Raw genomic sequence first — 72,089 nt, forward strand, 5'->3', positions numbered from 1 at the left:
TTTTTTTTAATAAAAAGTAAATGGAAAATACACAGCGTATTTTAAAAGTGGCGATAGGTCGGTTCCTAGAGCGACGTGTCCAGACTGAATAGTTGCAGTGGCATATTATTTTTGCCTTATACATATATTATTTTAGCTTGCTACTTGCTAGTTTAGAACTGCGGGTCGATGGTTTGAATCCTGGCCAAAATTTAACGAGTTCTAAATAACTTATTTACGTAACATATTTATTTTCAACCGAAATTATAATTTGAAAGCAGACCATGATTGTTTTATAACAACCTTTTAAGTTTGGCTAAGGTTTTCCCGTATTACTATTTATCTACGATCTATCTACGTTCGCACATTCCGTATTCCATTGTGGGCATGTCCACTGAATCATTATCTTCTGATACCGCAGAGTATTTATTTCTTGAATTGAGCTTATCTCACTCTAAAATTCTTCTCGGTGTTTTTTACTCACCTTCTCTGCACGTTAACTATTTTGCTTCTTTTGAGAAATTCCTGGAGGACCTAATGCCATCTTACGATCATCATATTATTATGGGTGATTTCAACACGTGCTTGCTCAAAAATGATTATCGCTCTAATTCTCTCAAAGCACTTGTTGAGGCCTGTAATATGGTTATCATGCCGTCAGGTCCAACACATTATTTTCCAAATTCTTCTCCATCGCTTCTGGATCTCGCCCTCGTCTCTTCTCCCGATCATGTAGGGGGATTTACTCAATTTTGTGCTGATGCTTTTTCCTACCACGATTTGTTATTTCTATCTTATAAAATTCGTCCACCTAAACATAAGCCGAAAGTTCTTCTGCAGCGCAATTTTGGTAGGATGAGTCTCGATAAGCTCCGTGAAGATGCCTTGCTTATTGACTGGAGCTCGATACAGCGTTCTGATAGTGTTAATGATAAGGTGGCTCTCTTTAACGATACTTTAACTAAGCTTTATGACATACACGCTCCCATACGCCCAGTCAAGATGAAGTACGTCCCCGCCCCCTGGCTTACCGAAGACATCAGGCGTCTTATAGCTAGGAAAAACTTGGCCAAATCGAAGTTTAAGGGTAACCCCTGTGAAAAGAATAAAGCTAGGTACCATGCTCTTCGAAATAGATGCAGTACTGTGTGTCGTGATGCCCAAAGGCGTCACTTTCACAGTGCAGTAGAGAATGGGGAGCCAGCTAAAGTCTGGAAGTTCCTAAGGTCAGTAGGAGTTGGGAAGTCTTCTCAAACTTCCGTTAGCAAAGATCTAGACTTACTTCAGCTTAACCAACACTTCTCAACTTCTGCTACCTTCTCCGGGCCTGTTAAAACTAAAACTCTCGACCATGTTTCGAGTTTCTCTGCTCCTGACTATCCTGCTTTTGCACTTACTCAATTGACTGAGGGAGATGTTAAGAAAAACGTATTAGCCATTTCGTCCAATGCCGTAGGAGTTGACAGTATTAGCCGGAAAATGATTCTTCCTCTTCTTGATCTCTTGGTCCCTATCATTACTCATATCCTTAATAGCTCCATTTCCTCTGGCATTTTTCCTTCTGCTTGGAAAGATGCTGATATCATCCCCCTTCCCAAAAAGTCCAATCCATCTTCTTTCTCAGACTATAGACCCATATCTATTCTTCCTTTTCTCTCTAAGGTTCTTGAGCGGCTAGTACATCAGCAGCTTACGTCCTTCTTAAACAGGTATGAGCTCATGAATCCTTACCAGTCTGGTTTTCGTTCCGGTCACAGTACAGTCACAGCCCTTGTCAAGATTACTGATGATATTCGGGCCGGAATGGACAACCGTAGACTCACTGTACTATCGCTGTTAGATTTTAGCAATGCATTTAACACAGTTGATTTTGATGTCTTACTTGGCGTAATGCGTTCTCTTAACATTTCCCCTTCAGTCATTGATTGGTTTCATAGCTATCTTGAAGGCCGTCGGCAACGTGTGAAAATAGATTCCTCTTGTTCTTCGTGGTGCAGCACGTTGGCCGGTGTACCGCAAGGCGGCGTGTTGTCTCCTCTCCTATTTTCAATATTTATTAATAAAATTACTAGTGATATTTCCTCTTCATACCACCTCTATGCCGACGACCTCCAAATTTACTCGCAGTGTGCAATTAGTGATCTCTCTCAAACTGTTAGCTCCACGAACCGGGACTTGGAATGCATCTCCAGTTGGAGTAAACGCTATGGACTGAAAGTGAATCCGGCTAAAACGCAGGCCATAATTTTAGGTAGTCCTCAACTCACCTCTCGGATTGACTTGCACAGCTTACCAGCCATAGTGTTTGATGGCGTCCAGGTTCCTTATTCGAGTCAAGTAAAGAATCTTGGTATTCTAATAGATCGTACACTTTCGTGGATACCACAGATTAGTGAGATCAGTAGGAAATTGTTTGCTTCCTTGGGGTCACTTCGTAGAGTTCGTAACTTTTTACCGCTTGCCACCAAAATTGCGCTTGCACAATCTCTTCTTCTTCCCATACTAGATTACGCCGACATTTGTTACCTGGATATTACGGAGGACCAGCTAAACAAACTAGAACGACTACAAAATGCTTGTATTAGATTCATATATGGCCTGCGCAAATTTGACCACGTCTCGGAATTTCGAACCAAGCTCAAGTGGTTGCCAATTCGTCTGCGTCGCAACTCTCACATTCTCACCCTTCTTTATAACATTCTCTTCAACCCCACTACCCCCCCTTACCTTAAAGAACGTTTTAAATATCTCTCTTCTGCGCGGTGTGCGGAAAAGCATCTCCTTGCTCCTCCTTCTTCTTCTTCTAAATTTTATAATACCTCCTTCACTTTTCGGGCTGTTCGATTGTGGAATGCTTTGCCGTCGGATATAAGATGCGCCAAATCGCTTTCCATATTTAAAAACCTTTTAAAATCCCATTATCTGTCACTGCCTTAATTTGCCTTTATTTATTTATGTATGTATATATGTATATATATATATATATATATATATATACAGTACCGGTCAAAAGTTTAAGTTCACTCTGTAAATTCGGTTAAATGAAGCTATAACACAATGTACTAATAAAATATAACACAATGTATTTAATAATCTTTTATTACATAATAAATTAAAGGTAATTCTCTAATTTAAAACCACAATTAAATAAAAAAGATCAGTTTTTGCCAACTTTAGACTCTTCAAAATATCCGCCTTTTGCTTTCAATGCTGCCATACACACTTTCGGCATTCGCGTAATTAGTTTTTGCAGTGTTGATGTCGAAATTTTATTCCAACAAATGTATAGGTATTCCCAAAGCTGTTCTTTATTAGTTGGCCGCATTTTTCTCACACTCCTGTCCAATTCATCCCATAACAACTCAATCGGATTGAGGTCGGGCGATTGAGGAGGCCAATCCATATATTTTAATTCTTTTTGGTTCTCTTTGGATGAAATGTAGTTTTTGCACAACTTCGACGTATGCTTGGGATCGTTGTCTTGTTGGAAAACAAAACCTCTGCCTACAATCCGTTTTCCAGATGGAAAAGCGTGACGTTGCAAAATGTTATGATACATTTTCTTATCCATTATGCCATTGACTCTCACGAGATCACCAACTTTGTCACCCGCAAAGCATCCCCAGACCATAACTGATCCTCCACCGTGCTTCACTGTTGGCATCACGCATTGCTTTATCATTCGTTCGCCTACTTGTCGTCGAACATATTGACGACGTCTCCCTCCAAAAATTTCAAACTTCGATTCGTCAGAAAATAAAACTTTAGACCACTGTTCAGACGTCCAGTTTTTGTGTTTCTGGGCCCATTTCAACCTCTTAACTTTATTCTGACTACGTAACAAGGGTTTTTTCGCAGCAATACGACCTTTTAGACCATAGTTTCGCAGACGCCGTTGCACTGTCGAAACCGATACTCGCTGTTCTCGGGTGGCGTTGAGTTCTTCGCAAATTTCTGGAGCAGTTAGAGTACGTTGGCGTTTGCTCTTCACGCAAATAAATTGGTCTTCGCTTTTAGACGTGACTTTTGGCCTACATGATCGAGATCGACTGCAATTAAGACCGGTTTTTTGTTTTCGTTTCAAAGTACTCACGACAGCGGTTTGAGAAACCTTCATTTTTTCAGCGATTTTCCGCGTCGTGTAGCCCTCATTTGACAGAGTTACAATAACAGCACGAGTTTCGACACTAAAATCGGCTTTGCGACCCATTTTAAATAATTTCTAACTTCACGAAATCTCATAGGAAATACGGAACAAAAATATTAAATGGATCAAATTTTCCGAATAACATAAAACGATTCCTCCAAGAGGTATTTTTATTGTTATTTGGTAGTCGTGGAAACAATTAAACGTTTGAAATTCAAAACATATTCTATATTTGAACATAATTAAATATGATAACCTTATTTCGCAGAGTGAACTTAAACTTTTGACCGGTACTGTATATATTTTATATATTTATTGTATTTACTTAGAATAATTCTTTAATATATCTTTTATATTTATTCTTGATATGTGAGGCTATTCTATTAGTATTCTACGTAATCTCGTATCTGCACTACCCGTTCATTGTTGTAAGTTATTGGTTTCCTGCTACCCAAAGGTTGTCTGGAAGAGATCGCTTTTGAGCGATAAGACCGCCTGTTGTTACCTAATGTAATATCTGTTCTTTTTCTGTATTCCTTTTCATTATGTGGTGCACAATAAAGAATATATTATTATTATGTTCGTCCTTTACATAATCTCGGGACCATGGGGTCCCGGACATTTGGAAGGCGTGCGTGGAGCCAAAGCCAACACGCAGAGGCCCCTTGTAAAAAGACAATTTACTCTAAAAGGTGATGTGACACCACCCGACGATTATCCCTGTGTGCACTATAGTAATGCACCCAAGGATAAGCCCCGGTTAGTGTAGGACTATTGCAATGATAAGAAACAAAAGAAACTGGGCTATTGTGTTGAGATGTTAGTGTACTGGTAACCGGTCTATGGAAATACTATGGCACCTGCCCCAATCTATGTTTAAAAACACGAAAAAAAATGGACAGGTGGTGACTCGCCAACTCACTATATGGGTCCCCGAAAACGGCCGCTCGCACGGAGCGACAAGGGGACAACATCACGTGAGCGGCTCAGGGCGTGGAGAGGTGTGCACCGCTTTCTACCCAGTGGCTGTAAGCAGCCACTGTGCCAACTCGCGTCTTAGGCATGTTTCACTTCCGCCCTGCGAGCATATAGCTCTGACACCCCACTCTGGACGGCCGGTTAAGGCAAGCCAGAGGTGAGAGTCCTGCGGCCCCTGCTCAGTGTTCACTCCAGCCGGCCAATGAAGGCAAGCTGGAGAGAGGGGCCTGACCGACTCTCGGGGGTATGGGACCCAAGGGACGTCACTTCCCATTCAGCTCGCCACAAGCTGCCCTGGGGGCTTATTATTATTATTCTCTTTATTCATTTTTCTTCTTAAGTTAGGTATTTTTATAATATGAATATAAAAGTAAAATATAAAAACACTTATAAAACAATAAAAAATACATATAAACACATTATAAAAAACCTAACCTAGGGTGCCGCCGGCAGCGGGGCAGGGCCCAAGCTGCCGGTGGTCAGGGCTGCAGAGTGAGGAACCGACGTACTATACGCGCCGTGTCCAAAATTACCGCCTTCTGCATCTGACCCTTGATCCAACCACCCAGCGAGAGTCTCTCTAGGTGTTGGTCGAGACTCTTCGCTATGAGACCGTTTGCTGACACGACTATCGGAACAATGATCGTCGAGTCAACATCCCACATGGCGGTAATCTCATGAGCTAAGTCTAGGTACTTGCTGGACTTGTCCTTCTCGGCCTTCACGAGATTCTCATCATGGGGGATGGTGACGTCGACGAGCACGGCCCGGCGCTGCGACCGATCTATCAGCACGATTATTATTATTATTATTATTTAGTAAATGACGTTTACTTTGAGCTAGCTTCTGCGTCTGCGCAATTTTGATCTATAGCGCGTCGTAAACCGACGGCGCAGCGGTTAGTCGCCGCCTGCGCCTCGGCCGCCAACATTCCTCGCACTAAACCAAAATCTAACACTAAACCTACACACTGATTATGGATGATGATATCGTAGACCTCGTAGAAATAAGTGAAAACTGTAGTGAAGTGTCAGTGATCAATTAACAATTTTTATGATAAAACCTAAACTCACGAGTGCTAGGTATAGATTTTACCTATTCCTTGATCTTTTGTGAAAAAGTGTAAACTTGGTTGGGCCTAATAATACTCGTAAAAACACCTAAGATTCTTAGGCAAGTGATTTTCTTTTACTCGTGGCCAGAGGTCTTCAGTGTTTTTCTTGATTTAGTGGGTAGTTCAGTTTCTTTAGAAAACCTTTTACATTTAATAATATACTCGAGATGTGGATTTTATCGGACCTATTGTAAAATACATGTGTTATTAGATTGCTAGTTTTTACTTGGGTTTTCTTAGTGTGTTGTGTTTGGATAAGAGTGTCAGCCTTGTTTATTTTGTAAGTATGATTTGTTCATAATAGTTTTTTTATGAATATGATTTTTCAGTATCTAAAGTGACATTTCTGGTTAAAGAGTCTTGAAATTAATAACCTGCTATTACAATCTGAATAAACACCCTGTATTTGTCGCCATTACAATAAAATACTACTTATTTTTATAACTACCTACTTTTCTGTGTAACAAATGTAACTAGCACTCTGTGTGAAAAACAACTAAATAAACGTCAGTACTACCACCTTTACCGTAAAAATGCCTGCGTGTGGCAAAATTGATCTTTCTCTTCTCATCTGTTGTCATACAGCGAACACCGCAAAAAAGTAAGATTTTATTTTAAATTAATAAACATAGGTTAATGTGAAATAAACGTATATTTTAATTCTAGTCTCTCCAAACAACTTTTAGATGGTGTCGAAACCCGTGAGGCTACGGAGGTGTTTATAAACGATTAAACTGACGTTTATTTAGGTGTGTTTATGTTTAACACACACTCACGGTCCCATTTGTAGTCCTATAAGAGCGGAAACGGACCCGTAACAATATATCTTTCATAGTAATATATTCTTTGAACTCACTTTTTTATAGATAAAAATTAAAATCCCCATCATTTACAACAAACGCTTTCAATATGATTTAAAACCTTCATTACGCATTATGACAAAATTCTAAGACGTTTGCTAATGAAATATGTTCGGTGGAAGTGATTTTTCTTTTCTGCCGTAATAAAAGTCATATAAATCATATGAAACGGAGCCACACTAAGATATTATGAAGCCAGCTCATTTGTAAACACGATTTACGTGAATATAATAATATTGTGCGACGTATCAAATAAATGGAGAGTATTACTTTATTTTTAAAATATGCTTTCAGTGGATTGAAATGGGTATGTTCTCAAATTAGCGATGAAATATCATTATGTAAATAATAGTAAGTAGTTTATGTGGCTGCTACACAATGAAAGGCATTATTTAAATATGAGTATGGGTTTTGAAACGAGCATAGCGGGTTTCATAACAACATCACACGGGTATCTAACAAACGTGACATCTAATTACATATGTACTTTTACGCACACATATTATAAGCACTCTATGGTGTGTTCAGAAACTACATGTTTGAACGCCATTGAAGCATTTGACCACACACATACAAAACGTCATTTCGACTGATACGAGTACTAGAAATGAGATCAAATTAAAATCCTTTGTTTTCCAGGGATTTTCGAATGTTATTGTTAAATGTTACGCAATAAGTAATGTACCTATTAATTAAACCTAAAGCTACGAGTAACCAGACAATGATAAAATAATTACAGTTAGCATAAGAAGTGGCTAAATTGTGCTCATTTGCCTTTGAGCGCCTTCACGAATTACAGATGTTTGTGTAACGCAACAAGGCAAATTTTATCAAAATATTGTGTACTAAAATAGATAAAAATTAAATAACCTGAACAATAAAATGATAAAGATTACATTCGGATGTTGACTGCAGAAGCGTACTTACCTACTATTGCAACTTTTGTAAACTGTGTGAGATATGCAATAAAGAGTATTGTATTGTATTACTGATATACCGTTTACGCGTTATCACCGTCAGCGTCACTCTAGTGAGTGTCATCTCACCATTCAAACCAGCAGAAAATAATTTTCCTTCTAGGGAAAGCCTACTGGCTTAATAAGGATTAGTCCGGTTTTTTCATGATGTTTTCCATCACCGAATAGCGAGTAAGTACCTTATCAAATTATTACCATCAAACAATGTAGAAACCATTTGAATAATTGCTATTTTTACGACATTATATCTTATAAATTATAGGAAAGTGGTGGTGAAATGTGGCCGAGTTGTTTATATTAAAAGCGTCGACAATGTGTCGATACATCTATTAGTAACCGCAGACGCTATTAACCTATTAATAACGGCGGTATAATATAAAAAAAAATGTTGGCATTAGGTCGAATCACATGTCAGTAAAATATTAATAAGGGTCAATTTCTGAACACGATTTTTTTTCTGTCCGTGATGAAAATCGCGGGTTAGCATCAAATAATACTTACCATTTTTTTTTTACATAAAGAAGCCACACTTTCACACCGGGTTCCATATGAATTCACTGATTAATTGGTTTTTAGAGTACACTTAAAAATACCTAAAGGCTCAAATTACTACTCCCGTGCCCTGTCCGGAATCTACTTTTGAGCATAATGAAAAATCCTACGAAAAATTCTACATTAGTATCACTAATTTAGTGTCAAATACTTAAACTAGATGATATTTACTATCACTGAGCACATACACTATTAACTTCATTGTGGTAAATAACTCGTGATCGAAGTTTAAAATTTGTCCGAGCGCGCGAGTAAAATTTCGTCGGCAAAACTCAAAGGGCTCTCACAGCCGACGTCTGTATCTGAACCGCCTCGTGTCCCGCCTCACCTGTACTGGCAGTATTCGGCTGTTTCTCAATGCAAGCGGATGTACGTCAAGCCGCGGCGTGTTCGAGCAAATCGCATAAGTATTTCGGAATCCGGGTGGGGGACAATTTTTTTCTAATTTCGATGCCCCTTATAAATTTTATTTCCCATATAGCTTTTCAAAAACAATTGTCATATTTAGGAGCCCTTTATGTATCTTTATGTAAGCGATAACATAACAGTTTGGTTAAACACGATTTAAATTTTTGGCGAATTTTTTTATTACGAATTCTAATTTCCGTGCCCTAATTCCCATAGAATTTTTACCTAAAACAGCTGATTAAGTGGCACGGGAATTAGAAAGTATTACATTTATTGTCAACAAATTTTTAATTGGGGGCACTGTAAGTTAATTGGCAATGTTTACGTCATATTATTATTACATATATATATATTGGCATTGAATATATATTATATGTAATAATAATATGACGTACAGTACCGGTCAAAAGTTTAAGTTCACTCTGTAAATTCGGTTAAATGAAGCTATAACACAATGTACTAATAAAAGTATTTAATAATCTTTTATTACATAATAAATTAAAGGTAATTCTCTAATTTAAAACCACAATTAAATAAAAAAGATCAGTTTTTGCCAACTTTAGACTCTTCAAAATATCCGCCTTTTGCTTTCAATGCTGCCATACACACTTTCGGCATTCGCGTAATTAGTTTTTGCAGTGTTGATGTCGAAATTTTATTCCAACAAATGTATAGGTATTCCCAAAGCTGTTCTTTATTAGTTGGCTGCATTTTTCTCACACGCCTGTCCAATTCATCCCATAACAACTCAATCGGATTGAGGTCGGGCGATTGAGGAGGCCAATCCATATATTTTAATTCTTTTTGGTTCTCTTTGGATGAAATGTAGTTTTTGCACAACTTCGACGTATGCTTGGGATCGTTGTCTTGTTGGAAAACAAAACCTCTGCCTACAATCCGTTTTCCAGATGGAAAAGCGTGACGTTGCAAAATGTTATGATACATTTTCTTATCCATTATGCCATTGACTCTCACGAGATCACCAACTTTATCACCCGCAAAGCATCCCCAGACCATAACTGATCCTCCACCGTGCTTCACTGTTGGCATCACGCATTGCTTTATCATTCGTTCGCCTACTTGTCGTCGAACATATTGACGACGTCTCCCTCCAAAAATTTCAAACTTCGATTCGTCAGAAAATAAAACTTTAGACCACTGTTCAGACGTCCAGTTTTTGTGTTTCTGGGCCCATTTCAACCTCTTAACTTTATTCTGACTACGTAACAAGGGTTTTTTGGCAGCAATACGACCTTTTAGACCATAGTTTCGCAGACGCCGTTGCACTGTCGAAACCGATACTCGCTGTTCTCGGGTGGCGTTGAGTTCTTCGCAAATTTCTGGAGCAGTTAGAGTACGTTGGCGTTTGCTCTGCACGCAAATAAATTGGTCTTCGCTTTTAGACGTGACTTTTGGCCTACCTGATCGAGATCGACTGCAATTAAGACCGGTTTTTTGTTTTCGTTTCAAAGTACTCACGACAGCGGTTTGAGAAACCTTCATTTTTTCAGCGATTTTCCGCGTCGTGTAGCCCTCATTTGACAGAGTTACAATAACAGCACGAGTTTCGACACTAAAATCGGCTTTGCGACCCATTTTAAATGATTTCTAACTTCACGAAATCTCATAGGAAATACGGAACAAAAATATTAAATGGATCAAATTTTCCGAATAACATAAAACGATTCCTCCAAGAGGTATTTTTATTGTTATTTGGTAGTCGTGGAAACAATTAAACGTTTGAAATTCAAAACATATTCTATATTTGAGCATAATTACATATGATAACCTTATTTCGCAGAGTGAACTTAAACTTTTGACCGGTACTGTATATCTTTCTATTTTACATTTAAGGAAATCTCAGAGAATGCACAAAAATCTATGAACGGTTTTTTAGTATAAGTACTATAGTGCATACTTACAGGGTGGACCCGAATAACCCGGGCAATTTTAATCCGTAAGGTAAGGTGGGGTAAGACGACACTGGGGTAAGACTATCACTTGTATGGAATCCTCGTACTGTTAGTCTTACCTTATTCATTTATCATATTATAATATTAAAATATTATATAAACATAAAACTATTTTTGGAATTATTACATATTATAATACCCGTACCTAAGGTTACATGAAACAAAATGAATCAAATTTACAATGGTTTTATTTTGTAAATTTGACAGCTGACAGCGTAAGCCGTATAAAGTTTAAATATCTGGGAGAAAAGCTCGGAAAACATATACCTACCTAAAAACTCAAAAATGCGCGTTTTCCCAGAGACACCTAGCTAGATCGATTTTTCATCCCAGAAAACGCCCATACATGATCAAATTTCATCGAAATCGTTAGAGCTGTTTCCGAGATCCCCGAAATATGTACAAGAATTGCTCGTTTAATAGATTAGTTGTTATAAATTAGCTTTTCTAATAGGTACAAGAAAAATTAAGTATATCCTATTCTTACTATATTATAAATGCGAAAGTATCTCTGTCTGTCTGTCTGTTATCTCGTCACGCTTAAGCCGCTGAAACAATATCATCTTGATAATACATATTTGGTATGGAGATAGTTTGAGGCCTGAAGAAGGACAAAGGATCACGGCAGTGCCGCCGCCAAGTCGAGCAAAACAAAGTGGCACGGCCGTACCATCAAATCTCAATAACATTCTATCTAAATAACATTTAATTTGAGCATGTAGTCTAAGAATTAATACACTTTAAAATCCCTTAGTTTTGTCACTGGCACAATCACTCTCAATCAATATTATTTTAAGGTACTTCTAGCATACCCACAAGTTCCAAATTTGAAACGTAATTAGGTTTTAGCTTTTTAAGCCAACAAAAATCTAATAATACTGCAATATTAGTCACGTTCTAAAGATAACTGCATAATTAAGTTTGTAATCCTATAGAAATATATGCGATAACAACGTTACCTTTTAGTTCTTACAATTAGTAGGGAAAGTAAGGGTACACTACGATGGACGATGTGAGTATGAATAAAGATGTATTATGATATGTATATACATAGTATCAGTATGGTATGGGTATGATTACCCGAAAAGAAGGACAGCCTACAAAAAGAGATGGGATCATTTCAATTCATGTAAAAAGATGCAAATCTCGCAACGCAGTTCTTCTACTCTACTACAAAAAAGTTTTGGGATGTAATGTGAAACCAAGTCGGTTATTTTAGTCAGTGCCAGGGGGTATTTTGTAAGCAAGTTTTTTTTAGGAAGATTATGATATTTTTGAGAAATTACTTAACCAACCTACACTTTGAAGATTTTCCCGCAGGGCAGGGACACCCCGTATACCTATGTGTAAAGTAAGGAGGGGTAAGACTAACTTAGTTTATTTTGATCGGGGCAAGACTAACAGCACGAGGATTCCATACAAGTGATAGTCTTACCCCGGTGATAGTCTTACCCCACCTTACCTCATATGTGTTCAAACAATTTATTGGGTTATTAATTTATGAAGGCAGCATATTCGATTTCTTCAGATTAACTTACATAATAACTTCTTCTCACTGTGCCCCTATTTATTTCTTAGTATCATTTCCTATAAGACCATATACCAGATCATACACCTTGTACCTATCTACATGCAGATACATAATGACACTTTTTAATGAATAGTTTTGTATGTAAAGGGGGACAAGTTTACGAAACTACTCAAAGTATTGTTTTTAAATATGTACATTTTACTAAGAAAGAGAGATTAGTTGCCATTAAAATAAAGGAAAGGATTAGTCAAATACGTAGTTTTTAGTGTAACATACTTTCGTAGATTTGTCGTTCGTAACTAAAATTAAAGAAGGTAAATATGTCCGATGCCACTTCAGTATGGTTGCAGTATATTATTGTAGATTAAAATATACATAAATAATAGTTTTAAGTACCAAAATAAGTTAAGAAAACAATTCCCGTGCCGTGTTCTAATTTCCGTCCTAGTAAAATCTAATTTCCATGGACACACTAATTCCCGTGCCCTGACCAAAATTTTAAATTTAAATAACTTTTATAGTTTTATGAATATTTTTATCCCATAAGAAAATTAATATTTATTATATTTTTTATCAAATTCTCAGCATATTTTTTTTTGTGTAATGTTGGTATTTCAAAATTCCATGGAAATTAGACAAAAATGTTCGTTTGGTGAAATTGACCCATAAGGAGTTAGTTTATTTATTGTAAAGATGTATTCAATTTTGATTGTAAGTATACACTAAAGTTAAAGTACTTAGTCGAAAGTTTTAGGAAAATTTTACAGGAAAGTGCTTCAGCGCCGCAGTGCATATATTGAAAATTGGCTGTCTGCTTTTAATTTTATCAGTATAGTCAGAATTGTATATTTACCGTCACATTAAGTTATCATCGCATTAGGTAGGTATCTACCTAATAAGTTTTAAATATTAACAATTTAATAAGAATGGAATGATCTATTAGCAATTTAGAATCTGTAAAAGGTACTCAATTTAAAGTACCTACCTAAAAAGTTTAATCGAAAAAGAAAAACCAGCCCGCGTCAAATCAGAGCGCGGGTTTACAATCTGAAACGTCATAAAAACTCGTATTTTATCGACGTCGCACAATAAAAGTTTTGGCAGCGCTTACACAGGTGAGTTTTCGAACGTTAATCACTAATGACCGCCGGACCAATATAAACCTTAACCTTAGCACGACAGAGTCTAACTTTGATCGGTGGCGTTTGACATGTTTACGAGGAGCGTTCAAAAATACGTATTACGTTGTCACCGGCGTGTTATCTGATCAGTTCGAGAAAAGTTGGTTTCAAGTGATTTACTGGAAAATGATTTTATTTTTAAATAATAATGAATGCTTTGATGAGATATTTAATGAATTTATTTCTGTCAGTCGATAGGTAATTATTGGCACGAATGATTTTGCCGAACTTTATGAAAATCCGAGAGCTATTTAAAAATTAAAACGAGCCCCGAGCAAAATATATAATGACAACCGATGAGTTTTAAACAAAATGATCGCAAAAATATTTAAATGCTGCGAGCATTGCTTAAATTAGAGGAAAATACTTTTTAATACAAGTAGGTACCTACTTAATGAAAACAAAAAAGTTTTACTTTCGTAAGCTTTCGGCCACGGCTTCGTCTCTCTGGGGTCCCAAGGGTCAACAACTTATATTTTTATGAGGGCCCTTAGCTATATAACATAATATCTAATTTTGGTACACATCAAACTATTTCTAGGCATGTTTTATTAAACTAAACACGCAAACAATGACTGTATTCACCGTAGGGACCGATTTATACAAAAATAGTTATGTAAGTATTTGTTTTACAAGGAGGCAAAGTTGTTGTTATTATATATTATATATATATCTATCCTCATCGTGCTATTATATATTAAAGCGGAAGATTTCAATATTACTGCCGCAAATGTCAAAATCGATGTAGCTGTCTGGATTTTTGACATTTATGTTATAAATCTAATTTTCTATCATAGTAACAAAATAATACTTTATGTAGTACCACTAGCGCCATCTGTGTAAACTATTTAGTAACGTGTTTTTTTTTAAATAAAACGTTAGTTCATTCGCAACCCAACTTGAAGTTTCATTAGGTTACGGCCCCAGCTCGAATTTAATTAGATTTTCGGAGTTTTTCGGTAGTGTTTTATAGTGCACAGTAATAAAATGTCAGCGAACTATTCAGTGAACGTTCCAAAGTTAAAAGGGCGAGAAAACTATGACGACTGGGCGTTTGCTGTGGAAAACTTTCTCGTTTTGGAGGGCGTCGACTTGGCAAGCCAGCATGTGCTAGACGAGACAAGCGACAGAAAAGCCAGAGCCAAGATGATTTTAACCGTGGATCCATCGCTTTATGTCCATATTAAAGGCGAGACAACAGTGCGAAGTACTTGGACTAAGCTAAAATCATTGTTTGACGACTCCGGTTACACGCGTAAGATTAGCTTACTGAGGAATTTAATTTCAATACGCCTAGAAACAAGTGAGTCTATGACTGCGTACGTGACACAGTTGGTGGAAACGGCACAGAAATTAAAAGGTACTGGTTTCGAGATAAACGATGAGTGGATCGGTTCCTTGTTATTGGCGGGTCTTCCAGAGAAATTTAGCCCGATGATTATGGCTATCGAGCATTCGGGGATGACTATAAGTGCAGATGCTATAAAAACAAAGTTATTGGATATGAGTACAGATTTTGAGGTTAAATCAGAAACCGCATTCATTGCTAATAATTCGCACAAACGAATTGGAGGTAGCAATAAAACATTTCAAAAGAAACGTTACAACAGTGGGAGTAACGAAACGCAATCTTCGAGTTCATCGACATCTGTCAAAGGAAACGTCAAAACGTCAAAAGCGTCGATTCTTTGTTATGGATGCAAACAGGCGGGGCATTATAAAAATCAATGTCCTGAGAGGCAAAAAGTGAAGATGAATGCGTTTAGTGCCGTATTTTCAACTGGAAAATTTAGCCCGAATGATTTTTACGTTGATTCAGGCGCGAGCGGCCATTTTGTGTCTAATAAAAACATTCTATCCAATGTTTGTTACCAACCGAAAATGAAAGAAATAATAGTTGCTAATAAAGCCTGTGTGCCAGTAGTGTGTTCAGGAGATACACAGATTACTACAGTGGTGAATAATACGGAGTATGACATTCCAGTCCGTGATGTATTGTGCGTTCCTAACCTAACCACGAATTTGTTATCAGTCAGTCAGCTGATTGCGAATGGTAACAAGGTTCATTTTGAGGAAACTGGCTGTTACATTATAAATGCACGAAATCAAGTCATTGGAAAGGCTGATTTAATAGATGGAGTGTACCGTTTAAACATTAGGTAAATAAGTATGCTAGCAGCAACAGCAACTTCAAGTATGGATGAAGTATGGCATAGACGTTTAGGCCATATTAATGCAAATGATCTCAGTAAAATGAATAAAGGAGTGGTTGAAGGTGTCTCGTTTCAAGAAAAAAGTGGCAGGTTAGATAAATCCAGCTGTGAAGTATGCTGCGAGGGAAAGCAAGCAAGACTGCCATTTCCTCAGAGTGCAAGCAGAAGCAAGGAGGTCCTGGAATTAATCCACACGGATTTGTGCGGCCCAATGGAAAATAAGTCGCTTGGAAATGCAAGATACTACCTTTTATTTGTAGATGACTATAGCAGAATGTGTTTTGTTTACTTTCTTCAATCAAAACATCAAACATTCAGATACTTCAAGGAATTCCAGAAATTAGTTGAAAACCAGCAGTCTAAGAAAATTAAAGTTTTAAGAAGTGACGGCGGTGGAGAATTTTGTTCAACTGAAATGGAGAACTACTTGAAGCAGTGTGGCATAGTGCATCAGAAAACCACTGCTTATACACCAGAATCTAACGGCGTTGCAGAAAGATACAACCGTTCTTTAGTAGAGAAAGCACGCTGTTTTCTCTTTGATGCTCAATTTGATAAGAAGTTTTGGGCAGAAGCCATAAACACAGCAGTGTATGTGAAAAATAGGTCACCAGCATCAGGTCTATATGGAGATACTACACCGTATGAAAGGTGGACAGGCAAGAAGCCGAACATTGGCCATTTGCGGATCTTCGGTAGCCCAGTGATGATGCATGTCCCAAAGCAAAAGCGTAGAAAATGGGACAAGAAAGCGACCAAGATGTTCCTTGTTGGTTATTCAGAAGTCACCAAAGGTTATCGCTTATATGATCCAAATTCTCAGGATATAGTTATTGCCAGAGATGTAATAATTATGGAAAATTTTGGTGTAAAGGAAACAACACTTATGGTAGAACATGATCAAGAGGAGGCTAGTGAGTGTGTGACTCTAGAGGCAGAGAGTAGCCGGTCTAGAAGTATGTCACAGAGTACCACAGATGACAGCGTTCTCGAGGATAACAATGATGTGACATATGTTCCAAGTGAGGATGACAGCTTTTATGAGCTAGAAATGGATTCGACACAGGAGACAGAGCAAGAAATGCAGGAGGTGTCCAAGCGTGTTCGACGTCAACCAGATTACTATGGCTATGCTTCCATGTGTGTTGACGAGGTTCCAGGAGAAAATATCTCACTTACCGAGGCTGTGACCGGACCAGAAAAAGTGCAGTGGCAAAGTGCAATGAAAGAGGAACTAAAATCTTTCAGTGATAATGACACTTGGGTGCTGGTAGATAGGCCAAGGGATGGTACAGTGGTGAAAAATAAGTGGGTGTTTAAAAAGAAATTTAACAGTGATGGTGAAGTGCGCTATAGAGCAAGGTTAGTCGCAAAAGGTTTCACGCAAAAGAAGGGCATAGACTTTACAGAAACCTTCTCACCAGTGTTAAGGTACTCTACTCTAAGACTCTTGTTTGCCCTGAGTGTTCAATTAGATTTAAATATGAATCACTTAGATGTACCTACAGCTTTTTTGAATGGTTTCATTAAAGAAAATGTTTACATGGAAATACCAGAATGTTCAAATTTTGTTAATTGTGATAATAAGGTATTAAAATTAAAGCGGGCAATTTATGGCCTAAAGCAGTCTGCTAGGGCCTGGTACACTAGGGTAGAAGAATGTTTGTTAAAACTGGGTTATCAGAAATCAAAGTATGAACCCTGTCTGTTTATAAAATGTGAAAACAATGTGAAAGTATATATTGCATTATTTGTGGATGATTTCTTTGTGTTTTATAATTGCAATAATTCATATGAAGAGTTAAAGTCTGAACTTGTTAATAAATTTAAAATAAAAGACTTAGGCCAGATAAAGCAGTGTTTGGGAATGAGGGTAAATGTTAAAAAAGATTATATCACTGTTGACCAGGAACAATTTGTAGAGAATATTTTGAACAAATTTAATATGCCTAATTGTCAGGGATCAAGTACTCCTATGGAGGTCAATTTAAAATTAGAAAAGGAAATAAATAATTGTGATAAGAGGTATCCCTATCAACAATTAATAGGTAGTCTTATGTACCTGTCTGTTCTAACACGACCAGATATCGCTTATAGTGTAAGTTTTCTTAGCCAGTATAACAACAGTTATAATGAAACTCATTGGAAACATTTAAAAAGACTGTTAAGATATTTACAGAAAACTAAAAGCTATGGTTTAGTTTATAGAAAGAGTAATGGTTCTTTGCATGGTTTTGTGGATGCCGATTGGGCAGCATGTACTATAGATAGAAGATCTTACACAGGTTATTGCTTCATAATGTCGGGATGTGTAATATCTTATGAATCCAGAAAGCAAAGAACTATTGCCTTGTCGAGCTGTGAATCGGAATACATGGGATTAAGTGAAGCTTGTAAAGAGGCAATTTATTTAAACAATTTGTTAAATGATATCTTAAAGCCATGTAAGAGTACACCAATATGCTTATACAGTGATAGTCAAAGTTCACTCAAATTAGCAGCTAATCCATTGTTCCACAAGAGAACCAAGCATATTGATGTGCGACATCATTTTGTTAGAGAGTGTGTTATGTATAATAAGGTCAAACTAGAATATGTACCAACTTCTAACATGCCAGCTGATTTGCTCACAAAAAGCCTTAGTGCAGACAAGCACTATAAATTTATGAAATTAATGGGCATATCTGGAATGTAAGCTTCTGAAATAAAAGTTTTATATTATGTAAGCTTCTGTTTGTTGTTTTTGAGACTAAAACTCTCAGGTAAGTTTTAGATTATTTTGTTAGGAGAGGATGTTATAAATCTAATTTTCTATCATAGTAACAAAATAATACTTTATGTAGTACCACTAGCGCCATCTGTGTAAACTATTTAGTAACGTGTTTTTTTTTAAATAAAACGTTAGTTCATTCGCAACCCAACTTGAAGTTTCATTAATTTAGGCGGAGCGGTACTTTACCTTCCCCCTCTTTCGACCCCCTGAGGGTACCTCGTTCCCGATCTAAATCGGCTTATTTTGATATATAAGGAACAATTTGGTCAAGAAATGTAGATAAGGTTCGATGTTTTTTGTCCCAAAGAACTCTCGCTGCAATCTTTACCAAATACTTTACTTACTTACTACTACTAAACTACTACTACTTTACTTAATTAGTTGGTGGCCTTCCCACGTTATGCTAAAACTATTTCACTAAAACACATATAATAATCTAGTCAAAGACCTTTCATAAATCTTAAATATCTTAAACCAAATAGACGTTTCTAATTGTACATGCAATAAAACCAACTCTAACTACTAAAACTCCTTCTGATTCTAAAACGACGTAAGTCTACCAACATTTTAAAGCTCATACGACTTTTTGAAAAGCACATAGATTACCAAATTAGCACAGAAGTTTATAGCATCTTGCGCCGTGGTGATAGAGTCGGTTATTGTTAGACGAGGATGACAGTAAGTTGGTTAGTTTGAATGGTTGCGTGGGCTTGCCGATGCCAAAGCAAAACCTAGTACTTGACGATAGAATGTTTTGTAAGACATCAGAGGTTTTGCAAAGCAAACGCTTCTTAGATGCTGGTGAATAATGTTTGTGTAAAATGGTTTAAGAGGTCAGTACCTTATTACCAATTGGTATCGATGAACTATTACTATTACGCATAGAATCAGCACAGAGAACCAGTATTTTGCGCCATGAGTTGTTGTTGTTTTGACAACAAACCATAGAAGCGGAGCGTGAATCTCGCGACCTAAACGCGTAAGCGCCGTGAATTTTGCGGCGCTTACGACGTTTTAGTCGCGTGGTACAGGTTGCGATTGTGCCAATTTTATTGTTTGGCTTTTCTATAATCATATACAGGGTGAATATACAGGGCATAGGTACTTCTACTTGGGACCACTCGCGAAATCGAGGTACTACGAGGTACGTACAGGAATACTGTGACAAGTTACGAAATGGTACCTACTGAAATTAAATTCCTTGACCTAGTACGCTAGCGATATGAGAGTGTGGCCCTCCGTGCAAAGTCAAACAAACCGGCACAAACATAAACAAAGTAGATGTTTCAATAGTTCCAATGAAGGTTGAGGGAGACGATGGCTGAGATACGCGTCATACTCGTGAACGGGTGCTGTTTGTGGAGACTGGTCTGTTTAAGCTAACACGAGCTATTATACATACTTAGTAACTTAATTTTTATTAATTAATTACAGTGAGACGCCTCATTCTGTTCTCGTATGTTTCTTTTCTCTTAATGAATGTATTAATTATACAGGATATTGACTCTTGGAGACCCTATACATCTCTAAGGATAACTTGATAAACTATATAATCTTATAGTTCTGACACCTAGAGACATTTACACCTCTAAATATTATAGATTTTTTTGTGTGTGTTTTTTTATCTGTATTTTGTATGTAATTCGACATTAAGAGACCATATACATCTCTTAGTAATTGTAATACGTTAGATTGAATTGTTAGTTTTATTTTATAAAATTGTTGATGTTATTATTTTTGCTTTTATGTAAATTCAATGTTGACGTGTAAAAGTGCCCTTGTGGCCTATTTGCTGAATAAATGTTGATATTTGATATTTGATATTCCAGTTTCTGTTCCTTCAGCACAGACATTTGTTTAACCCTTTCTGCTCTTCCATTAATATTTATTTGGTTTAATTTACGCTTTTAGAATATACTAATTTAAACTGAATTCCAAGTCAGAATTTACTAATTTAAACTTAAGAACCAAGTTATACTTATTTAAAGTTAAGTCTAGCATGACGGTCAATCTAGCCAACTTCGCGCTTTATTGGGAAGTCAAGATTTTCAAAAAAAAATATGACAGGGTTTGTGTTGCGGGAGCAAAGTTGGCTAGTTTACAAGTAATATTTTAATTTTGCAAGAGGACATGGATAACGTTTCTATAGAGAACCGGCCGTCTCCTTTCCTTTTATAAGCCCAGCTGCAAATGTAGTATCTCAGAGATTAGCGGCCCTCACAATTTCTGATAACAAACGACCCGCGACAAGAGGACGCCTCGCGACAAGAAGACAAATCGTTGTCGCGATTTATACGCAGGTGCAGAGGCAATGATAACTCTAATTATTAGATCCGTCACTCAGCACTAAGATCCTATGAGACCGAGGTGAGTTAAAATAGAGGTTGGTTAAAACAACGTCAATTTTGAGACTATAACTGTTATGGAGCTGGAAAAAACGATGTTTAGCCTCGTCCCATCGGCCGTTGATCCCTCAATTGCGTCCTTGTCTTAACCCTTAAAAAGGCCTGACGCATTCTTTACTTTTGATTACTGATTCGGGTAGCTAATAGCGTTAAAAGTAATTTCTTGTTTTATGTTCATTCTCTTTATTCATCATTCTTCTTAGGCTAGGGTTTTTAAAATATGTATAAATATTAAAGTAAAATATAAAAACACATACAAAACAATAAATAAAAACTTTTTACAAAAAAAAGAAAACCGACTTCAAAAAGGATGAAATAAAATATTATCCTTTTTAAGTCTATGCGTTACCAACTGATATGTTTGAAGTCGGTGCCAAGCCAACTTTTGAAGCATACCATGATTTTGGTGCGATTCGATAAGGATGTACGTTGGATTGCCTTACAATGAACGTACTTTCTGTAGGTACAGTCGACGTTAAAAATATGTTTACACTTTTCGTCTTATTACAAAGGAGTAAGGTGCAAAAGTGTATAATACATATCTTTGACGTCGACTGTACCTAAGAACACACCTCAGAACACACGATCAAACCTTCTTGGCACAGTCCGTACCATGTTTGTCGGCACGCAAGCGTGGGATCGGGACTGAAGTTATTTCCCGTCCCTTATTCAGAGGACTACATTTCAAAATATAAAACAATTCAAGGAATTTACGTTCTTGCCAAATTTCACCTAAAGCGGTTCAGTTGTTTAGCCATGAAAAGGCGACAAAGAGGTAGACAGAATTACTTATACATTTATGTAATAGTTCTAATGGTACAGTTATAATGGGATTTATAGTCATAAAGCTGATTATTTTTGACGGGTATTCTTTACTACTTGGCTTGGCACCGACTTCAAACATATCAGTTGGTAACGCATAGACTTAAAAAGGATAATATTTTATTTCATCCTTTTTGAAGTCGGTTTTCTTTTTTTTGTAAAAAGTTTTTATTTTTCCATTTTTAGTTTTAACGCATTGTTAATAACGCGACGCGTGAATGAAAAACAACATCATGATTAACACTAAATTCGTGTATCTACTTTAATAAATATGTAATCTGGAATTTTCTCGAGTCCGTCTGGGAAATTATAATTCCTGTCACTACACTAAATCCATCCTTCGCCCCGCCATTGACCCAATCCCTCAACCCCCCCCCCCCCCCGATCACTCAACCTCATAGCGTATCAACCCCTGATCCATGTACCCCTCGGCCTGAACCAGCACCCCTTCAACCACCATTACCCGACCCCTTAATCCCCGACCCCTTAACTCCTAACCCCGATCAGTAGCCTTACCAGCTTACCAAGAGTTTGACATTGATTTATTCGCTAGCGTGTGTGTAACTTACTTTCTTTGCATCTCGCTCGTACTGGCATATTAGTGCGAGCGAGATGCATAAAAAGTAAGTTACGAAGACGTTAGCGTCGCTAACTTAGCGAATATGTCAATGTCAAACTCGTGGTAAGGCTACACTTGCACTACATCAAATTGGCGGTGTTCGGAAGCAAATGCTCGAGTTACTTTAGAAAACACCGAAATCACTTTACACGTGCCTTTAAAAACTGAGGAGTTCCCTCAATTCCTCATGGATTCCATCATCAGACCAGAACCAAAAATAATACGGAAACACCTTGGAGGCAACTCCTTCCAAACAAAAAAAGAATTACTCAAATCGGATCACAGGTGCCGGAGTAATCGCTGAACATACTACATTTAATAAATCATCATCATTATCATCAAAACAATCATCATCATCAGGTCTACTTCATCAAAGTGGTGGTTTTCGGGAGAAAATGCTCGAGTTGCTTAAGAAAACACCCAAATCACCATGCATGTGCCTTTAAAAATTGAGGAGTTCCCTCAATTCCTCATGGATCCCATCACCAGAACAGAACCAAATTAAAATGGGACCAACTCGGAGGTAGCTCCTTTCAAACAAAAAAAGAATTACTCAAATCGGACTACGGATGTCGGAGTAATCGGTGAACGTACATAGAAAAAAAATAAAAATAGCCACAGCCGAATACAGAACCTCCTCCTTCTATGAAATGGAAGTCGGTTAAAAATACATATAAACAGTAAAGACATTATAGAAAACCTAACCTAGGGTGCCGCCGGCAGCGGGGCTGGGCTCAAGCTGCCGGTGGTCAGGGCCGCAGAGTGAGGAACCGACCTACTATACGCGCCGTGTCGAAAATTACCGCCTTCTGCATCTGACCCTTATGTTTATTATCATTAATTGAATAAATAAACCCTGATGGTTTTTATATGCCCACTGCCCGTTAATTTGAACTGTTTTGATACGACATTGAAGATCGCTCACTCTGATTGGTGTATGCGAATGCGAAATGACGTGAAAATTGTGCGTAAGATGCATGACAATCACCAAGACGAACGTCAAGGTCGTGTCCAAACCAGTTCAAAACCATAAGAAATTGTTAAATTAGAATTAACCTCCCGATTACTGAATAAATAATAGACCAGTAAACATTAAATCGAATTCGTATAAACCACTCCCGTGTTCGGACCAAAATAGCTCGTTCACAGCGTTTATTCACCAGCGAATCTAAACAGCGTGAGAATGACAAATGAAGTGCGAACGCTTAGCTTCACTTCATCTATGTATAATTAACGACTGGTTTTAGTTAACGTAGGAAATACGATACAATTCCAAAAGTCAAGTTGATTTTTTGTAGAGACCTTAAGGAATTGATGAATAAATGATTCTGAGAGAGGGCGTAAGCCAGGAAAAGAAGGAAATAAAATACTTAATATGGAAAGCCGCGTGTGGGTTTTTAACCGACTTCCATTTCATAGAAGGAGGAGGTTCTGTATTCGGTTGTGGCTATTTTTTTTTTTTTTTCTATGTACGTTCACCGATTACTCCGACATCCGTAGTCCGATTTGAGTAATTATTTTTTTGTTTGAAAGGAGCTACCTCCGAGTTGGTCCCATTTTAATTTGGTTCTGTTCTGATGATGGGATCCATGAGGAATTGAGGGAACTCCTCAATTTTTAAAGGCACATGCATGGTGATTTGGGTGTTTTCTTAAGCAACTCGAGCATTTTCTCCCGAAAACCACCACTTTGATGAAGTAGACCCGATGATGATAATTGTTTTAATGATAATGATGATGATTTATTAAATGTAGTACGTTCAGCGATTACTCCGGCACCTGTGATCCGATTTGTGTAATTCTTTTTTTGTTTGGAAGGAGTTGCCTCCAAGGTGTTTCCGTATTATTTTTGGTTCTGGTCTGATGATGGAATCCATGAGGAATTGAGGGAACTCCTCAGTTTTAAAAGGCACGTGTAAAGTGATTTCGGTGTTTTCTAAAGTAACTCGAGCATTTGCTTCCGAACACCGCTAATTTGATGTAGTGCAAGTGTAGCCTTACCACGAGTTTGACATTGACATATTCGCTAAGTTAGCGACGCTAACGTCTTCGTAACTTACTTTTTATGCATCTCGCTCGCACTAATATGCCAGTACGAGCGAGATGCAAAGAAAGTAAGTTACACACACGCTAGCGAATAAATCAATGTCAAACTCTTGGTAAGCTGGTAAGGCTACTGATCGGGGGTTAGGGTTAGGAGTTAAGGGGTCGGGGATTAAGGGGTCGGGTAATGGTGGTTGAAGGGGGGGGGGGTTGAGGGATTGGGTCATTGGCGGGGCGGAGGATGGATTTAGTGTAGTGACAGGAATTATAATTTCCCAGACGGACTCGAGAAAATTCCAGATTACATATTTATTAAAGTAGATACACGAATTTAGTGTTAATCATGATGTTGTTTTTCATTCATGCGTCGCCCTATTAACAATAATGCGTTAAAACTAAAAATGGAAAAATAAAAACTTTTTACAAAAAAAAGAAAACCGACTTCAAAAAGGATGAAATAAAATATTATCCTTTTTAAGTCTATGCGTTACCAACTGATATGTTTGAAGTCGGTGCCAAGCCAAGTAGTAAAGAATACCCGTCAAAAATAATCAGCTTTATGACTATAAATCCCATTAGAACTGTACCATTAGAACTATTATAAATGTGTAAGTAATTCTGTCTGCCTCTTTGTCGCCTTTTCATGGCTAAACAACTGAACCGCTTTAGGTGAAATTTGGCAAGAACGTAAATGCCTTGAATTGTTTTATATTTTGAAATGTAGTCCTCTGAATAAGGGACGGGAAATAACTTCATTCCCAATCCCACGCTTGCGTGCCGACAAACATGGTACGGACTGTGCCAAGAAGGTTTGATCGTGTGTTCTGAGGTGTGTTCTTAGGTACAGTCGACGTCAAAGATATGTATTATACACTTTTGCACCTTACTCCTTTGTAATATGACGAAAAGTGTAAACATATTTTTAACGTCGACTGTACCTACAGCAAGTACGTTCATTGTAAGGCAATCCAACGTACATCCTTATCGAATCGCACCAAAATCATGGTATGCTTCTAAAGTTGGCTTGGCACCGACTTCAAACATATCAGTTGGTAACGCATAGACTTAAAAAGGATAATATTTTATTTCATCCTTTTTGAAGTCGGTTTTCTTTTTTTTGTAAAAAGTTTTTATTATATTTTATCTTAACTACTCTGAAAATAAACTTAGCTTTACTTCATCGATGTATACTTAACTAGCGACTGAAGAGTGTTGACTGGTTTATATTTAAGGTAAACTAGCTTTTCATGATATAGAATTACAAACGAGCCGACGGCGACGAATCGCCTGATACTAGGCAATCACCGTCTTCAATGTGATTTTGAAGCTTTTTAATCTTACTCCCACACATCAAAATATACCTTCTTAGATTTAGAAACTTCGTTCCTTCTAATAATATCATAAAACGGGTTCAATAATTACTCAGCTCTATAATCGTAATTCAGTGAATATTTCAAAGGCGTCGCGGGAAATGAATGTCAGCAGCGATAATTTATTCGCTGGTAATATATGATGTTTATAAATATCTTCATTTCATTAACCGATGTGTGGAGTGTGGAGGCATTAACTAGCGGGCGCGCACCGACCGGGTGGCCTCACGATAGTTAACTTTTTGATCGACTATAGCAAAGACTAGATATTCATTTAAGGTTTATCAACTTGATAATTAGTTTTGCCCTTATCTGTCTTTTTGATATTAAATCTTTGTAAGAAAGGGACAAAATTTAAGCAGTTATTGCAGTTCATTGAAAATAACAGGCCATTAGCCAAATACATGTACAGTGAGCTACGGAATTGCATGGAGAAATTATGAATGAATTCGTTGATAAAATCATGCATTTTTGCTGCTGTTGGTAGAGATACGTACGAGCGAAATGCCTGATAAAAGAAACAGCGAAAAACAAAAAGGGTGGATCAAAACTGAATGATATCATTTAGATGTAATTCTGATGTCAGCGTATGATCAAATTGGCCTGTAAGTGTTAAATATTACGCGTAGCGGGCTCGTAGGTAAGATACGAAGTCACACTTTTTTGGTTGGTAGGACCTTAATAACGAAAAAAAATTAAAACTGTGTCGCCATTGAGCCGAAGTTTTACCAATAATAGTGTATTTAAGTACGTAAGTACGATATAAATGAATAATTAGTTAATCATTACGAATATTATAAAGGCGAAAGTGTGTCTGTATGTCTGTCTGTTACCTCTGCACGCTTAAGTCGCTGAACCAATTTAGTAGAAATTTGGTATAGAGATAGTTTGAGTCCCGGGGAAGGAAATTTTTTATGTCGGAAATCATCCTAGAAGAGAGTGCAATTGAAAGAGAAAAGAATGGCAATACTAATGTCATTATCCAGGCGCTATACCTACTTTAGCTGCTGTCACTAATTCCACGCAAAGTCGCGGGAAAAAGCTAGTAGGTAGTGTTATAAGTTTTACGTTTTTTGCAGTAGTAATGGACCCGGCAGCGTTACCTACTGCATCAGCATTGTAATGCGACATTACTCGCAGCAGCGTACTGCAGCAAGAATTCTGTTGTAGTTTGAATCCAAACGGTACCTACCTAGTTATCTAATCCTCAATCCTCATACGAACGCTCGCCGTCTTTTAACAGCATCTCATAAAAATATTCGACACAATCTTATTTATTCAATATGCAGAGAAAATTTAATAATGCAATACGGGAAAAATGGGTTGTAATCTTAATTTAATAATGCAATACGGGAAAAATGGGTTGTAATCTTATTAATACATATTTTGTAACCCTTATTGAAAGGAGATAAGGTTTACTATCGAACATTTATTATACGTAAGTTTCTCTTTGTAGTGTGGAAAGGGTAATTAATGGATAGAGTAATGGCGTTATTCTGTGAGGAATGGCTTTGTGTGGGCAACACGAGGGTATATTACCATAATAAATAGGAATGGAGCATGATTCTGATGTAGCAAATTGTTATGGTTTTGATTTTACTTTCATACAACATTGAAGAACGATTACGCTGCAATGGTGCGTGCGAAACGAGGTGACATATCTAACCTATTAATTTAGTGTGACGTCCATGAAAAGTGGGGAAAAATGCGACCGGGAATAATGCTACGCGGAACTAACGCTAGTGGGGAAAAATGCGATCGGGAATAATGCTACGCGGAACTAACGCTAGTGGGGAAAAATCCGACCGGGAATAATGCTACGCGGAACTACTACAGAACTCTAGCTACTACATAGAGGATGGGCAAGGTCGTATCAAAACCTGATTAAACCATAATAAATTGTTAAATTTGAATCGATCTCCTGATTTTGTTAGGAGTGTTTAGCGGATGTTTTAGTGTTTAATAAATAATGATGTTTCGCAATAAAATAAACAACACGCTAAAGTAATCCAGATCTTTAGATAAAGTAAACTTAGAACTTGGAGCTCGATAGTATTTAACAATTAGTTATGGTTTTGATGCGACCTCGACAATCTTCTTGGTCTGGTGAAAACTTTGTGCACATATAGGCTTTACCTACATTATATACCTATATATTGGTAAATAATCAATTTAGTAACAAAGTAGTAATAAAATATTTCATTGTTTCAGATCCTGCTGCAGTCTGATTAACTCAAAAAACTAGCTGAAATAGAAACATGGCGATTAATTAGCAAAGACTACAATAGCAACATTTTGCCATTCAGACAAATCTAAGCAACATTAGCAATGACTCAATTTGTTACTACGTGCTAAACTATAGACGCATCGCTCAGAAATGCTCATATGTGGAAAGAGTTCTGAAATGTGGTGAATCCAAGATGGCGGCTCTAGACTCGACAGGATGACAGCATGCCCCGGCGCAGGAGGTCAGTATTTTAACACTCTTACATGTGACAACGCACAACAACAGTGAGGAGACCTATTTGTCGTCTAACGATCATATTATGAATATACTTAATAGGTAGGTAGGCAGGAGGAGGAGAGATTTTCTCTAGAGGGAATACACTATAGTTTAAAAAGGGAGTGTACACGACCTTCAAAAGCTTCTAGAAAAGATCGTGTTCCCATCTTAAAGGCCAACAGCGCACTTACAACCCCTCTGATGTTTTCCATGAACAATGGTAATCGCTTACTGTCGTCTGCTCCTTTGGGTCAGCTCCTACTTGATTATTAAATTATTATATTGCAGGAGACTGGCGTCGCGCCTGAGGGACTACCTGCGCAACTTCCTGGCCTTTCTGTTCAGCAACGTGGGCGTGGTGGTGTTGGTCGTCGCTTATACTGTAGCTGGTGAGTTGCAGGAGACTGGCGTCGTGCCTGAGGGACTACCTGCGCAACTTCCTGGCCTTCCTGTTCAGCAACGTGGGCGTGGTGGTGCTGGTCGTCGCTTATACTGTAGCTGGTGAGTTGCAGGAGACTGATGGCGTCGCGCCTGAGGGACTACCTGCGCAACTTCCTGGCCTTCCTGTTCAGCAACGTGGGCGTGGTGGTGCTGGTCGTCGCTTATACTGTAGCTGGTGAGTTGCAGGAGACTGATGGCTTCGCGCCTGAGGGAAAAGCTGCGCAACTTGCTGGCCTTCCTGTTCAGCAACGTGGGCGTGGTGGTGCTGGTCGTCGCTTATACTGTAGCTGGTGAGTTGCAGGAGACTGATGGCGTCGCGCCTGAGGGACTAGCTGCGCAACTTGCTGGCCTTCCTGTTCAGCAACGTGGGCGTGGTGGTGCTGGTCGTGGCTTATACTGTAGCTGGTGAGTTGCAGGAGACTGATGGCGTCGCGCCTGAGGGACTACCTGCGCAACTTGCTGGCCTTCCTGTTCAGCAACGTGGGCGTGGTGGTGCTGGTCGTCGCTTATACTGTAGCTGGTAAGTTGCAGGAGAGTGGCGGCGCGCCTGAGGGACTACCTGCGCAACTTGCTGGCCTTCCTGTTCAGCAACGTGGGCGTGGTGGTGCTGGCCGTCGCTTACACTGTAGCTGGTAAGTTGCAATGGAAATAATGTTCGATATAATAACGCTCAGTTGGCATAATGTAGTACTGGTATAATTTGTAATATTTACTACTATTATAACAACCTACGTATTCGAACTTAAGGCAGGTCTCAGTTAGGTACGACGACAAGCGAAGCGAGGAGGAGTGTTAGGGAGGACTGCGACCCTATAATGCGTGAGCCGAGCGAGCCAAGCGAGCGTGCCGCGGTAGCGGCCGGCGAAGCGCCAGAACCGACTTTTTTATTACTTTACTTTTTTTAGGAATAAGTAATGGAAATCCTCGACACGTTTCGCTTCTCTCTGCAATCTCAACGAGTTTAGAAACTCAACTTATTTTTATACATTTGAATACATTATACCATAAATACTTATAACAAATATTCATTATATCCAGTAAACGTTATATCGATTGAACATTATACCCCATGAAAATGGTTATTTTGTTGTTATATTAAAAGTTCATTATACCATGCACTTAAGTGATTATACACCATGAAATTATATCAAAAGTTGTTATATTTTTTAAAATAGGTATATCAAAAATTGTTACCAACTCAACTCAAGTTGTTGTTGTCAACTTGTACAGCGTCACTTATTTGGCGATATTAACTAAAACCCACTTTGAACCATAAATGGTGATAGCTTTATATTGTAATTGAAATTAGTCTGTGCTCATTGTAGCGTTAATAATTCCTAATCTTCAAAATGAAATGTAATATCTCCACCGTTACAGTCAATTTGTTCTAGAATCGCATTAATATTTTACAAGCAATTGGAGAGAATGATAGCGATCGTCATGGACACAGTTTTGGAGTCAATTCATCACAAGCTATAATTAATGGAAGGTAATAGGGATGTACCGTTTTCGGGAAGTTCCAGACTTAAAAGAATAACTATTAGGTGCCGGAACTTGATATTTATAATTTTGTTATAAACATTCTTAGGGTTGGGTGGGATAAGGGCCACCCCACATCTAGCGTCCCTCGAGCGTCGGCGTCTGGTCAGCGCCACTCAGCGCTATGGAAAATGACGTCGCTGCGCAGTTGCGTCGACGTTGCGTCGACGTTGCGTCGAGCACCGGCCATAGAATTGTAGAAGCCAACGCTCGAAAGACGCCAGATGTGGGGTGGCCCTAAGAGAAACTATGGGGCAAGAAAATCACGTGTAGGAAAAATAACCAGAAATTATTTAAATTTAGAGGAATACAAAAAAAAGTTTAGGATTAGACCTATAATTATTTCGAAAATATTAATTTAAAAGATAGTAATCACATTGCTGTTTAGGAATAATATTTTTTTTTCGATTAATTAAGTTTTGGAAGAGAAAAGTCTCGTTTTTTGAGATTTATTACGCAGGTTTTTTGCCTAAGTCGCCCCCGTTAGCTTGACGGAGATATTCACCTAAAATTCTCAAATCTGAGAAGGGGCTCAGCTGGCCTTTCCTCTTATCTCTACTTGCCAATCTTAAAAAAATACGAACAACTTGCCTTAACATTCGATAAGATGTTACTCTGTTAAAAAAAACGATTTATGGAATGTTCCTGATGCCCTAATGCCACACAATGCCCAGTAAAAAAGAAGCCAAGTTCTTTCAATCATACAAAGAATGGCGGGCTCTGAAAAGTATTTTAAGTCTTTTATTGTTAGAAAATTTGATTTATGAGTGGTTATTAGCTTGTGCCTGGTGTCCGTAATTTAAAATGTTTGGGGGTGCCTTGTAAGTTATTACCAGGAAATTCTATTGTAGGTATTCTATAATTGAATATCAATTCAAATATAATTTCTAGCCCTCGATTTCGTGTGCCCTTCAATATACAAACCAACCAACCAATCAACTGCCAACAAACTGTCCTGCAGTTTGGCAGAAGAAAAAACTGTACAAATAGGGTTTATTTCGCCTGAATAAATGTTTTATTTATATATTTCCACTACTAGTTATTTTAATGCTACTAAATAGAATTGAAAACGAATGATCAATACCACTAGATTCCCGATGGCCCGTATTTCAAAAATATCCATGTACCTATATCTACATAGATTTTCGAGTGACAAACCATACTACGTTACTGATCCAACAAGTAAACAACAAGCGTCAATACGGCTACCGTCGGTGTTTGCCCACTCAGAAATTACAGGAAATTGTCAGCGTCAGGTGACGTCAGGTGATTGTCAAGTTGGTGAAATAGGCACCAGATCTTTTATACAACTCTCATTTATAAGGTAAATGGTCTGTGTTCGGTTATCATTTGCGTAAACCTCAGTTCCCAACATTGGCAACTTTTCCCCACAAAAAACAATAGCAACCTAAAAGGCTTTTCCCATCAGTTAATCATGATTACGGGACCCCTGCTGGTTCGAGCATTAGACCCTATCACTCACTCTTGGATGTCGCGGGTCGTGGTAAAAACAATTACCCTTTTCAAGCTTACAAAAAAGTAAACAGACCATGGATTAAAATATATGTAAGAAACGAAATCAAGCATGTCGATTTTTGCATACATACATAGTATACATACGTGAACGTCATAATTGCGGCAGTAATACGACGGCCAACATCACACATATTACTGTATATATCAAAGAAATTGACAGAAGGAAAGAGAGCGGCGGCGACAAAGACGCCGCAACAATAAGGGTAATATTCCATTTCTGACCGCAGCTGCACTACTAGTACGAACGCGTCGGTGTTATTATTATCAATTTCCATAGTAAAATGAATGGTAGTGCTGCTGTTGTTGGAAATGGACTGTCACCTTAATGCAGCTGCAGTTGACACCCGAACGTCCCCTTAAGTGAGATTTTGCATTTGCTGTATCTAGTTGAGAAGGTCTGTAGATACCGAAACCTTTATAAGTATTAATTTGTATCAAGGCGGGCCAAAGTTGCCCCGTAATAAGTTCTCATGGCAATAACTTCCCGTTCGGTCCGTCGGTGCCCGTATTTTAGTTGAAAGGCCGTGGCAATTTATGTCCCAATGAAATTGGTCCCTTGCTTTATTGACTGTTTATTCTTTACATAAAAACTATTGGCTTTAGTATCAAACCCTGCTCTTAATGAAAAACTAGGTAAAACTAGCATTGTAAGAGAAATTTCCAAAATTTCTATAGTACAAGTTCGTATTTTATGAGAGTGTAACTTCGTTTATACCGGGTGTGGCCTGTAACACGAGCAAATAATTAAAACAGATTGTACTCCTCAAACAGTGACACTTTTGTTCAACAACTTATGATGTATTTAGACTCCCTATTTTTCTTATAAAATAAATATTATCTTCAATGGACGCCATCGCCACGCCATATCATTGTGATTGACGTTGCTTGTCACTTGTCACGCCTTAAAGTGACATTCCATTTCCAACTGCAGCTGCAATACTTTTCATTTTACTATGGAAACGCGTCGCTGTCATTGTCAATTTCCATAGTAAAATGAACAGTATTGCAGCTGCAGTTGGAAATGGAATGTCACTCTTATGGTAACATTCCATTTCTAACCGCAGCTGCACTACCGGTACTGAACGCGTCGCTGTCATTGTCAATTTCCATAGTAAAATGAACAGTAGTGCAGCTGTCGTTGGAAATGGACTGTCACCTTTAAACATAACAAAATTCACACTACATTGCGTCTTAGAATAAACTTTAAAGTGTATTAAAAATCAAACAAGTTATTTTTAAAAGTTGCTAAACAAAGTTTGGTCAGTATGAGGAGTATTTTGTTCGTATTACAGGCTACACTCGGTAGGTAAGCGGCTTTTTGGCGGCGGGTTCATGTGACTTAAGAATTAATTTTCAATTTGAGCAAAGTTTCGCATAATAGGCAATGTTGATCAACTAGAAGGTAACAATAAGTTAATCGCATTACGGCATTAAAGGGCCAAAGGAGCCAGTGGCCTGAGAGGCATTCAGAGCTAATGAAGCCCAATCTTTGCCTCCTTTGTCTTCCGCAGGTTGTATTGGCCTGAAAGGAAGTTAAAGTTTGAATGGGTTTTGTACATAGATGACTTATGTATATATGGAGCATAGGTATCATGTAAGGAGAGGGCGAGGCGTAGGAGCGTGGGATCCTACGTCCGCGTAGTCAAGCCGCGGGGCACACCGACTTTAGCGGTCACGAACACTACAACAAACATTAAACACAGACGGAGCGTATAAGATATCTTACAGAAAGGCATCTTACGATATCTTACACGTAGTATTTCACAGAGTCCACACACGAATAAGCTATAATTTATATATTTTGGTAGCTTACGTTATATTACGATATTATGTATGTGGGGAGCGCGAGTGTTCGTACATGCCAGTAACTAGGTATCTTATATCTTTAAACGAGCAATTCTTGTATGTACCTATGTATATTATATATATTTCGAGTATCTTGAAACGGCTCTAACAATGTCGATGAAATTTGCCATATGGGACTTTTCGGGGGCGAAAAATCGATCTAGTTAGGTCTTACTTATCTCTGGAAAAACGCACATTTTTGAGTTTTTGATGTTTTCCGAGCAAAGCTCAGTCTCCATATTATTATTTAATGCGCCATCTATAGGAGGCAGTCTACTTTGAAATATTTTGTTTTTGCAGTTCAATATTATTGCTACGTATTGAAATTGGAGTTTCCAAACAAGGTATTGTGTTATGTTCCAATTTATTAGTTAAAAATAAGTATAAAGGTATATTTATATATATTTTAACAAACAAAATAGGGTTTTATTTACCTCGTAACAAATACATGTAGGTACATTCAGTGCAAATTTATCCGAACAATGGATTAAAATTAAGACGTGGATCATCAATCATCAACGCAGAGTTAGCTTGGTGTGACTCTGTTCATGAACTTATTATAATACATACTTTTTTATTTTTTTACAGGTGCATTTATGTTTCGGGCGATAGAAGGTGCGAGCGAGATGGAGCGAGCGCACAACATGACGTTAGAGCGAGACAACACGGCGCAGTGTCTATGGCAGGACGTGCTCAAAGTCAACATATTTAATGACACATATCTTAAACACAGGTAAGACAATATACATGTGTTTGAGCACTCATCTCCTGGAAGCTTCGAGCCTAAGGGCCCTACGCAAAGCACGGCCTTTGGCCTTACCATTTTGACACTTTGTACTATTGTTCCATATTTAAACACTCACCTCCTGTGGACGCGTCGGGCCTTCGGCCCTACGCGGAGCTCAGCCTTCGGCCTTCGCATTTAGACACTTGGAATATTGTTCTGTGTTTAAGCACTAACATTTTGGACATGCAGTCCTAAACTGTCCTAAATCGGCACAGAGTTGAGTTGGTCTCTTCTTCTTCAACCTAGCGTTTTCCCGACCTAGCGTCAGGATCCGTTTTCCTGCCCAATCTTCTCCACTTTGCCCGGTCTTCGGCATCCTCAGGTATGAGATGAGTTGGACTGATTCTAGAAAATATAATTCCAGTAAGAAGAATTCCCTTAGCATTTGAAAACAACAAGCAATCGCCCCGCATAGTTTAGCGAGCGATGCAGATTGCGTCGGCATCCGAGCACTCGAGACTCAATAGAACATTACATTCTACACGTGACTCCGTGAACGAGAACATTATGCTAAGTATTTTGTTTGTTATGGATTTAAAGACCGTTAGGGCACTTACAATAATAAAATTCTTTCGGTTTTAAGAGTTACAGAAACCCGGCGTCAAAAAGCCATTTTTTTTCATGATTTCGGGGTTGGTCGCATAATAAAAGTGGCTCAGCATGACTACTTATAGGTGTATTAACAACGCAAAATATTGCGCAAGTTATTCAAAAACACCATGTATAAATATGAGTAAATACCTACATACATAGAAAATACCCATGACTTAGGATCAAATATCACACAAATATGCTCTTAATTTGAACCCGGGACCATGGGCTTCATAGGTAGGGTCAATACCCAGAGTAGGTCAGGCCGATCGTCGAAAGTTAAAAGTGAAAAACTCACACAGTCTTAAATTTTTTTTTGCTGGAATTTTCAGTCCTATTTATTTACCGACGCCAGAATAACGTTATGCGAACGCACTGCTAGTCGAACCATCGTCACTATTAACTAAATGATTTTAAGCTTTATTGCCATTACATAAGGTTTATGACAGATAATAAACTTGCCAATGGAATGGCTGAATAGTGACCACTAGTAATTAACCAAATTTAAACCTTACCTCAACGTAATAAGGTCGACAAAAGATAGTTAAAATTTGAGTGCAGTTGGCTGAGCACTAATTGAATCGGAAGTTCCGACGGCAATAGCGTCGTCTAGTGCATACTCGATGCATATTTTATGTGCATACTTTTATCGCTAAAGGAACTGGGGATTGAAAATATATTGACGTTTGTACGTGGTATTCGAAGTAAATACCAGATTAATTTTTCCAAGATATAGAAGAAAGACCTAAGTGGTGAGTTGGTCGAAGCTATTTAGATTGAAAAGACTTATTTTCTTACAGAGCGGCCAAGGCGATCACAAATATCTGTACACGCCCGGCGTTAGAGCGTGTGTTCAGATATTGTGAACACCTTGGCCGCTCCGATGTATCTGATGGTGACTGTACCAACACTACTCACAGGCCCACAGCAGAGCAGCATTAACTGAAAGTAGCCTTTAGTTATATTGCGGATATCCCCAATTCTAATCCAAATTGAACATATTTATTTTCAGGATAAGCATCACAATCCAGCAGTATCAAGACAAGGTGGTGCACGCAGTCAAGCGAGGCTGGGACGGCGGCCGGTCCTCCAGGCAGTGGAGCTTCTCATCATCCTTCCTGTATTCCCTCACTGTGATCACAACTATAGGTACTAGGACGTATTCTGACTGTAATACTGGTTATCTTTGTCTCTCATATTTAATTACTTACACAAACGGGTCTACCGCGATATAATTTCATTGTTTTTACGACTGGCGTACTGACGTCCCAACCACAGCTGACCACAGCTGGTGCAACTCAGCTGAAACGTTGGAATTAAAGGTAAAAACAATGAAATTATATCGCGGTAGACCCGTTTGTGTATTAAATATGTGTACAAAACGCGAGAGTTTAAAGTGTTATTTCTTTGTCTCTGTCTTCTTGGGCCTCTTACAACCCAACCCACTAAGAGAAGGCTCCTTTGTTTCCATGTACAGGCTACGGGCACCTGTCTCCACGCACGAGTTGGGGCAAGGTGACCACCATTATGTACACTCTGCTGGGAATGCCGCTGTTCCTGCTGTACCTCGCTAATGTTGGTAAGTTTCAGATATGCGATCCTGTTATAAGTTCACAGAAAGATTTATTAACAAGCTAATCATATTCTAAATTTTGTATCATTATTTTATGTAAAAACTCTTATAGGATGCATATAACACATATATAAACTCGGTACAACATAGAAATCACTAAATTTCAATTTACTGACGATTAGTGAACCAGGGGTCTCGCAACATTGTGACCCTAGACGAAGCCGGGCCTTCGCCTCCTTTTCGCATTGGCAGGCTCGTAGGCCATATTTTGAAAACCCTAACAACTTGACTGGTGCACTAAAATGTTGACGGTTTGGTGGCCGCTTTCGGGAGAGAGAAGCGCCTAGCGTCCGTTGGTGTTGAGTGAAAGACATTCAGAAGACCGCGGGACTCTACTGGATTAGACTTGCCCAGGACTGGGATAAGTGGCGTACATAAACAGAGGCGACTGGAGGTTGAAATGATGATGATTATGAAGATAGAAACCTCTGCCTGTACTTGGTCGATATTTATTATAAAAGAAAGTAACTGTAAAAATTATGTTTCTGCAGGAGAGCTTTTGGCGCGGTGGTTCAAATGCATCTACGCATTGGTGTGCCTGTGCCGTGGTTGTCCAGGGTTCACAAGAAGACGAGTCATCAGATTACGTCAGGTATTCCGTGCATATTATCTCTCATTCCAAGGTTGACCTCATTTCTAGACTTAAGATGACTAAGCTTAGTAATATGCTGAATACAAAATCTATAATAAATGAAGCATGCGTAATGCCATGTGTGGTCTCAGGGACTCCAATTTATAGAAAAGGTACTAAACTTAATTAAGTACTTAAGATAACTAATGAGATAGATAGTCAGCTATTTTATTAATCATCAACTTTCTAAACCAACTCAATCTACTTCACGCACTCAACGACAAACTTTTTTACCATTTATTTTTTTTGACTTTTTCAAACAAAATCCGACGTGTAACGTAAAAGCGTCGGTACATTTACCGATAGAAACAAAATAATAAAAGCAGGTTGCAAAATGCAGGCCGAAGATTCTTTTTGGTGTCTGTTAAAAGCGATGCCGTGTAAATCCTGTACAAACTAGATCAGTTGAAAAGCAAATACGCAAACCGGCAAATAAACAGTGGCCGAAATAGAAAAATGGCCGCGGAACAAACGAATAGAATAAATTTGAGGCCCGATTTGTCGCCCAAAGCATGAATATATTAAAACTTTCCCAACCTCTTGTCTAAACTTGACAAGCATTTGAAAACCAACCTTCCCTTATACAGATTACGGTTGAATTTTTATTGGTAGGTTTCAGTGAGATATGAGGTGTATGGGGTATTTTTTCCGAGTTCGCCCGACTCCTGCACTATTGGTTTTCCAAACTGCTTTCTATGTGAGTTGATAAATATAAGGGCTATTTGCTTTGTGTGCGGGAAGTCGTGATCAGAAATGATAAGGCACGTTATTGCTAGTGAATTTAATGGGGTAATTATTATTCCGTCTTCTTTGGACCCGATGCGAATAAAACACGTATATTTATGGAGCCCACCACCGAGGCTCGTAATATCAATGAGATTCGAGGAACTTATATTTGATATTTAGGCACTTACCAGACGCTTTTCGGTGAAGGAATACCTACGTCGTCCGGAAACCAGTCCTAATAATGCATAATTCCCTTTTTGGATTGAAAAATGGCTGTCGCTTTTGTAAGTTGTACCATTTTTAGGAAATATGGCATATATGGCAGCCCCCGGCACCTTAATTATGAAACTGGTAGCGTAAATATGAAAAGGATGACAAGTATGAAATGTAAATTTATTTTATAAACTATTTAAATTTCCCACTGCTGGGCAAAGGCCTACTTCTCTTTCTCCATTCGGTTCTGTCGCTTGTCAATTCCCATCGTTCCATTTTCTGCCCTGTTACGGCAAACAAAACGTCGTATTTTATTAGGTACACATTATTTCATGTCTTCTAAGTAGATACGCTGTTTTTCGCAACAGGATAGACTGTGGCCACGTCATCCCACCATCTCAATTTACCCTGTCGACAACCATCTGTGGTGTCCCGTGGTCCCACTCGGTCGCATCTTCAGCCGAGCCAAGTTTTTTAAAGGTTTTTTTTCTCAGTTGGAGCTAAGCGACGCAGAGAGCATAGAATGCCCGGAGCACTGGAGAAGGCGGGCGCCATTTATTTACGAATCTGATGATACGGCGGACTATGGGCCACCGATACCGCATCCATATAATTTTGCGAGGTAAGTAGACTCTACTTATTTATACTTATTCTAGATATTAGTAAAACAACAGATCATTGCCCTATTTTGTCCTACCGATCTGTCATTTAGGGTAATAAATTGTATAATTAATTAGACTGTTATTTTAGTATCTGAAGAAGAAATTTACGTGTTTTGAATTTAGGTTATTTTGACAGATGTAATGATTGAAACATGTCTACTACAAAACGAAACACTTTGGTTTTAAATTTATTAATATATTTTTATTTAGTAGGTATTCTCAGAAGTCACGGTATTATTTAAGATTATCCCTACAGCATTACCATGAAACCGAGACTTTATAATCATTAATCATAATTTATTATAATACAAGTAAGTACTTAGTACGTGGGTCCTCATTGTCTTAATATTTTAATTAACTAGGACTTCTTTCACTAGAAGATTATGACTGATTTATTCTAAAACGGTGTAGATCACAACTTTTCAGGTATGAATAAAAAAAACAGGCTAATTGCGAGGTGGACTCGTGTACGATGGGTTCCGTACCATTACGCAAAAAACGGCATAAAAATCACGTTTGTTGTATGGGAGTCCCACTTAAATATTTATTTTATTCTGTTTTTAGTATTTTTGTTGTTGTGTATAGCGGCAACAGAAATTCATCATCTGTAAAAATTTCAATTGTAGATACAGCCTGGTGACAGACAGACAGATGGACAGACAGACACGTACGGAATCCTAAAAAGTCCCTTAGAATATTACCAACAAAAAATTGCAGATACCAGGTTATACGTGGTCTTGATAGTCCAACTTAAATGCTAATGTCATGAAGCAGTTACTAGCTTAAGCCAGCCCTTTATAATGAAACTTAAATTATATCAACAGATTTAACAAAGCTTACCTTAACTTCAATGCGATCGCGATAGCGTTAATTAGGTCTGAAGGACTCTTAAAAGTCTTATTATCCTAGTAATCCTTGGGTTCTAATATCTAATTTAATTTTTGTGTATCGCCTCGATTTTAACTTTAAGATACGTCAAATATTACGTCTACTACTAGATACGATATGGCTTAGATAGATGTCAGTGTCAAAAGTGACGTTTGTGTTTGAAAAAACGTCTTTTTACAAGCTTTTATTTACTTTCACCTGACCGTTGTCTGTCTGTCTGTAATCAAATCTTGCAAGTTAAATTTGATCCACTTTCCGGTTTCCGATTGAGCTGAAATTTTGCATACATATGTAAGTCGGGTGACAATGCAATTTTATGGTGTCATTGAGCTGATCTGATGATGGAGACCGGAGGTGGCCATAGGAACTCTGTGATAAAACAACGAAACCTTATTGTGTTTGGGGCTTTTAGAATTGTCTCGATGAGTATTAGTTGCCTATGGGAAGAAAAGTACAGTCAGCGATAAAAGCTTGTACCAAAAATGAAATTTTTGCCAATAAGTTATTAGACACTGTGATTAGGCAAACTTCGGTAAGTATCTGAGTTGGTAGGATGAGCGTTGTGCCGTTGTTCCAAGTTCCATGGTTACTAGTTCGAATATACCCATACTGAGTTTCCAAGAAAACAGCGTCAAAATTTTTATTTTTGCCTTTATGTATAATATTTCAATCTTACCGTAATTTTCCAATAAATTTTCTTTCATTTTCCTCACAACAAAATCGTCACAGAATTACCACCAATCGGATATTAATTCTTATTTGAAAGCGTACAGCTTAACAAAAGAAAATCACACAATCGGGCGAGTGGCTCAAGCATAGACTACTTGCGTTAGACGCCGCTCACGCTAAGGCGTCCAACACTTCGTTTTCTATAGAAAACATCATATGATCAATTGATTACCGATTACCCAATATGTATAATAAAACGAAATGTCTGTTTATCAAGTGTTTACAGTAAGATTGCACAACAATAATCTACAGTACTTGTTATTTATTATAATCAAAATGTGAGATTTTAAAACTCTATGTACCAAATTATTTCGTTACTTTTTGTTTTACTTGCCCAGGGAGACGCATAGCATCATTTATTTAAAGGCACCGGAGTCCCCAGTTATATTGAAATTATACCAGTAACAATTTGCTAACCCATACCTTGTACTAAAAACTATACTTATTTAATGTAGTTTATTTATTTTAATATAGTTTATGTGTAAGTAATAAAATTTACAAGCGAACGCAACGAAAACGCAGCTCTCTTGCAAAATGAATATGGGAGCGCCAATGTGTAAATAGTGCCTATGAGTTTTCATGCATGCTTCATCTAAAAGGGAAACGATCTGCCGGTTCAAGGGTTAGGGTTCCGGGTTAATCGGCCTAAATACCCCTAATGGACGATCTGAACACTTTAAATGGGACAATGGGATCCTTTAAATGGCTTAATGTGGCCCTTTTAGGGGCCTGAATGGGACAGTTATAGTTTTACGATGAAAGCGAGTTGAATAACTCATATTTATTATTGAAAAAGTGTACATTTTTTAAAAAATTACAAAAAATATTGTGGACATTCGGACGAGAATATCTAAAACATACATTGTGTAGATACAATGTATGTTTTAGATATTCTCGTGTTACAATGCCCACCCGATATTGCACGAATTTTAAGAAAAATGTAGGAAACTAATAATGTAATGAGTTTCAAGGAGAGTACAACCCTGGACTCCTACGATATATGAGGCAAACGACCAGACGAATCGCCTGATGGTAAGCTATTACTATCGCCCATGGACACCTGCAACAAACAACAGAGGGATTGGAAGTGCGTTGACGGCCTTTAAGATGGATCTTTGGATCTTTAAAAACACTTAACACATTAATTGCCACCAAGTGCTACGGGTTACGCTCGTAGCGCGTAGCCACGGTTTCGCTGTATGGAGCACGTAGTCGCTACGAACAGTGTACCAGTCAGTCAGGTTCTTGGCGCTGAATGTGTTAATATTTTCCAGGAGGCCAGACTACCTCCGCAGCGCGTCGATGCCGGTCCGGGGCGCCCCGCGCGCGCCGCAGCCGCGCCGCTGGTCCGAGCCTCCCGAGAGTGTCACCAGCGACTTCAGCTACGTGACCTTCGACGCCCAGACCATCACTGTGCCCATCAGCGTGTGCGTAGCCATCATGGTCGGGTATGTACCGACAAGCATTCCAGCAGGCAGACAAGCATTCCAGCAAGCAGACAATTATTCCATTTTAAAACATACAAGTCGTTTACAGGGGCCCGTTTCTCAAAAGATTGTAATTCGTATACAAGTGGAAGGCCATTTCTAAGAAAATCTTACAAAAAGTGACATCTGCTTGTATTACAAATTACAAGCTTTTGAGAAACGGGCCCCAGTCATAACTTTTTTAAAGTATTGTAACTGTAATAATCATAAATAACTGCTTGGTTTCCAAGGATTGTTCTTACGACAGACAGAGACAGAAGACAACTAACTGAACTAACACAGAACCCGAAAAACATTCCACTCTACGTATTATAAGCAAAGGTTAAATATTCAATGTTGTTGCCTTATAACAAAATCCCAACATTTCCATATTTATAGAAACGGTCGATATCAGATATGACATGTCACGCCGAAGTGAGTTCACCTTGAACTGCAAAACTAATATACTGCCAATTTCATAGGTGGTTACCAGCGCGGCGGGTAGCGCAGCCTGTTCACTATTATAATTAGCCAAATTAGAAAAAAACGTACTTTCGAAAAATAGGTAAAGATAGTGTTTACGAACTGGTGTGATATACAATAATTTGTAAAAAAAAATTGTTGCCTGTCGAATAGACGTATTTAAGTGAGCGAATTTTAGGCTATTTTTACAAAAATATGAGCTTAACCATTTAAACACAAAATCAATTAAACTGATTAAACAATCCTTATTCAAACACGTTATTCCCCTGCCGCTATCTAGAAATCCAATAAGTCTCTCACGGTTGAATGCATTCGTTTTTATAATGGAATCGAGCGAGCTTACAGAAAGTTTAAATGGCCCCGCATCGATTTACCCTCCCCCCCCCCCATTGTTCCACAAATGGAGGAAAAAAGGTTAACGTGTCTTGAGAACTCGTTATCTTAGAGGCTAGAACGTTTGTTGGCCAGTTAAAAATATGGCCGATCCAATGATTTCAAAGTAAGGATCCGCTCATGCATACAATTCCGACCGAACATTTTCGTTAAGCAAAATACAGCGCCATCTGTTGTATAATGCGTTAATTACATGGCCGATGGTCAGAGCAAAGATGTAATCAATTCTCTTTGACCAGAGACATCCATTAAAGTAGACTGCACTTTCGCCTCCAAAGAACTTGTCTAGAACAATAGCTCGAGGGAGAAATTAGTCCCTTTCTTTCTTTAGGGCGACAATGAAGTGTTCGTAAGGCTCGTCCTTACGAAGTAATATTATAGGTCTATGGGCCGATCTCATGCCGTTTACTGCGGGTGCTCATTGTAACTACTACGCTACTATTCTCTAACAACTTAGAGATATAATAATATGTACAACGTGTCCCAAAATTCAACGATAAGCTGGCACTAGAAGATGGACCTGCTCATGACTACTCGAGGAAAAATAATAAAAAAAATTGTACACATGATCTTTTAAAATACTACTAGGGGAGTCGATTTTCACTTTTTTTTGTAATTCCATATTAAATTGAGTTTTCTTTTTCTTTTTTTTCCTAGTAGTCTCTTTTAGAGTAGTTTCTTTTTTTTCTATGAGCAGGTCTATCTTCTGGTGCAAGCTTATCGTTGAATTTTGGGACACGTGGTATATCTGAATATGGTATATGGTACGGTTGCAGGTACATAATGTTCGGATCCATGATATTCGGCATGTGGGAGAAGTGGGACCAGCTGGACGGGGCTTACTTCTGCTTCATCTCGCTCAGCAGGTTAGTTTCAACTTTAACAAAGTACTTCTATGACGCGTAATTGCAAAATATTGTACCCTGAAGCAGATGACGCTATACGGCGTCATACGTTTTGTAGAGACTGGGTCGTCAAACGTTAGCTCTTAAAAACCCCTAGACATATACCTACCATTTCTAAACCGCTTCCCCAAGAGAGATCGTTCTAAGTAAATTATTTTTCTAGTAGGTACCTAGGTAGGTAGGTAAGTGTGTGTACACTTTCAGGAATAGTACCGACTTTTGTTTTATGTGTGTATGTCGCGTGTCTAAACGTGAAGGGACCGTTCGGTTTCAGACTGCACTAGCATTACTGCATTGCTGCAAGAAATGTTAAAAAGGTAATTTTATCGCGAAATTTAAATGTACGTTTCTTGAATCCGAACGGCATCATATTATAAGGGGAGTGCAGTTTAATAATAGTTTAATCCATCTCAAATATAATATTAAGCTTACAGCTCAACCTAATTTTAGCCCAAAATCACACGACTTGTTTAACCGTAACCCAGATTAATAAAACTAAAGCGATCCTCCGCTCCGCAGTATAGGTTTCGGCGACTTCGTGCCAGGCGAGCGAGTGTACACGCAGCGCATAGAGACCTCCTTCATCGTGTGCTCCATGTACCTCATGCTGGGCATGGCTCTAGTCGCCATGTGCTTCAATCTCATGCAGGTACAGTTATAATCTTCGTGCCCGGCGAGCGAGTGTACACGCAACGCATAGAGACCTCCTTCATCGTGTGCTCCATGTACCTCATGCTGGGCATGGCTCTAGTCGCCATGTGCTTCAATCTCATGCAGGTACAGTTATAACCTTCGTGCCGGGCGAGCGAGTGTACACGCAGCGCATAGAGACCTCCTTCATCGTGTGTTCCATGTATCTCATGCTGGGCATGACTCTAGTGGCCATGTGCTTCAATCTCATGCAGGTACAGTTATAATCTTCGTGCCGGGCGAGCGGGTGTACACGCAGCGCATAGAGACCTCCTTCATCGTGTGTTCCATGTACCTCATGCTGGGCATGGCTCTAGTCGCCATGTGCTTCAATCTCATGCAGGTACAGTTATAATCTTCGTGCCGGGCGAGCGAGTGTACACGCAGCGCATAGAGACCTCCTTCTTCGTGTGCTCCATGTACCTCATGCTGGGCATGGCTCTAGTCGCCATGTGCTTCAATCTCATGCAGGTACAGTTATAATCTTCGTGTCCGGCGAGCGAGTGTACACGCAGCGCATAGAGACCTCCTTCATCGTGTGCTCCATGTATCTCATGCTGGGCATGGCTCTAGTCGCCATGTGCTTCAATCTCATGCAGGTACAGTTATAATCTTCGTGCCGGGCGAGCGAGTGTACACGCAGCGCATAGAGACCTCCTTCATCGTGTGCTCCATGTATCTCATGCTGGGCATGGCTCTAGTCGCCATGTGCTTCAATCTCATGCAGGTAACATGACAATCTCTCTTCTTCGACCTAGCGTTTTCCCGGCCTAGCGCCAGGGTCCGCTTTCCTGCTCAGTCTTCTCCACTTTGCCCGGTCTTCGGCATCCTCGGGTGTGAGATTGTTCTCTCCCATGTCCGCTGTCACGACGTCCAGCCAGCGCCTTAGGCCTATCGCGTGATCAGCCTTGGACAGTGAGATTGAGGCATCTATTTCCGACGTAGTCTACCGGTCTGCGGCGTATATGGCCATACCATCGGAGGCGACTTTCCTGCAGCTTATCCGCTACGTCACGGATTCCGAGGCTGCCACGGATGTGTTCGACAATCTCTACGAAACAAAAAATATGCTAATTTTATGGTTTCATCATCATCATATCAGCCAGAAGACGTTCACTGCTGGACATAGGCCTCCCCCATAGAGCGACGATTTTAAAGTTTAAGGGCTGATTTAGACGGCGCGCGGACTCGCATGGGATTTAAGTTACATTGTGGACTGTTGGTTACGTCCAATTCAACCGACCGATCAAAACCCACAATGTAATGAAACTGGCATGCGAGTTCTCGCATCGTCTAAATGAGTCCTAACTCACGTATTTTTAGTTACTCGACCGACATGTCTCCGATTTCAAGTAGGTACCTACTAACTTCACACTAGCGTGAGTCGCTAAAGCTTTTTGGTGCTCACGATCAAGGGTCTAAATGAAATGAAAATTTGTATCTCCTTTCTGGATTTCACGGGCCTGTAAATCCCGGTCTTTTGATAGGCTTGCGTGGGGATACAGATCCAACACGTAGAGGCCCTTTGGAGAGCTTTAATGTCATGTAGAACGCCTGCTGGAACCCGTTCACAGGCGCAACAATAGACACCCATGAACCGGTCGCAGCAGGCATTGGGACTATTGTAGAAAAAGTAAACAGTGTTCCGGTCTATAGATTGAAGTTTGGGTGGACAATGAAACTGGTCTACTGCAAAGAGGTCCGGACACCTGCCATAACAATGTTAACACCGTCATCGAGGCAGGTGGTGACTCGCCGCTGACTAGATGAGCCCCTGAAACTGCCGTCGTAAAGACGACCAGGAGCAACATCGGTGTGAGCGGCTCAGGGGTGTCGAGAGGTGTGCGCCGCTTTCTACCCAGTGGTTGTTACCAGCCACTGTGCCAACTCGCGTCTTATGCATCTTAAATGAAAATTATTATTATCATTTTCTTAAATCTGAATACGTTACGAAAATTATGAAAATAAGCCGCTTAGGTTGGTATTCTACCTGTCCAATACCTTGTCGTCTCACTCTCTCACTACGCAAAATGTGAGATGCAAATACACATTCGACAAAGAAATTAGACAGGTGGAAAACCACCCTCACTCTAAATTATATTTTCAGGAGCAAGTGCGCCACTACTTCGCGGGGATGAAGCGCGCCTTAAGGAGGATATGTCGTTGCAAGAGATGACGACATATTATTATATTAATGTATATAATGTTACGTAATTAATTAATTTAGTGACTAATTATACTTCCGATTTGTACATTTTGTTTTATTTAAACGCCTCCAATAAGCAACTACAATAAAATGGATCTATGTACTTTTCTTAACAATATTTATTTGCTCATCAATTATTTTACAGACTTTGTATCATAATTGCCTACCGTAAGTTTTTACGAAGTAAATGGACAATCTAAATTAGCTCTGAGATAAATGTCGGATTTAACAAGCAAAAACTTTTATTTCTAATTAAAATATCTCTAACAAGAGTTATTTTAGTACGAAGAGATTAGGTACTTTAATACAGAGATGGGCATTTCGTAATTGATTCCTGATTCCACGATTACTCGAAATTACTTTGTAATCAGATTACCGATTCCCAGATTACTTTGTAATCTACAATACCAAATTACTAAGTACAATTCCATTTGAGGAATCAGGAATCAGTTTTTCTAATATTACAATTCCTAGTAATTGGAATCAATGTCGATTCCTCATTACAGGAATGCATTACTTGATTCCTTTCAGATTACATTTCGTACTTCTACTATCAAAAGTACATTTCGATAGTAGATATGTATAGATATTGTTGATGTTGGCTGACTAGATATAAATGCACCTTATTTGAATCAGGTGAGCAGAATTCGAAAATGATGACAGTTTTGGAATCCAACATGTCTGCCGTGCACTTTGACATAAAAGTCGTCATGGGTGTCGTTTTATAGGTTTCAGGGAGTGCCGGTTTCGAAAATGATGACAGTTTTGGAATCCGACATGTCTGCCGTGCACTTTGACATAAAAGTCGTCATGGGTGTCGTTTTATAGGTTTCAGGGAGTGCAGAATTCGAAAATGATGACAGTTTTGGAATCTGACATGTCTGCCATGCACTTTGACATAAAAGTCGTCATGGGTGTCGTTTTATAGGTTTCAAGGAGTGCAAAATTGGAAAATGATGACAGTTTTGGAATCCGACATGTCTGTCGTGCACTTTGACATAAAAGTCGTCATGGGTGTCGTTTTATAGGTTTCAGGGAGTGCCGGTTTCGAAAATGATGACAGTTTTGGAATCCGACATGTCTGCCATGCACTTTGACATAAAAGTCGTCATGGGTGTCGTTTTATAGGTTTCAGGGAGTGCATAATTCGAAAATGATGACAGTTTTGGAATCCGACATGTCTGCCGTGCACTTTGACATAAAAGTCGTCATGGGTGTCGTTTTATAGGTTTTAGGGAGTGCAGAATTCGAAAATGATGACAGTTTTAGAATCCGACATGTCTGCCGTGCACTTTGACATAAAAGTCGTCATGGGTGTCGTTTTATAGGTTTCAGGGAGTGCCGGTTTCGAAAATGATGACAGTTTTGGAAACCGACATGTCTGCCGTGCACTTTGACATAAAAGTCGTCATGGATGTCGTTTTATAGGTTTCAGGGAGTGCAGAATTCGAAAATGATGACAGTTTTGGAATCCGACATGTCTGCCGTGCACTTTGACATAAAAGTCGTCATGGGTGTCGTTTTATAGGTTTCAGGGAGTGCAGGTTTCGAAAATGATGACAGTTTTGGAATCCGACATGTCTGCCGTGCACTTTGACATAAAAGTCGTCATGGGTGTCGTTTTATAGGTTTCAGGGAGTGCCGGTGTCGAAAATGATGTCAGTTTTGGAATCCGACATGTCTGCCGTGCACTTTGACATAAAAGTCGTCGTGGGTGTCGTTTTATAGGTTTCAGGGAGAGCCGGTTTCGAAAATGATGACAGTTTTGGAATCCGACATGCCTGCCGTGCACTTTGACATAAAAGTCGTCATGGGTGTCGTTTTATAGGTTTCAGGGAGTGCCGGTTTCGAAAATGATGACAGTTTTGGAATCCGACATGTCTGCCTTGCACTTTGACATAAAAGTCGTCATGGATGTCTTTTTACATGTCAAAGTGCATGGCAGATATATGTTGGATTCCAAAACTGTCATCATTTTCGAATTCTGCACTCCCTGAAACCTGTAAAAATTAACACCAAAATAAAATAAATAAATAGTGACCTGTAGGTATAAAATTTTCAGTTAGGACTTAACTTTAAGTCCTGTGTATGGTATGGTCTTGTCTGTGTATGGTAAGGATCCTGATCGAATTTTTAGTGAACATACTGCATTTTTTTTTCGAGAACGATTTTTTCTGCCCTATACAATACATCACAATCGAGGTTAGAACCCACGAGTGTTGACCACCACAGACACATGCAAAGTTAATATCCAAAACTTTTAAACTAACCTCAAGTGAGCAACGGCGCGATTCGGGAAATGAATTAGATCTCTACTAGACCTCAACAAGTTACGATATGGATAATTTAAAGATATTTGTAAGATACATATGTCAAATTTGACATTTCCGCGATTCTGGAGGTCCTCTTGAACGATTTCGACAAGTTATGACTTAGATATCCAAGTCACATCTAGTCGATATCTAATGTAAATCTAGTTGATCTCTATATCGTCTCTAGATCTTGTGATTATCTCATTTCCCGAATACGAATGCAAGACAAGTTCTATTCAATACCTATAGAACCAGTCAAGTTCTGACTTGTCTTATAATGGCCTCACCGAGCACGAGTTATAAGTTTGGGGTACTTGGCTCTTTGTGTTCCGACTTACACGATAGAAATGAGCTTTTGAAAAACGTTTATCTGTAGTATTTTATAAACAACATGGGTACGATCATCTCATCGATTGTTATCTAAGTGGGCCTAGACAGATGAAAATCATTCGCAGAGAAACGAAACGCTATCAGTCTCTATCGCACTACGAGTAATATGGAGGAGTGATAGAGAGACAAAAGCGGTTCGTGTCGTTTTCTGAAAACGATTGTCATCTTGGCTAGTCCTCCAGCAGTATTTTGGGAGATTTTGCTTGCTTAAGATTGCATGGAGATGTCATTGTCATCACACTCATTTACCTTGTATGATGTTTAAAAAATACTCATTAGTACTTTTACCGAGGTAAATTAGTTAAATGGTTTAGTAGATTGTTAACCAAGGGTGGAAAGTGGAGTATTTCACCCGAGATATTTTGGCGCTCGAACGAAGAGAGAGAGCGCCAATAGTTCGAGGGTGAGATGGTTACTTTTACCCAAGTTAAACACTCTACTTTTCATTTCGACTATGAGGAAAGTTAAACACAAGAAATGTAGGTTTATTATTGGTAAGTAGGTATAATTATTTAGAACAAATTACTAACAGATACGAGTATATAGCCACATAACTATAAGTCACTCGAATCACTTGAAAATGTAAACGGCGCCAATTTCAGTCATGGGGAAGCTGATATGGGAGCTTATAATATGGCATATATTGCTGTTAGCCGTTGTTCGAAGTAAAAATTAAAAAAAAAATACTTTCCACCCTAGGGTGGGAAAGGTAAACTTTCCGAATAGGAGAGATGAAAAATTAATTACAAGGGGGTTAAGTTGTTTGTTTAATCCTGGTGCTAATATTTAGATTCAAGGCAAGAGGGTCAAACACACTTTGCTCCCTCGTGGAACAACATATTTTACCACAGAAACGCGAAACAATATTATGCCAGATGAGGGTAACCCATAAATATTCTATTGTATACTTATCGTAAGATGACCTGGTTACCTGGTGTGTGCTGTCGCGAACATATCGCGAACCGGCTAATAGTTGCCAGCGTCATGGGGTAGATGGCGCTCGCAGTCACGTTTAAGTTAAAATAACCGCTTCTAGGTTATTGTGATTTTTTGGGGAGACAAGAGGGTAGACGCCGAACGAGAGGGATAATGGGAGGTTATGTGCGAACAAATCTACGGAGGGAGAGAATTTTGCTTTTGGATCAATTCAACGAGTTTCTTATGGTGTTATTAGATTAATGATGTGTCTCTTGTAAATTGTGAACAACGTATATCAGTAATCAGAGTGAACAGTGATCCGAGGGAATTGTTGATGGCTAATATGAACTTATGGTAAACTAGTGTGAGGAATGGGGTCGCTATAAGGGGAGGTTTGGAGGCGACTACGAAGTTCAGGAAACCAGGTGGATAATCAGGTGAAACTAATTTTATATGTAGGTAATAAAGTAGGACACCAGCAATGAGTGAATCGTCATCTCACTAACGTCCAGGCCTCATATAGGTATGTCGTATGATTACATATCGTTGACCAATCTCAGTAAAGGCATCATCTCATTCGATAGGTTAACAACTGTGGTGAGCTTGACGACATGGTGGAGATGCTGGGATTATTTATGCACATGCATAATCATCATCAAAAGTAACATATGAAAAGTCAATTTATGTAATTATGCACGTACAACTTAAGAGTTAATTTTTTTATTGTTTGTTCAGATCAATTTAATGTTTTTTTTTTCAGGCATGAAATGAAGCCCATATTTATGTAATCCTATTTTTGCAAAAAGGCGTTAAGCTGGCGAATATGTTTGTGTTTCACCGGAGCACATATGCAATTAAGTGCATACATTTTATTGAACATTCTTGCTCTTTGATATACAAGAGATTGCAAATGTCAGTAAATATATATAGTTTAAAAAAAAATAGGTATCTAAACACAAATTTTCCTTGGTATATTATTTAAATGCAATAATATAGTTTCAAAAATTCTTCTTGTAATACAAAATACTAAAAAGCGCGCTTTAATCTTTGAAAGCAGTGTGTTAATTAATCAGTCCTATAGAGTGCAAATTTGGAGTTGATTCCTCATGTTAAGCAGTAGAATGGAATTCCAAGTGATGGTTTTGAATGATAAAAATATTTGAAAGCATTAAGTTGTATATTTAACGTTTTACAGCAAGTATTTGTCATTGGTTGATGTGATAAAAATGTTTGTGTCACCAGGGCAGCAAAGTTTGTTTTTAACCGACGTGCCTTGAAACCGTCGCAACGCTCAGTATTCCAACATTTCTATGTTATAAGAATGAGAGAGTGGCAAAGATTGTACAATATTGGTATGTTTACTATAAATTCTGTCAGAGAGGTGTTTGTAATCAGTTTTGAAACACTAGCTTAGTAACACTACCTTCAACAAGAGCGATGGAACTGCTTAGGTCTCAGATTTCATTACTTTGAAACCAACCATTACGTACATTTCTAATTGAACATGTCTAAAAACGTGGGGGACGAAATGGACATTCAACTCAAGTTTTAACGCCCTAAGCAATAGAAAGTTTACACGTATCAGTAATAATCCAATAGAAACTGAAATACATATATGTCATGTATCAAAGAAAAGGTGAAGAAGCCAATATTTGATAAAAATAACTTGATTCTTTCTCAAAGTTGTGAATAATCTCATTGTTCTCTTAAATATCATATGATTGGTACCGTTACCATACCCGCTCATGCCTAACAAGTTTAAGTTGAACAGGAGGTTTAATCGTAATCTATATTTAGGTGTCTGTTATGATTATGTTCACAAGAACATGGTTTCATTTTGATATTTATTATGTTTGATGATGTAGTTGACAAGTTGCTTTACTTGTTTAGATTAAGTTACCTGACCAATCTTTGATAAAATCATGCACTAATAAAAATTTACGACATTTTGGATGAAATAACAGTCTTAAATGATTCACGGTTAAGGGAAAGGTAATCACGGTTCATATCCCGGTCGATATATATACATTTTGAATTAAAGTTTGCTGGTCGATTTGTGAACCAGCATGGATCCTCTCAAACAACGACTTTAACATTACTACATCTGCATTATTATTAGTACATCTGTTTTTAAATTGGGTTCTTAAGTGACGATTATGACCTTTTTCGTAATTTAATTAGGTTTAAAAAAGTTTTATCTTGCCGAGTACACTTTTATTTGTTACATAATATTAAGTGAAAATTTATTGGTTTCTTGCAAAATTGACACAAAAATAATATATATGTAGGTAGGTATACATTTTTTATTTATTTTGCCCGCAGCGACTTACACAAGTAAGTACGCTTTATATTAGTTCCCATGCGCGAGCGCAGGCGCGAGGTCTCAGGCTAACCAGTACTACAGATCGCGGAATGCGTAGCGACTATGTGTGTTGGAGATCATGGTTACTGAGCTAGCTCGGGTGCGCCATTAACTTGCCCGCGCTCGGCAGGCGATCAGAATAGTACATAGCATGGTATAATATGCTTACACAGCGTATAAAACAGAGGATGTACTTATAACTAAAGAAACATTTTATTGACCCACAAAAAAAAACATAATAATAGCAGCACCTTCAGATCCACAGCGCAGGCTTCGTCACTATACAGATAGCTCATCCACCTCAGGTTTCGTCAAAATAAAATGTATACTTCCACATAACAACAACATAACAATAACATAAGAAACATTTTATATTTACATTTATAAAATATATAAATATAAATTCATATTTCAATGTTCAATGTAATGTTCAAACAATTCAATGTAAGACATAAATGAAATCGCATAAATTATTAGATCTGTTACAATAATTATACTCGATTTTTTTGGCATCTATGCCTTTGCAATTTTGTTTGTAACGTTGCAGGAGTTACGCTCTTAATATTAAAATAATAAGAATCATAATCTCACATTCATTGTTCTGTGTGGCCGAATAGTTTTAGAACCAAATTGAAAGTTTATTTTAATGCGGGTAGTTGATATTATGGCTTACCAACTGTTGTTGCTTACAAACCAGTTTAGGTCTGACCTCCGATCTTGTGTATTTTCTATTACATCGGCATCTAGTTAAATTGGTGATAAACAATATTTTGTGATCATGGTGTTCCACGCCAAGTTAATTCTTACTGGCTTGCATGCTTTTCATGCATTGCTTGCAGAATACTCGCTTCATCACAAATTATCAGCTCAGCCATGATTAAACTAGTTGTGAGCGCAAGCGTGGTGAATTGACAACAATTTATACTGCGTATCTTTTCATTAAACGAATGTATCATGTTTAACGTATTAGCCTTATACTTATATGATCAATATTTTTACAACAACACAATATTCTTTACTTATAAGAATAAGAATAAGAATAATATTTATTTCAAATAACCTTGTTGACAATATATATATTTATATCCTGTGGCCCCACACTAGGCTATGCCTGTGATGTGGCAGCCGGGAAGGAACTTAACACATCACTTATACTATTGTGCAGAACGGGCGGTCTTATCGCAAAAAGATTGATATCTTCCAGACAAGCAAACCAGGCTATTATAGTGGTATGTTTTGCGGATCCATATTTTCACTGGGCTTTAATCAGAATCATTGAGTTTATTTAAAAACTCTAATTTTACACTCACCTAGTTTGAAGGACTAGATCCACTCATATCATAAGATGTTAATTTGGAATTTCTTGCCTCGTCGTTGTTTGTTGTTACAATCGTAAGGAATTGTAACGGATTGGTTTCTTAGAAGTCGGTATAATTTAGTTGTAATGTGCCTGGATGAAAATGCAGGAGGCAATTCAAATCAGATTACAATTTGATGTCATATGTACTCGTACAATGTACATACTACTCAAACTCAAAGGACCAGGAACATCATTGGAACTCAATCGAATCACTCAGCCATTCCAATGGTACCAGCAAAGTGCCAAAAATGCCACTCGCTAGATTAAACAATAGTAACATACTCAACTGGCATACATGATATTTCTGTTCTGAAAGAATAAACGGGTAAAATGATTGTAAACGAATAAAAAACTGCCGAATTAATTTAAACAATATTCACTTACTTTACTTATGGATTGCGTATATCAGCGTTACATTAAGGTTCCAAAGACTTGTCTGTTGATGTCACAAAGTATAGTATCTCAATTTATTCCCGATTAACATTCCAATATAGATTGTTATCAGAGAGTCAGTAAATATTTGGATAACGGTAAATGACAAAGGCAAAACTGTTTAGTATAAGCCACCACCAATACGTTTGCACTTGAGCAATACCTTAAGATATAATGACTTCCTATTATTACTGAACCATTGATTCTTAGTGTGGAAAGTCCATAGATTAGTGATTAGATAAAGATTAACGAAACTTCTGAAATGTGTATGTAGGTACATACGCTGAGACGATGACCCAAACCTAAGGGGTTAAAAACGCTAAAATAAATTATTATTGAAAAGACTCCCAATGAAAGGCATAATGATTGAATGGCCTACTGGTTTCTATATTGTTTGCTAACTGATTTAGATACTTCTAAGTACATACTTTACTTTTACTCGAACAGAAATAGATAAGGGAGTGGTAGATAATTTAATGAATAGCCATGCATAACTAATTTGATTTTGTTAAATGAATTGGAATCAAGCAACACATATTAATTGATATCGCCTACCCAATCAAGATACTAAATACTAAAGCATACGACCCTACATATTCATAATAATTATAGAGACAGTAGTAAGACCATGGTGGATAGGTTTCTGAATAAGAGAAATTCTCAAGTAAGTATTCGGTTATTTAAAAAAAATGTGATAAAGTATTTTTAACAATGATAGTAGTCATTATCCGACTCTGTGCAAGTAGTTATGAAATTAAATGATGGTATAATGACAAAGACACAAGAGCATTTGTTACAGAGTATATTACCTATGTATAGGTAACGAAAAGGAATAGCAGGTATTCGCTGCGTGCAAAGCAAGTGGTGGGGGGAGCCGAAACAAACTCAGCGCTTGATGTGGCTAAATATGACAAGTTTGCAAGCAAGTGTTTCTGTCAATTCACATACTTTTCAGTTATTTTGTTCACGTTTCTTTTGCCTTAAAAATCATATTTACAATAAAAATGGGCCACGATAGATGTTGTGTGGTAAACTGTAATAATACTAGACGGTCTAGACGAAACATAAATAATAATTTTATAATTTTCAACACTAGGCTAGAAATTAGCCTTTTATATCATATCATATAGTATCTATTCCAGGCTCAATAGCGTATTGGCTAAATATCTTATTTCGTCTGTCAACACAGCTTTGCTTAGATGTTAATAAAATAGTATGGATAATACAGTGTGTACCAACATTAGGTGATTGTAATATTATGTACTTAGTTATAATGCCTGTTATTGAAAACTCTGCAAAAGCTTACCTTTGGAACGTATATGGTTGTCTGTCGTCTATCACAGCAGACATTGTGATGCGAGTGAACATTATTTTTAACACAAAATGTGTTGTTTTAAACCTGTGAAGAAGGAAGGAAAGGGTGATAGGTAACTTCAATTAAGTATTAAACTTTTTATGTTATAGTAAAAGGAAGAGATTAATCATGAGCCAAGTAATTATTGGTGTATGATCGTGGCATCAACTGTTAGCTTGATTATCAGATTTAATCAGAATATTGAGATATAAAATGCAGGCTGCAGCTACACAAGAATCAGAATCACAATTAAAATCAGATGTCATATAATGAAGTTCAATAGGTATCTGTCTTTATTAATTTTAATATTGCTGTGAAATATCGGAGTGTTAAGGACAAGGACACGACTACTACAGGAGCAATAGTCACAAGACAGTTATCAGCCTTATTCGTTGCACTATCCTCTTGAGTCACAGTGTACAGTTGGACACCTGTCCTGTGTGGTTCTTCACCAGTGCTCACCATCAGTACCTAGATATGCTAGCCTGTAATGTGGCTTTGTCTTTAATATTTTTCTGTTCGCCCACCGTGTGGCCATACGTTCATCCCTATCCCTACGCTTTCTTGCCATGTGGCCAGTGATTATGAGCTTCTCCAGACTATAGGGTCCTCTTCTGCCTCGATAGCAGAAGAAAGTACGTGCGCGATGAGTACAAATAGTGGATAACCTCGGTTTCATGTTGAGTTCGTCGAGACTTGATGCAATTTCACCTACTGCGTTCAAGCATTCTTCGCCAGTACCACATCTCAAATGCATCTGTCCTATGGTGGGTTTCAGTTTTAATAGTCTAGGTTTGGACATGTACAGAAAGTTCGAGAAAACAAGGCGTCCGCATTAGTGTGATCTTTATTGTATGTTCTCCCATATGCATACCCTGGCGAGTCGTTTCACCGTACCTTTGGCCACCTGAACTCTTCTGACCACCCTTTGGTCGAAAACGCCATCGTCGCTTATTTAAGATCCCAAGTAAACCAACAACTTGCCTCTAGATCGTGCAATTCATTAGTACTCTTCATTTTAACAGGAATATCGACATACATCAACTCCGTCTTATTTCTTTTGATCCTAGGGTATGAATCTGGTGTGGATGTATGAAGTTAAGGACTCATATCTGACATGCTCAATTTAAGAAGCAAAACCGCAAGTTACTTTCCACAGGCACTTAATCTAATTATAGTCATGTCATTTGCTTAACTGAGGTTATTGATACGTTGGCTACCAAGTCTACCAACTCAGACACCACCCTCACAGCCTTCATTGGAAGGCTTGACTCATTATGTATTCACCGATGTTAGTGAACAGTTGCACTCCTTGATCAACTTTAAAAAGATAACTCGACGTGTTATCCCCATTTCTCTCATAACCCTGACATTTTACTCCAGTTAAGGAAATCAAGTATTTGCGAAAGCCTTTAAAGAGTATACAGACAGACACCGCGCCCACTGTAATTTCTATTAATTGCCACATTGAGTATTTGCTACTGAGTGAGTACTCTTCTATGTCTCTCATGGTTCTCAAAGCTGTGAAGTGGAAATTCGTGAATAAAGGAAACAGAGAGGGTCAATTTGATAGACACAACAGTGAAAATACCGTAATACGGGAAGCTGGCGATTATTACACTTGAAGATCTGATCAGTTACATCAATTCAAGAATAGTTGTAAAGTTGTAATGAATCGGTACCTCGGTACAGCTTGCTTTGCTGTTTCTACAATCGTTAGCATGACTGATATATATGTATAACACTAGAAAGTAAATGTAACGCAGTAAAAAAGAATTGTTTTGTAACTAACCAAGATGAAGATGAAGATGAAGATAAAGTGCTTAGTTTATATTATTTGAGTGTAGCTCAGGTTAAATCCATAGATGGCTTTCAGACCTAATAGAGAGGCTGACACGACTGTCCCAACTTATTTAAACTAGATTATTTCACGCCAGCATCAGAAAATGATAATTAAAAACTGCAGTAATTTTTGGCACAATATCTATTTGATAAATCAGAACGAACTGCAAGAAAAGGTGTCTTGACTCGAAATAAGTGTCTAATTTGAGCTTAGCTTAAGAAAAATAATAATAATAATAATGTTCTCTCGAGTTGTAGGTAAAGTTCTTTTTTACATTTTGATTTGTGATTAAATGAGAATAGCGTAATTCTTCCTTGGCTGGGGAGGGCTGCCGGACATGAAGTAGATAGACGTAGGGATGGATATGTCAGCAGTAGGTTTAATGAATAAGCAGGTAGATTAAAATACTTCACATAGTAGATTACTGCCAGTAGTATTAAGTAAAGAGAAGTGGGAACTTAGGTTACATATACACGTCACGTTCGGATAAGACGGTTGCTTTTGTCTGTGTAATAACTATCGTTCGATCGCGCGGTCGCCGCGGTGTTTAATAAATTTACAGTTGTTTAATTACGCAAATTATGCTGGACATTATGTATACGTCTGCTGTAGTAGAAGTTGTGACCCTTGAAATAGTGAAACAAGTTATTAACGATATCACAAGAGCAAAGCAGTATATAACATCACAGATGGTAGTCATAGATAAAATATAACACGAATTGAGTTCTCACTGTCTAACAACACCGATGTTTGGTATGAAATCGGTGTTGCCACGTTGTAATTAAGGACTGCTTGGAGCAATTTGGAACTGAACGCGCGAGATTGTGGGAAATACAATAGTAATAGTCATAGGTAGACAGAGAGATCAGTAACGGACCAGAGATGACAAATAGCAGCCGTGATCCTACTCAGCTCAGCTCAGACATCGTGCTTACGATGTCTGAGGATCCTGCTTTCAGTCTCAGATCAGAAATCAGTTAGTTTAGCACAGATATCAATGAATCATATAATTATCATATCAAAGATCATATTATTAATCAGTTCAGCACAAACATTGATGAATGCTCAGACCAATCTCAGGATCAAATTATTAATCAGCTCAGCACAAACATTGATGAATGCTCAGACCAGTCTCAGGATTTTGTTCTTTATCAGCTCAGCACAAATACAGATGAACAATCGGATCAGTCTCAGAAACGGTGTGCCTCAGCACATTTCTACAACATCATCAGAAATTGTACGAAATCTCAGGTCATGCCGATTCACAGCGCCAAAGCCTAGAGAGGCATTCAGAGGATGAACAGCTCAAATACATTATTATTCACATTAGTGTTCTTATCATCTAATTGTTGATTTATTTACATGTTTGCCTATGGACATCTAATTTCAATTAAAAGAGTAGCTTCTTCCTGCGGGGCGGGAGTGTCGCGAACATATCGCGAACCGGCTAATAGTTGCCAGCGTCATGGGGTAGATGGCGCTCGCAGTCACGTTTAAGTTAAAATAACCGCTTCTAGGTTATTGTGATTTTTTGGGGAGACAAGAGGGTAGACGCCGAACGAGAGGGATAATGGGAGGTTATGTGCGAACAAATCTACGGAGGGAGAGAATTTTGCTTTTGGATCAATTCAACGAGTTTCTTATGGTGTTATTAGATTAATGATGTGTCTCTTGTAAATTGTGAACAACGTATATCAGTAATCAGAGTGAACAGTGATCCGAGGGAATTGTTGATGGCTAATATGAACTTATGGTAAACTAGTGTGAGGAATGGGGTCGCTATAAGGGGAGGTTTGGAGGCGACTACGAAGTTCAGGAAACCAGGTGGATAATCAGGTGAAACTAATTTTATATGTAGGTAATAAAGTAGGACACCAGCAATGAGTGAATCGTCATCTCACTAACGTCCAGGCCTCATATAGGTATGTCGTATGATTACATATCGTTGACCAATCTCAGTAAAGGCATCATCTCATTCGATAGGTTAACAACTGTGGTGAGCTTGACGACATGTGCATTTATTTGTGTTTATCACAAATCTTTATTCCTGACTTATGGGTGTTCTCTAGGTAAGTATATATAGTATTTATAAATATCAATATATATTATATTATATATATCGTTGTCTAGTACCCATAAAACAAGCCTTATAAAAGAGCTTAGTGAGAGGCTAGGTCGATCTGTGTATAATACCCTAGTAGGTATAATACTTATTTATTTACGAACTAAATTACTTAACTTATACCTTATGCTTGTTAATTAAAATCCGTGGACCAGAATCCTTTTTTTAATAAAACCTCTAGGTCTCTTCTTTTAAATTGTAATATTTCGGTTTGTTTATTACCTATATCAGACAGGTTGAGGGGGTGAGCTAGTATGATTATAGATCGCGGACTCAGACGGCGCGCCAGCTGTGGCGCCAACTCTCCAGATACCGGCAAAGATTACACGGAACGCAGAGGGGTACCTAACGTCAGAAGGGACCGTCGGCCGTGGCCTCGGACATGAATACAACACATTAGAAAATTAGACACTCTTTTCACTTTACAATAAAATTCATGATACAGTTATGAACACAAATATAGATTTTATGTAAAATTATATGTAATATTGTGATCATTTAAGGGTCATTTCACCGTTTGGGGTGTTACACTTGAATTCATAAAATAAGGTTTTATTCGATATTGTAACAGGAACTAGGAGGTTATAACTATTATAAGATAAAATTTGGTTAGTACATATTGCATTATATGTCGCTAAGTACTCACTAAATAAATGAGAGATATCTATTCGTGACAATCACAAACATGTACAAAGAGCAACACTCCTAACTACATCGGTGGACCTTATTACAAAAGGCATAAGGTCCACCGATGTACAGTTAACAGTGTGGGCGATGATACAATACTGACCATCATATCCGTACTGCTTAACCATTTTTGCGATACCTATTTAAATATACAAACTTCTACGTTTATAAAAATATTAAGATTGCGATTGATTAAAGAAAAACAATGCAAATCATACCTAAAAAATATGTGAAAGGAAAAATTTAAAATCATACCTAAGTATTATGTATGAAAGAATGAATTAAGTATCATACGTTTCGTTGCAAGGTGTCTTCATCCTTGGATTAAAGCTAGTAGGCAATAATATAACAAAACTGATCTGCATTATTCTTTGCCAAAGGCAGTGAAGCTACTATGTCGCGATTCGCTCAGAGCTCCCCATTGGACAACATTGATTTCCCAGCTTCGAATCTACGAATCAGAACATTTCATCCCATTAACCCACCATTCAAAACGCTGTATAGTTTCAAAAACAACCAATCAGGAGCATTGTTTTCAAACGTACGAAATTATACGCAGTGTTGGCCCATATCTGTTATTTCATAGTTATTTCTGTTTTTAAATAGTTATATATTACAGTAAAATTTATAAAAGGGTGATGATAAACAATAATGTTCAGTGTTTTAACGAATATGGTGATTATGTATGTGGATATTGTGTTATTACTGATTTTGGTGAGTAACAAAGTTTTCAACTGTTTTTTTCCGCGTTTATTCCGTGATTTCAGGGTTGTTTAGTACGAGATTCAGATTTACCCATTAGAGTATGATCAGACAATGCCAATAGTTCCCTGTGTTATAGATGTTATTAGGTGATAATAGTAAACAAATTAAAAAGTTCGGTTTCCAGAGTAAAATTTTTCTTTCTCTATTTTAGGTAGGTACCTATATTATATTGACGACCGGTCTGGCCTAGTGGGTAGTGACCCTGCCTGTGAAGCCGATGGTCCTGGGTTCGAATCCCAGTAAGCACAGATATTTGTTCCTGAGTCACGGTTGTTTTCTATGTATTTAAGTATTTATCTATTATATATATCTTTGTCTGAGTACCCACAACACAAGCCTTCTTGAGCTTACTGTGGGACTTAGTCAATCTCTGTAAGAATGTCCTATAATATTTATTTATTTAAGCATCTGACATTGCCACAATATGGATACCATTTGTATTAAAACAATTTTTATAGGAAGTCACTACTGATTTATGTACATACATGTAAGGAATTATAATTAAATAAATAAATAGGTCGCTCTATTTATTATACTAAAATAAATGCTTGTTCCAGCTTTGCCTGATATTATGTATGTGCACGTACTGCGTCGTTCGGATACGAAGGCTGCAGCAAAATGGACAGGTAATTTAAATATTGTTAATTTACATTTACATCGAACGTAGTTATTTATTTAGAAAACCAACAGCGATACAGAGAGCCTGAATCTGATTTTATATTCTTGTTCTAAACATAAGATGACTGAAATGTTAACAATGACATTTCTGGACCAAAAATGTAACTTTTGACAGCTCACACATCAAGTGTATAAAGGTGCATCCACACCGCAGGTAGCTTTTGTCGAGCAACACTGAGTAACACGGTAACATTAAGTAACTTACCAGTAACTAGGTAGAACTACTGCTGCAAAGTATTGCTACACAATTGCTCCACAAAAATCTACTACGGTGTGGCATCTTAACAGTTTCAGAACAAGTAATTAAAATCTGAATATGGGCTCAGAAAAGATTATTACTCCATTTTTATGTACACTATAATAATTAATATGGTAAATTATACATTCCCCTGAATAACATATATGTACCTATTTAAAAAGAAGTCAATGAGCTGGCGCAAGATAAGGAAAAGTAGAAGATACTCCACCGACAAGAGAATAACTCTTAAGTAAATGGTGATTAGTTAAATTTATTTTAAATATTTTTTTGCTACCGCAAGTTGCAAGATGATTTGTTTGTAATAAAAATAGCACAAGTGTTTAGTTAGTAATTATGTATTTAATGTTTTTTAATTTAACATGACGTGCTACAGAAACCGTTGTTTTAGGTGACCATTTTGTTGCGACCGACTAAAGTTATGTTCTCGCACAAAAACGAAGAAAATGGAAAGGAAGAGTTAAGGTAAAGGGGACACCTAATTTTACCTACACTTTACCTCTCCTAAGACTACAACATAATATATTGTATTATATTTACGATCAAAATCAATTTTATATCAGGCTCTTGATCAGTAACCGTGATTCCTGCACAACAAAGGGCACATAAATGTCTGACATAATCTTTGTATCGCCTATAATTAGATATTATAGCAGTGACTAATACATAACCTTTTCCAGAACCGTAGTAGCGTACCAGAACCCGTTCACGGGTGACTACTGCGTGAACAAGTCCCGCCCCCCCAAGGGCTACCTCAACGCCCTGGCGATGCCGTCGCCTGAGTCCACGGACAGCGGAGTCTCTGAAGAGTACGAGCCGTTGAAGCCTTTGGATGGACGGAAGGAGGGGGACTATGGACCTTTTAACGTGAGTAAATAGTCAGTACAAAGCTACTTGGATGCCTACCGCCGTTATTTGAGTCTACGGACAGAGTAGCTTCTGAAGAGTACGAGCCGTTGAAGCCTTTGGATGGACGGAAGGAGGGGACTACGGACCTTTTAACGTGAGTAAATAGTCAGTACAAAGCTACTTGGATGCATTGGCGCCGTTATTTGAGTCTGCTAACAGCGGATTGCTGACGAGCCTTTGAAGTCTTTGGATGGGAGGAAGGAGGGGAATTATGGGCCAATGCAATTTATCTTATCGTTATCTCAGCTAAACACTACCCTCCTTATCATCCCCTAGTTGGATAGATGGCAGCACCATCTCTCTCGCTATACCGTAATCTAGTAAAGGATTCGTATAGGAGGTACAAGCACACAGTGCTCGCCGTTAGAGTTGGTCAAAGGCGCCTATCTTTTCAAAGATAGCATGCATCAGGGAATTTGGGACGGGTACCGCCGTGGCCAGGTGGTAAGGACGTTAGCCCGTAACCTGAAGACTCGGGTTCCATTCCCACGTTGGCTACCGGTGGACTTGGTCACTTTCTCTTTAGTGTATGATATCTGTACGTGTTTATTATTTATATAGTTATTTATTATTTATTTAGTGTGACTTAAAAAAAATGATTTGTTCCGTAGCTGGATGACCATGAATATCGCTTCTACTGATTGGTGCATGCGAAATGAAATAATGTCTCCTCTACACGATGGCCCAGCGCCGGCCACTCCAAGGGACGCATTTATGCCTTAGAGGGAGCAAGTGATATTGATATTCTACTATATATTCTACCGCATGGCTGCGTCCCTTGGAGTGGTCGGCGCTGGTCCACCGTGTAGAGGAGCCATAAAAGTCGTGCGTTGGAGCCAATCTCCAAGACGATTGACCATCGTATCAAAACCAGTTGGATACCATAACCTTAATTCGGAATCGATATCTTAAATGTGTTTTGTTCACAGATTCATGAACACGGGGTCCTTCAGAGCGTGGGCGAGGTGAACAGCGTCAACAAGACCTGGAACTGGAACTATAAGGAGTACCAAATATAAGTCACATCAAATATGCTGTATTCTTAGAACATGACATGATACATTCTGGAGTATCGAGACAAACCATTCTGGTTTAACGATGCTCTTGGATCAAAATATTATGTAATTGTGATTTATCTCTAATAAATAAAATAAAAAAATAAATGAGCTGCGTGAACTGCACACAGAAAAACAAAAAAAAGTGTTATACTTAATTATATAAAGAAATAGAAAATGGCATAAAATCCATTTGTTTCGTCTCACAGATAACTTTACTAGCTCATACCTTATATCTTAATGTTACAGAATTCCCAAATGTAGGTAGGTTAGGTAGGTATTACATTTTTGTGCAATTCACCCAAATGATATTTATAAGGCAAATATTACTTTATTCAATATATGTGGCTATTTATATTAGGCATATATATCGGTTGCATTGTTATTATACAGGGTGATGTTATCTCTGACCAACTCTGAGGGGTGAATATGTAGGTCACACTTAACAACTCTGATTTACCGAAATGTATGAGACGGCAGATATTTTTTCGCGATTTCCGAGTTAGCCCCATAGTAAAAGATGACCGACATATATTATTCAACCTGTTTAGACTAAATAGTTTAATGGTGAGATAGCAATTTCAGAGTGTATTAAAATAAATCATGTTTATTTGTCGATGACCACTGTATTTTGCTGACTAAAATTAGACTTAATGGGGTTTAATAGGATTTAATGCTTTATTTATTCAAATTAAAATTGAACAAACGTTTGCTAATTTGTATGATTAAGGGATAAAAGAACACGCTCATGGTAAACAATCCGTTCATTTGAACTATTATCATGCCGCGATCAGAAAGGGATTAGAAATAACAGATTACCATACACTTACGTCAAAATCAATATGGATTGACAGCTATCTCAATCCCTTTCTAATCACGATTCAGTAATAGATTGTGTGTGATGTTGCTTGCTTAACGGGTCCTTATGCACGGGGAGCATAAGGGCCATTTAGGCATGGAACGCCACGTTTCCTTAATACTCATATTATAAGTCAACTATTGTATAAGAATTTGTGTTAAGCTTAAACATATTTATTATTAACTATGTGGTTGAAAATTTGTAAAAGTACTTTCAGTTAATTAAGTTATTGCTAATCAAAATAAATAATTATTTATAAAATTTAATAAATAGTACAATAAAGTCCATTAAATATCGATTATAAATCAATATTCTACGTTATGTGTAATAAATTATCATAATCATTACCTATAATGTGAAACAAGATAGGTATTATACATAAAATCTGAATATAAATCCATATTGCTCATTATTTCGTTTTATTTCTGGAAACATTAGCACATGATTTAAAAGAGACTCTAGGAGATTTTATATGGGTAGGTAAGTACTTACTTATTTATTAAAATTTTATTACACAATGTATAATAGGCAAATTTAATACTTAATTAAATCCGCAAAACTTAATGTAGGTACTTTGTATCGACATTTCATTTGAAAAAATATCTCATAATAATTCCTAAAAACACTCATCACAATAGTAGGTAGGCAGGCCTATATTTCTCTGTCACTCTAATTACGCGTTCATTGGAGTGAAGGAGAAAGATCCCCGCAATTTGCGAGTTTCGGTTCTCGCGGTAGCCCCTCATGCAGGTACTTTAAGAACTTGAAACTCATTTTACCCATACTTAACATTAGCTCAAATGAATTGCAATAAACTGAAACACTCGTGTTCAATTACCCAAGAGGTAGAATTTTAATAAAATTCCCTTCACAGCACCAAATGCTGTAAATAATTCATCCCAAAAAATGATCCCGCATACATCATTTGCAGATTAAATAGCCTGGAAAACTGCAAATGGAATACAGAGGGTGCATCTATTCGCGCTTTAAACATGGGATACCAATACGATATTATTGTATGTTCGACCCGATGTTGTATGATCGATCGATCGTTCCCACCAACTGGGAAAGGGAGGCTGAAGATCGCGACCACTGGAGGAAAACCTTGGGTGAAGGGGTAGTTGCACACGATGAAGCGTGGTTTAGCCTTCTTCACACTAGGCGGGAACTGAGACATCAGCGCGCCGTTCTCCCTTCGTCACCGGGTACGGTATTCTCCTGCCAGTAGGATTTGAAATCCGGATCCGAAATGTATGAAATTATCCGGATCTGGATACGGATCCGCGGATCTTCCCATACATTTCGGCTCCGTCGTGCAAACCCTACCTGCCAGCTATGCGGTCGCGGCTGCCGCTCTCGCATTGGACTTAATAGTCATTTGCGGAAGTGCCGCACTCTGTTTAAACCATCATTTTATTGATGAGACAGGCCAATGATGATTATCGTATGTGACGCGCGTGCCGCGGCCGCTGCTGGAAATCATCGCGAGCGCGAGCTTCTGGCTGAAGCCAGAAGTTCGCGTACTTCGGCAGTTCCGTTGGAATAACAGTAATTAGGTACTGACTTAGCAGAAAATTGGCAACTTCGTTCCTTGAAAATAAATGATATTTTATTTGTTTATTGGTTGAGATTATCATATTGCTATTATGTTTTTCAAAACTGAATACGCCCCATTGAAATTTACTGAATTTACTCGTAATAAATTATTGTACCTAGTGTGACGTCAGAGTTTTTACTGTATTTTACAATATATTTGAAATATGGGCTGCTGCAGGCCATAATCATTTTATATGTAGGTACCTACCTATAATAATTTTAAAATGTAACTGCCGTAATTGACGCCATCAATGCTGTTTATTTTGTATTTATTAAGTTATTTGCGATTGATTTAATATGTAATTACTCGATTCTCACTTGCTTTACGTAAATTATTGATATCATAATCAGTTATATAAGTACATGATTCCACCGCCCTTGATGTCTGTCACGTGAAAACTGAAAAGGAAACGAAATAAATGACCAATCATGAAGTATTCAGTTTTTTCAGACATAAAAATTATTATAATTAAGGAAAAACTGAAAAAAATCCGTCTTTAACCTATACAACTATGCATACCACACTCTTGTGGAAAAATGCGTTATTTTATCAGATTTTGAAGCCTGATTTGAAAGAAGCCTTTCCGAGCTTGTGTGGTGAAAATAAATACAGAAGTTTCACCAAAGAATCGATTCGACTGGTTATTACACTACCTTATTATTTTCAAACATTTTTCTAGAATGGAGGTTATCTCACGTACAAATTGCTATTATGTTTGTTCGGCGTTGAGAGGGCCGTCCAATCAATTGAGGGAAAACAAATAGATGTACTCGTTCCCGAGATCGAGAGAGGATAGGTTGTGATAGGTTTTAGGATTGGGAAAACATGTGGGTGGCTATCTACGAACCTAGAACAATCAATAACGCTCCAAATCCAGAAAATTGGAACATTGCTTATTTCACTACAAAAAGCGGATTCGATAGAGAATTCGATTTAAAAAAATAATTAATATACCTATTGCAATAAAAAACTGCGTATTAATGTATAATGTATGGAGAAAAAACCGAATTATTTTTCTCGAAGCCGAACACCATTTTTAAATTTTAATTTACCTATAAAACACCACATTAATAGAATAAAAAAAAATGTATGGTATTAATTTTACGTTCCTAACTCTTATAGTAATCAAAAACCGAAGGGGCATAGCTATAATGAACAAACATCTATTATTATATAAACATTTTTCTATTATGTACAATACAGAGAGAAAAAATAGGGACTACGTTTGTATGGAGAACCGATTGTCCCCTGTCCTCTTAACCATAGTAACCATAGTAACCATAGCGAACTCATTAACAGAAAGTTTCATTTGTACAGAATTAAATACCACCCGAGGCACCAGGGCTGGGGCTGCAAACGATTACGTACTTCGTTACCTTAACTAAGGCAATTAACAAAACCCTAGAAGGAAGGGTTCCGTCGCCAAAGAATCGCTTTGAAGTAATATGCGGTAGCCATGGGCTTTTTAAAGCTCATAGGTAGCAACAGGTCTGTTAGCTACAAGTAAGTACATCCGTCCCACACCAATTTTGGTGCTTGCCATAAGCCGCACGTGGCGCTGTCGCCACCTAGCGGTCATATCTGCCCTTATCGTAACAGACGCGTTTTGTTAGAGAGTGAATCTTCTGTACCTAGGTATTTATTATTTATTCTGTGACGCACAGTCACATCTTATAAAACAAAGTCCCACGCCGCGCCTGTCCGTTTGTGTGTTTGCATGTTCGCGATAGATTCATAAACTACTGAACGGATTTTCATGCCGTTAGACTACAGACACCTACCAATAGAGTGATTCTTGAGGAAGGTTTAAGTTTATAATTTCTTAACCCGTGTGAGACCGGGCGGGTCGGTAGTGGGGAATAAAATTGAATATTTTATAGTTTTTATTAGGTAAGCTTATTAATTCCAGAACTCGAGTTGTAGATGTAGGCACAAAACAGATAGGTACAGAAGTCAATCACATGTATGTACTTCACTTTTCATACCTACGCTCGGCGGTCGCTCTAGGGTTGTTAACTATAGCTTATGCACAAAAAACTATCGTGGTAGTGGCACTCGTATCAGCTCGTATCTAGTTGTTTGATTTATTGTTGAGGATGGAACGGGAAGAATGGCAATATAAATTAATAATAACTAAAATATTTTAATTTTAAAGTCATTGTTAAACTGGTAGTTTAAAAAACGATAATTCACCGTTTAATGTTGAATTTAAACAACCATCTACTAAACAGTTATAATAACTTTTTTTTGTTTCTCCATTATTGCACAAAAAAGTTCACAGACGCGTGTCTCAAGCGGATAGCACTCGCGCTCGCAGTGGTCCCAACCGGTCCGAGATATCGTGTCCGTCAGCAGTGTCTATGTGTGCGTTGCTCGAGCGCGCTTTGTATGTAGATTGATTTCTGTACCTATCTGTTTTGTGATGTAGGTGTCAAGACCGCTAAGCTTAAGTGGGACTGGGCTGGACATGTCTGCCGCATGGACCCTGAAAGGTGGGCCAAAATGGTTACGGAGTGGGACCCACGGAACACCATAAATGGTGCTGGCCGGAGTGCAGGCAGACCGAAAAGGAGATGGCGGGACGACTTGGACGCATTTTATCCGGATTGGCGGGAAACTACAAAAAAACAGGGTCGAGTGGAGTTTGCTCAGCAGTGGGACACTCAACCAGGCTAACAAAAAAAAAAAGCTTATTTAGGTATTTATGGTAATAAATTTACTAGTAATACGCAAACGAAGTCACCAGCAGAGGCTTGTATCTAATAATTATTTGGTTGGTGCAACGCGACCTTAATGTGATGAAACAAAATTGGACGCCAGAGATAAAAGAAAGCCAGCTCCCTTCGTCCGTCGTCTTCCCAACATTATCCGCTTAAAATTGCACTTTTCTGCAGTTTTACAAAAATGCCAGCTATAAATCCGTCGAGAACTTTTTCCTCGGAGAATGGAGTAATTATGTTGATTAATCATTCCCAAGAAGTCTGGTCTGGTTAGACATTCATTAAAGTATCTTGCTTTAAAGAACTTGAGGTGCTCACTTTGTTTGCCCGGTGAAAATGTACAGTACAGAAACGATTCAAGTTAGGGAACAAATCAAATTATTTTATTAAGTTTTATTTATTTACCGCCATTTGACGTTCAGGTTTATCATTTTGTTGTTGATAACTGAAGCTAAAAATAGTGTAATATGAGCGATAAAGATATTTCGAAAATACCACCTCAACGGTGCCCGAACGCCGGCCGTAACATGCGATTCCGGAATATATTACAGAGTGAGAGTTGTCCCTGAATATTTATAATATGTGTGTAGGTAAAGCAGTGTATGTAACTGTACATAGTTAGGCATTAAAACATTCGTGTGATCCTTTTATGAAACTCATTTCATTTGTTTCATAAACTCGTGTTTTAAAATTTTTAGAGTCAGACCAAGAAAAGTCTGCAGCGGATTTGATAGCCCACGCAGTGTGCGTGTAATTTTAAACGTCAAACTTCTATAAAATTATGACGTATAAATAGCATTTATACTACGTGGGCTATCAAATCCGGGGCAGACTTTTCTCGGTCCGACTCTAATGCTTTTTTATGTAGCAGTCACATTAAAACTGTTAAAGGGTAGTTATACCTACGTTTACCGTTCAGTGCAACTGGCTCTTCTGTAACCAATCAGATTTAAACTTGATAATAGTTTGAATGGTTTAGTCACGTGGTACCTCCACTCACCCACACTGTTAACTGCTCATCGGTGGACCTTATGCCTTTTGTAATAAGGTCCACCGATGGACAGTTAAGAGAGTTGCTGTTTGAACAAGTTTTGAACGGTCTCAGCACGTCATCGCCAATAGCAAGCAGTAACTGGGCTGCACCGCTAAGTAAATAGTTGGTCGAGTAACTTGCCACTCGCGGACACGGAATTAGTCACGCACTGGAGATGAAACAGCGACGTTTTTAATAAAATATAATAAAATCTCCGTCAAATTCTATTTATTCTGCAAATGGAGCATTCCGTGAAATTGTCTATAGTACAGTTTATCCCGTAGAAACGCGAATTTTCTGAAGATTTTCAGGGATAAGAGTTTTATTTTCTATGACAAATGGTCAAAAATATGCACAGAAAAAGAATCGCCTACTTTAATAAGTAAATGCCGAAAAAAAGTCACAACACAGGAACTAAAATGCGGTTGTACGGGACAGCCCGTGGAATACTCCAAATACGCCTCTATGGCTATTTTACAACTGAATAATGGGAACTGGGTCTAATTTAGCTTGCAAGATTTGACCTGTACAATTTGACTGATGTAGATATTGGCGATGCAAAAGCGATCAAATTGATACTAGTTGGATTTTATCTTTAACATTTAAATAGAAATAAATAAATATTATGGGACATTTTACACAAATTGACTAAGCCCCACGGTAAGCACAAGAAGGCTTGTGTTGTGGGTATTCAGATAACGATAATTATATATATTATACATATAAATACTTACTTAAATACGTAGAAAACAACCGTGACTCAGGAACAAATATCTGTATCATCAAATTGATTTGATTGATAAGGGTATTTATTTGTATGATTCACCAGGATTCGAACCCTTCTTTCCTTTCTTCCTTAGAAAGCTTGTTAAAAAACCACTGCAGCAGCTGACACAGTGCGTTGCCAACCGAAGTTAGCTGTAGCTGTCAATTGCGCGTTTCGCCACTGCAAGAGATTAGCCCGCACCAGCACTACTTCCAAAACTTCATGCTGGATCGAAGCTAGCTACGAGTATATTAGGAGGGTCAACAGAGTCGGACCAACCTAACTCTGCATGGCATATGCAATTACAAAATATGGCTACTTATATCTAATTTCTATAAAAAGGTATCGATTACACTACAATCCACCATCACTTTATTATATGTACGTGCAATGTTAGCTTAGACGAAATTTATTTTCTACAGATAAAGGAGCAAATACTTATTACGTTATTTAAGGTAATATGGAGTAAGACTATCACCAGGGCAAGACAAATACTTGTATGGAATCCTCATACCGTGTGTCTTGCCCCGAGCAAAATAAACTATGTTGGTCTTACTCCACCTTACCTTATATCGTTACGTTGGCCTATTTAATACTCAGCTTAGGTAAGTTTGATTTAAAAAACAAAAAGAAACTATGTACTGTCGTAAAACTCCCTGGGGATAAATAAAATACTATTACACGATAAAAAGGCGTTTAAATTATGCTTCATGTGCTTGTAAAATGTGGAATTATTAATATTGCGTATTAATCAGACGAACGGCTCTCTGGGGACGTGTACATCAGCATAGTGCCTAGGTTTTATTCTTTGTTAGTGCTTTATTGTTATATATTGAGGATTTATTGTTATATATGAGCCA

General features: G+C 38.1%; 2 protein-coding genes across 2 annotated transcripts; both read left to right on the forward strand.

Annotated features, from left to right (window-relative positions):
* The first annotated feature begins 6,216 nt into the window (after window positions 1-6,216).
* Window positions 6,217-46,857, forward strand: LOC134674400 (potassium channel subfamily K member 18). Its single transcript, XM_063532470.1, has 14 exons — window positions 6,217-6,498; window positions 28,156-28,412; window positions 28,736-28,836; window positions 34,397-34,541; window positions 36,199-36,335; window positions 36,664-36,765; window positions 37,311-37,411; window positions 37,774-37,776; window positions 38,884-39,011; window positions 41,943-42,116; window positions 43,787-43,876; window positions 44,435-44,545; window positions 44,616-44,820; window positions 46,713-46,857. The coding sequence occupies exons 2-14, from the start codon at window positions 28,396-28,398 to the stop codon at window positions 46,779-46,781; spliced, it is 1,383 nt and encodes a 460-aa protein (XP_063388540.1). The 5' UTR covers window positions 6,217-6,498; window positions 28,156-28,395; the 3' UTR covers window positions 46,782-46,857.
* Window positions 46,858-61,236: 14,379 nt separating this feature from the next.
* Window positions 61,237-64,244, forward strand: LOC134674672 (uncharacterized). Its single transcript, XM_063532796.1, has 5 exons — window positions 61,237-61,305; window positions 61,914-61,982; window positions 62,682-62,755; window positions 62,971-63,157; window positions 64,129-64,244. The coding sequence occupies exons 1-5, from the start codon at window positions 61,243-61,245 to the stop codon at window positions 64,216-64,218; spliced, it is 483 nt and encodes a 160-aa protein (XP_063388866.1). The 5' UTR covers window positions 61,237-61,242; the 3' UTR covers window positions 64,219-64,244.
* The last annotated feature ends 7,845 nt before the right edge of the window (window positions 64,245-72,089 follow it).

The sequence above is a fragment of the Cydia fagiglandana genome, chromosome 20 (genome assembly GCF_963556715.1).
Source record: "Cydia fagiglandana chromosome 20, ilCydFagi1.1, whole genome shotgun sequence".
Lineage (NCBI taxonomy): Eukaryota > Metazoa > Arthropoda > Insecta > Lepidoptera > Tortricidae > Cydia > Cydia fagiglandana.

What these genes read in the sequence shown, in the direction of transcription:
- LOC134674672 (XM_063532796.1), top strand. Translation starts at nt 61,243, where the DNA reads ATGTTCAGTGTTTTAACGAATATGGTGATTATGTATGTGGATATTGTG. An exon ending in TTGTGTTATTACTGATTTTG is followed by an intron (nt 61,306 to 61,913) that starts GTGAGTAACAAA and finishes TGCTTGTTCCAG; the next exon opens with CTTTGCCTGATATTATGTAT. An exon ending in GGGACTATGGACCTTTTAAC is followed by an intron (nt 63,158 to 64,128) that starts GTGAGTAAATAG and finishes TTTTGTTCACAG; the next exon opens with ATTCATGAACACGGGGTCCT.
- LOC134674400 (XM_063532470.1), top strand. An exon ending in GCTGTACCTCGCTAATGTTG is followed by an intron (nt 36,766 to 37,310) that starts GTAAGTTTCAGA and finishes ATGTTTCTGCAG; the next exon opens with GAGAGCTTTTGGCGCGGTGG. An exon ending in CATCCATATAATTTTGCGAG is followed by an intron (nt 39,012 to 41,942) that starts GTAAGTAGACTC and finishes AATATTTTCCAG; the next exon opens with GAGGCCAGACTACCTCCGCA.